The following is a 65010-nucleotide window of genomic DNA, read 5'->3' as shown; positions in this document are numbered from 1 at the left end:
TTGTTTATTGTACGGCAACTGCACAATATATATAACACGTAACACAGCAAGAACAGAGGACACGAAAAAACGCGACCGACGTCAGCCCAGCGACAGAAGTTGAGAGAGCAAGTGTGGCTCGTGCTAAGCGTTAGGAATACGCTGAGGAGGGTTGGTAGCATAAAAGTCATATTGGGGATGGCGAAATACGGTCGAAAGGTGGCAGATTAGGGATGGCGAAATAGGGACGAAAAGCCAAATTGGGGATGGCAAAATGCGGTCGAAGCGTGGCAGATTAGGGATGGCGAAATACGGTCCAATGGTGGCAGATTAGGGATGGCAAAATGCGATCGAAGCGTGGTGGCAGATTAGGGATGGCAAAATGCGGTCGATGGCTGTCAGTTTTTGCCAAATCGACTGTCATAATGCGCTGTTTAGTATACAGATAACAATAAACAATTGCCTCAAAATTACAAAGAAATATGGCCAAAGTGTTTAGATTTGGGGCTGATGAAATGGATTAGTACCTGTCAAATTCGGGCTGGGAAAACACAGTCGATGAGTGTCAAAATGGGGTCGAAGCGTGGCAGATTAGGGATAGCGAAATGCGGTCGAAGCGTGGCAGATTAGGGATGGCGAAATGCGGTCGAAGCGTGGTGGCAGATTAGGGATGGCAAAATGCGGTCGAAGCGTGGTGGCAGATTAGGGATGGCGAAGTACGGTCGAAGCGTGGCAGATTAGGGATGGCAAAATGCGGTCGAAGCGTGATGGCAGATTAGGGTTGCCGAAATACGGTCGAAGCGTGGCAGGTTAGGGATGGCAAAATACGGTCGAAGCGTGGCAGATTAGGGATGGCGAACTGTGGACGAAGCGTGTCAAATTGGGGGTGGCGAAATAGGGTCGATTCCTGTCAGGTTAGAGATGATGAAATATGGTCGATGCGTGTCAGATTAAGGAGGGCGAAATAGGGCAGTGGGTTGACGGGTGTCATGTTAAGGATGGCGAAATGCGTGTCAGATTTGGAAACAAACATTGTCAAATTTAAGGAACTAATCTGATCAGTGTTTCACATTTTAAAATTCATTTAAAAGGTATTGTCCGATTTTACATCGTGTCTTTATTTTATGATTAATTTTGATGTTTTATATATTATTACATTTTTCTCATCAAGTCTTGAACATTTTTTTTATATTTTTCTGATTAATAATTTTAATACAATCTTTTAATGTTTGATATATTATTACGTTTCTCTCATCAAGTTTTGGGTACTCCTGAAGTATGCGCACCAAGATGTCGCACAACCTGAACCCTAACCTGGTACCAGCTCGTTGCGCATATTTCAAGAGGTCTGCATTGTGGATCGTGCCATCATTTATGAGGTCATATGTTTTATCTCTTTCGTCATGGAAATTTCAATTTTTCCCTGGTATTATTGTCCCTACAATTTTTTACGCCACCCCGAAGCCTGCGATATTTCTATTCCAAATACTGTTATTAAACAATTCTTTTCAATTACAAATATTTTAAATTGCTCAAGTATATATGTAGAAGAATCCTGTTTTGCTTTAAAATATTTTTGGCATAATTCACGATCACACTGCATGAAGAGTTCATTCTCCGTGTTTCGTTAATTTCAATTCTCAAAATTTCTTTCGAAGTTAATTGGTTTTATAATTTGAATATAACCTTTTGATGTAAAGATGTGTTCGATATATTATGCTATAAAATGATTTTTATGATATTGGGTGAATTCCTATCTAGAGGAGAGTCTTTGAATAGGAATATACGTTGTTGTATTACTCACTTTTGTATAATATTATTCATGAAAACGCGACAAACTATTTGAACTGCGTAAAAATGAAAATGCGACTTTTGTATTCTACAAAAGGCAAGGTAATTAAACATAGGGATTTTGGTATAAACAGTTCAAAAACCAACTAATAGAAGATTTCAACACAAAATGTTGGAAACCACCAAATTCATCCATTTTATCGTTTTTCAGAAAGAAAATGTCGAAGACTAGTTTGACTTTTTAGGAATCTTCTTGCATGCTCTACTTCTTGAGGAACATAATTACCATTACTTGGTACAGAATCCAACCCATGTCTTACTGGATAGCGAAGGAGCAACTTATAAATAAATGTGTTACGTGTAACGCAAGTCTTGTTCTCTGTTGCAATTGAATTCCAAGGAAAGACGCATTTGCGACGAATTTTCCGTGCTGTTTGGAATAGGGTGGGATAGACCCTGGTGCTATATATATCCGCATTGTTTAATATTTAATGGTGCTTATAACTGGCGTAGTTTCGTGCACCGTTATTTCGCGTTCAAATGCGTTTGATGAGGGATTAATTTTGAGCTAGTAATATGTTCAATATTCATATCTAATGATTGTAATATTTGTTCTGGTGAGTATAAGATACAAAAAAGCCTTTCTAGATTTTCAATTGAAATCAAATGAAATTATACTTTCAAAAACTTATAGGCGAAATGTTTTGAAAACATTCTGCGCTGAGCAGGGTCTCTATAATTGTACGGACATTCAGCGAAATATAGCCAGTGAAACACTTCCCTGAATATTCGACATTTACACTGGAGTCAAATTACTACTAATCTGCAACTGAAAATGTTCAACCTAATTGTTTTTGAACTTTACAAAACAATCTCAAACATTTGATGGTCAGAAAACGCTAATGTTTCATGTAGTAGTCAGGGAACACGCAATTTGATGGGTTAGTCTAGCAGGAATGGCGAACCTTTTTAAAGAATTGGGTCGAAAATTATTGTTGTATTGTAGAAAAGAAGACTGTGGTTCGTAGACAGGGTTGTCCAAAACGAATCAAATATTCGAATACATTTTCGGCTGATTTTCGAATAATATATAGTCTCTTTTCATCGTAAACACGGTTTTTCGTTTTTGCGGAAATTATCAAACGATTTTACACATTCATTTCCATTACGTCAAGAAATTGAAGATTATTCAATGTCGTAATTGTTATGATACCCAATAAATTGTCGCAAGTCGGAAAACAAGTCGATTTATTAGAAGAAATAATTAATACTTTTTCCCGCTTTATGGCAAATAATTTTGATAATGATATTTGAAAGTTTCGACTTTTTACTGGGATGATTTTCTGTTGTGCAAATTATTCATATCCATGACCGATACCAGCATATAAAATTATCATGCGTTATTAATTTAGTTTTGTTTAACGTAACTTATGGTTGCGACGACAATTTGTGAGCATAAAATGTGTAGTGAACTGCCCGATATTATTCATTTTTGATTCCTATTTTCGGATTTACTGAATAATAAAAGTATTATTACTCTGAAATCTACTGGAATTTGTGGACTTAAAATGCGTGGCAAGGTGCCCGAATATAATTAATTTCTGATTCGTATTCACAAAATAATATTACTCAAAAATACACTACACGGACTTAAAATGTGTTGTAAAGTGGCCGAATATAATTAATTGCTGATTCGTATTCACAAAATAATAAAAGTATTATTACTCAAAAATATAACGGCGATTCGCGGACCTAAAATGTGTGGTAAAGCGCCTGAATATAATTAATTTTTGATTCGTATTTTCAGACTCTTGGAAAAATTGTCCCAAGTCAGAAAAATAATTTATACTTTATCCCGCTTTTTGGCAAATAATTTGAATAATGGTTGGTATTTGAAAGTATGAACTTTTTACCAGGATGATTTTGTGTCGCGCCAGATATTCAAATCCATGACCGATACCACTATTTCAAATGCCTTGCCATATTAATTTAAATCTGTTAACGTAACTAACTCATGATTACGTCGACTTATAAAAGAATAAAAGCGTTACTATCCTGAAATATATATCGCAGTAATCTGTGAATATGAAATGCCTGGTAATATAGCCAGTTATTCCATTGTTTATTGCATGCAAATTCATTCGCATATTATAGATAAGCGTTTTTTGAACTTCAAATGTATTCGAAACAGTGAACTATTCGGTATTGGCCACTCGTAGGTAAACCCGCTACCGCAATTTTTCCGTTAGACTCATAATCTTTGACGTTGAAGGACTAAGGTAATGTATTGTACTTGATTTTATGTAATTTGTGTTTTACTAATTACCGAAATATGTTCCGACGCTACGGACTACGGTAAATATTCCCGTGGTTTCAAAAGAGCTTTGAAACGGGATTTCACTGTATGAGAATTGCATTTTTAGATTGGCTTTCTGCCACGTTGAAGTCACTACCACTCTAATCACAACCCTCTAACGACTATGTGATTGAAGAGGCGTTATAAACTCTTCATTTCATTTTCAGTTTTCCACGATAAAAACAGTGAATGAGGAGGCCTCTTTATTTCATTTTATTCAGTTTTCCACGATAAAAACAATCACAAAACTTTCCAAGACTAGACTAACATTGAAAACATATTGAACGGTATATATGTAGGGATGAATTAAATGTCCCTGAACTAAATGACCAGAGAGTTTGACAAGCCCGTGAATCGATGCTCTAAGAACGACCAGAGATCGTAGGTTTTATGGTATTTTCAAATTTGAGGTAATGGCATTGGTTACTTAAGATATGTAAATGGTGAATGACTCAAAGTAAGGTATAAGGCATTAAAAAGTAACTACAATGGTCTAGTTGTTGTAACTAAGTAGGTTTAAAAAAATCATCATCATCAATCATTTCAAAATTGAGCAACATTAAAGTTGGCTCATGTAATATGATATGATTTTGAAAGCTTTATATTATAGAAACGAAAGCGCACTGACATGAGAGTGAGCGTATATTCCTTCAAATGGCCAGAATGAATCGTGTATACAGCACCTAATGAAAGTGATGAATTGAATATTCCCGTTTTTGAAAAAATAGTGTTCACAAGCAACAAGAAATATATGACATTGGAAGGCATAGAGAGTGAGGGTTAAATGCTGATTGGAGTGCTTAGTATCAGCAATAGTGTCAGCATCAGCATTTCCCTGATTACAGGGAATTAATAAAAATAGAAGAAAGAACACCAATGTTATATTATAAATTACAATAGTTTTTCATTCTGCTTTTAAGAAAATTACAAGCAGGACATTCATGAGAAAACATGCAAATGCTAGTGAACCATGCATGTTTATTCATACATGCGCGCAAGAAAGAAGTTGTAAACGGAAATAAAGAGATGACATTTGAGATAACATGAAGCACATAATTTGAGATGACATGATGCTATAAAGATATCGGGTATAAATGCAAAATGGGAAATCCTACATCATTTACAGTAAGGTTCAAAATGTGAACACAAAAATTGGGATATCCAACCAATAAAAAATTATTACATTATTGAGAAATTAATTTACAATATTTTATAATAATGAAAGCATATAACACCAGTATATCATATTGATTCGAAATGTTGTCACACAATTACATTGTGTTTCCATGCATAGTTTGGCATATTAAAACATGAACTTAACCAAAGGACTTAGTAAATGCTAGGACAATATCTGGGGGAAGACATATTTTCACTGCAAGATTTCAAGATTACACACTGAAAACTATTGCTACAGAAAGTAATCAGGAACTTCATTATAGAATATATATAACAGCATATGCACCCACCCACATAAATAACAAGTTTATCTTATAACAAGAACAAAATAACACAGTATGGAGTAGTAGCAGAGAAATTGTTATTTTAGGATTGCAGACAATGCATTAGTACAAAGTGGTTATGATTCATGAATGAAATCAGATCTTATTGATTGACTTCAAAACAAACAAGGACTAGACAAAGTATATAATATCGTGTACACAAATGCTACAGTCCCCATAAATAGTGTTTAATAATTGGCAAAAAATACTGAAAGCAAATTAAAACATAATTCTGTATCTTGGAAAAATGAATCTCAAACAAATACAATTTAGTATTGTGCACGTTATTTGAAGAAAAAAAATAAATATTTGGAATTTGTGTACACAAGTTGAAGTCAGTGACATTAATTCGAACAGTAGCACAAATAGAGCTATTAGGTTATTAAACGACGCTTCTGTAGTATGTTCACTGAGATGGCGTACAACCTGATAACCCTAACGTGGTACACATACTATGTTCAGGCTGTGTGCCATCTTGGTGCACATGCTGGGACGGGATGCACACACGGGAGCACCTATTAAAAATATAAAGGTATTCAAACTCAGCGATTGTGTGATCTCAGTGATTTTAGGTAGGGTTAGGAACTGAATTTTATGAGAATGTCTTCAAGACACGAAAATGGAAATCACAAAAGTAAGTGAGATTGCATACTAGTAGATAAAATATTCGTGGCAGTAAAGGATCAGACCAGGAGATTGCACTCTTTCAAATGTTTGTGTAAATAAAATGATAACTATAGGGCTGACTATGTGCTATTAGGTGAAATCTATGAAAAAGTTGATCTGTCATAAAAATGTTTAGATTAGCTGGTTGGATAACCTTGGATGCAACAATTGGAATACAGTTTGCATAAAAAACAGTGGCAATAAATAAACTATAAAACAAGATTAACAATGAGAGTGATTTTTATGATTGATCCAAGTTACATTAACAAAAATAGGAAAATTATTTTAATAGAAGCAATTATGGCAAATAAACAACTCTTACTAACATGGATTAGCAAACATACACTAAAGTTTAATGTTTTACATGCCCTTTACAAATAACAAGTATCTAATTTCTCATTTAACATTTGCCTTATAAGCTAAAATGCTGAATAAATATTAAATATTACTAGATTAGAATGGTTCCTTTATGAAATTTGAACATAATCATATTCCAAGAACTTGTGAAATACTACACGAAGCTATTGTGTTAGAAAGTATCTTCAATACATTTTTGTACCAGGGTAAAGTTAACTAGGACAAAATAGGAACCTCCGTCTGCTGAACGATTATTATCACTTTTTAATGAGTTGTCCGAAGCAATGATACCAAATCTGAACTGAAACGTAAGTTTCAGCACTTCAAATTCATAAACATTCTCAAGTTTCAGAATATTTGCAGATTGAACCAATACACAGTAGAGTATGTGAGCCGGTCATCAACTTCAAAACACAGTTTTGAAGTACAAAGATAGTTTTGGAGATAAAACTATATCAAGTCCAATGTCACAATTCATTTGTGGGCATGTAGTGGACCTATGGATCGTTTTGTTATTATGTTGTTGTTCTTTGACACATATTGAAAAACCGCTTTTCTCGTTGATTACTGGACGAATTGCTTTGAAATTTTCAATGGTTTAAGATTGATTTGCCTGAAGGCTATTACTTTCATGTATTTCCAATATTTCTGAGAGCTGCATGGAATTCATTTCTTTTGTGCTATGACCTCATCAAAAATTGCCACCATGTGGCGGTTCATCGTGCGCAGCGAGTCACGAGGTCAGCGAACATTGGTGCTTCTAGTGTTTAGCGAACCGTCAAAGGTAAGCTGGACTACTGCTTCGCTCAGGCTGCATGTCCATATATTTGAGCATCGCTCTCTTGTTGAAAGTGCAAACTATAAAGTTCTTGATCCCCTTTCTGGCACAAATAGACTCACTCCAGTTATTGCAGCAATATCCCTAAAGACTAGATAACCTTAATCTTCATATCTGAAATTATATCAAAATACTTGACAGAGTTTCAAGTAGTCATTATAGACTTAATGTCATTTACGATCAAATTTTATAATGAAATTGGAAGTTCGGGGCTTTTACTACAGTTTTTTAACATGACATGTGTCTCGCTCGGATTAACGATAGGATCTACATATCTATCGGAGGAGAGAGATAATGGACCAGATGGTGGAGGAAGCTGTAACCGACCAGCAGTTATGTGAACCACCCAACTGCGACGAGGAGTCCAGTAATGCTCTCGCACATAACCATGGGGTGACGAGCGTATTCCTAACAATCTCCACATTTACCCTGCGAACCTACACAGACTGACATAGTGTAAGTAATAAGAGGTGCGATGCCAAGCTTATTCCGCTCACAGGCTTAGCACGATGAGCCACACCACTGCTAATTTGAAGTTAGACAATTCAGCAATTAAATATATCAAATGGTTAGAATGCATATTAACTTTTTGCTTAGGTCTGCGGAGTTCACTCAAACAGTCAAATGGCTTTAGCAGTTTCACTTTTTAGTTTATCGCTTGCTCCACACAATCCTGCAATGTTACCAATCCCAATTTGACATACCGTGTTCGTGCCTACATCTTGCCACACAATAATTCCACCGCGAAGGCATACCGTAGTCCAATGATACGATACCGTACCGGTAGTCTACCGTTACCATATTAATTAAAAGTCCAAGTCTTGGTACGGTACCGGTACCGTACTGTCCTTGTAATTACCACCAAAACAATTGCCAGAGTAGCCTAAGTTGAACCAGAAGAATGTTAAATCTCCTATTTTCTGTCTACTGCCATTCTCTACGCTGACCATGCCGTCAAGGACTGGATTAGCATTAACAGATTAATGCTGTAATGGGCCACATACCGGTACCGTACTCACTAAGGTACGTACCGGTAGGTGGTACCTATTACCGTATCCTGGCATATGCAGGTACATTCAGGCTACATGCTAAACTTAAGAACCTTAAAATGTTCGTACGGTACCGATGTACGGTACGGTAACACTGACACCATGCCCTTCACTTTCTCAAACGTCGCCATCCCTAATCTGCACCACAATTCGACCGCATTTTGCCATCCCTAATCTGCCACTACGCTTCGACCCCATTTTGCCATCCCTAATCTGCCACCACGCTTCGACCGCATTTTGCCATCCCTAATCTGCCACCATTCGACCGCATTTCGCCATCCCTAATCTGCCACGCTTCGACCGCACTTCGCCATCCCCAATTTGACTTTTCGTCCCTATTTCGCCATCCCTAATCTGCCACCTTTCGACCGTATTTCGCCATCCCTATTCTGCCATCCCCAATATGACTTTTATGCTACCACCACTATAGGAGAGGCCGTGGTTCGCCATATGATTAAGCCTATCCTTAGAGGTATATTTTATCGCACATGTATAATGGGTGGTTGGAGTCTAGACCCGGTCCAAACTGCCCAATCAAATCTTTGGTAAATAGCATACAGGGAAATACAAAACTATATTACAAACAAACACGAAATCTATGGTCCAAGACAATACCTCCGCCCCGGTGACACGTCTTGGTGAATTAATGCAACAGAGAAGCACTTTATTGAAATCCACTTTTTCTTCATATATAGGGAATTCCCTACAAGGGAATATTGCACAATTTTCTATTTATTTTTTTAATTATCGAGTTGAATCGAAAAACATGCGACATATTCACTCACTCTGCAATCTACTGCGCGACATTTATTACCATATCTTCAATTCTTTGCAGAACTGTGTTGTTGGAGAGTTGTATGATCTCCGATTTTCGAACTGCTCAGAACCCTAATTCTCATCAGCTGCAGGTGAGATAAACGGCTTTACTAACTTTTACCCACGTGTGTACGGTTTTCGTGTTTTAGCTATCTAAAAATAAACTAAATATGATGCACGAAGGAGAGATTTTTCTGAAGTTGTCATTCAGCTGGTTTGTCTTTAAGACTGCTGTGATTCAAGTACTAGTGTTGAGCGAGTTTAAAGTGTGAAGTTCAAAAAATGCTAAACATAAAAGTTGTGGTGTTTGTTCACTACCGGGAGCTAGTGTGAAGCTATTGAAGGCAAGTTCCGTATATTTTTTTAATATATTTGGTTGCACATTAGCACTTTCTTTTCTTGCTTTTTTCCCCTGTCAACGCATGTCCTTGCCTATTTCTACATTTACATTATCGGTATTTGCCTCATTTCCGTTTTGAGACCTATAATTCTTCCTAAGAAAAACATCAAAATGCGCACAACCCGAAACCTAATCGGTACACACATACTATGTTCAGGTAGTGCGCCATCTTGGTGCGCATACTGGAGGTACCTTATTTTTGCAACTCCATCACTGTTCATTTGCTCGGTTCAAACCCAAACCAAAGCCTTTTATGTTCTGCTGCATCCATACCTGTAAGCACTCACAGTCAGAAACTATGTGCCTGTGTCACAGTTCGTTTTTTTACTGTGCTGCTGTTGAAATCAGAATACCCACGATTCCAGATTAGTCGTTTAATGAAAACAGCAACGCGACACTTGAAATAAAGAAGCAAAGGACATAACCAATGCGATTGGTCCAGTAATCAAAGAGAAAAGCGGTTTTTCCAAGAAGAACAACAACATAATACTAAAACGATCCATAAGGTCCACTTACGTATCAAAAAATAAAATTAGAAAAATCTTGCGACCCAAGGATCACATGGTAAACGGCATTTAGTGCTTCTATGGCCGAAGAATTAAATGTCTAATGATAAATCAAACATTTTTATATGACATTTTTCCTGCAAAAGAAAGAAAACAGCGCTTGAGCAACATTTCATAACAACGAAAAAAAAAAATTAACAATAAAATTTATTAGAAAATGAAATCGACGACTTTTAAGTTTTCGTTGAAAACTTCAGGCGACCCAAGATGATTTTCAGTTTGGGGTGTCGACACGTAGTTTGTGGAACACTGGTATACGCAATTGTTAGTAAAGTAAAGAAGTGTGTGGCTATGTCCAATAACCTAAATAACAAAAACACAGTTTCTACTGTAATATTTCCTAAAATATTTCAACCTACATAAAGATAAAGCTGCCTTGTTAGAAACAAAGATATGAAATACGATAAATTATAAGAAAGATTTCCCTTTTTCTTGCTCATTAATTAGGTCATTACTGAAAAGCAATTCATAAAACCAAAGACACCATTACGGTACATTTCTACTCGTTTTAAGGCTTACAGAGCGATCCAGTGAGTGCACTGTCCGGTATGTAAGGCCAATTGAAAACTCCCTGTCCGACATCTCCGGGATCTTCTGCAATTTTTATCAACACGTTCTTATATGATGCATCGAGTAATGGATAAGTAGGAATCCACACTTCGTACGGCAAATTTGCTGTTTTTCCGTCGTTATGCAGAAGTCGGCCGTTCTGTTAAAATATTTTGAATCTAGCTAAAACATTGCATTTTTGATCTGCAGATTAAATGTCCTAGAATGATACCAAATGCGTTTTAACCACCGCAAGATAGAGAAATGATTACTGGTTATTCTGAAAGAATTTTCAAACTTACATAGCGGAAGTAGAAAAATCATTAGTAACTTATTCTGGAGGTTGTACTGTCAGAAATACAATGGATAGTTTGGAACAATGCGTTCGACTTTTGTTTTATCTCTGAGCCTATGTACAGAAATTGCACGCAAAAACATGCAAAATGTTTTATTCTGCTGGATGATTTTTTGTATTTGCGTTTTGTTCACAAGCATTCACTCCAAAGTAGAGATTCTCACACAGTGGAGCGGTTATACACTTGCCCGCTTTATTTTGGATATTTAGGTTCCATCTTTAAAAGTTGTTTTTTATATAAAACATACTTTCGCCTTATAGTATCTGTTATTTGTAGCTAATTTTCTTAGCTAGTTTTTTTTTTTTTTTGAGATGGGGCGCAAGACTTGAAAAATTCCAAAAAGTTTTAGGTTAAGGATCTTTAAACCCTAGTGAAAAGTATAGTCAATTTAGGAGCCACTCGAGATGAGCCCGTGTCCAAAGACAAGTCAATCACTGGGATAAGTTTTACCGGCGAGAATTCCATGAATGTCCGAGTCATTTTCTTCACATGACTCGATAAATAGTGGCACGAATCCAACTCAATTCGAGTCAATGATTCGGCCTCCCAACACTGACTATGAAGAACAATTTATCCTACCTCATATGTCATTCCAGTCCAAACGTGCCAATAAGTGGTTCCTGGTGGCATTTTTGATCTGAGAAACGTTTCAATCAGAAGATAGTGCGTGGAATCGTAGATACTTGCATTTTTCTATCCGAATTTCATGCAAAGTTGTTCGACGGCGCTGAATGTTGTTCCATTAACCGGTATAACAGTTCGAAAACACTTTCCGTTGTACTTGACGTCACACTTTTCTTCGAAAATTAAATGGAAGTGAGTAACGGCAACGTGCATATTTTCAATCATAGGTCCCAGAAGACTGTTTATCAATGTGCAGACATTCGCGTATATAGTAACATCAATAAGCCGATATAGTATATACGGCATCGTGCACAAGAGTATCCAATGTATGATATCTAACTCTAGTGACCATAATCGATGTAATAATTCGGTAATAAGCTATCAGCCGTAATTACTGACTTCTCTAGAGCAGTGGTTATCAAACGGTGGGGCGCACCCCACAAGTGACGCGCAAGAAAAATTTTTGAGGTGAAGTGAAGCTAATAAAAAACAAGAGAGCTATGCTCAAATATATGGACACGTAGCGCCACCCAGTGGCAATAATTTTGATGACGTCATAGCGAAAAAAAAAGTAATAGCCTTCTGGAGAAAAATTTTATCTTTAACCACTGAAAATATCAAAGCATTTGGTCCAGTATTCGAAGAGAAAAGCGATTTTTTAAAAATGGAGACGGAGACAAATAACAATAACAACAAGAGAGCTATGCTCAAATATATGCCCACGTAGAGTCACATAATTTTGATGACGTCATAGCGAAAAAAAAGTAACAGCCTTCTGGAGAAAATTTTTATCTTTAACCACTGAAAATTTCAAAGCAATTGGTCCAGTATTCGAAGAGAAAAGCGACTTTTTAAAAACGTGTCAAAGAACAAGGACAAGAACAAGAACAACAACAACAACAACAAAAAAGTTTGAGAACTACTGTTCTAGAGAGAATATGAGACAGTCTTTGATTTGACCCCAGAAATGTCTTGAAAGGTTTGTAAGTACCAGTTCAAACATTGGAAATAAGAGTACATGCTTTGCTACAGCAATATAAACTTTGCGTTTGCGAAGGTTTGTGAGTTTATTATGTTTTCTTTCGATGCTTTTTCCTAATTGCTCCACAATATCTGAAAATTATTTATTTGTAATTACCAGAACGGAATAAAACAAAAAGTCTTGGGGTATTTTATTGGTCATACGGTAGAGTAAAATCAAAGCAAATATGACTCGTATAAAGCTATATCCAAGTAACATTACATAACATTATGTTAGACTATTGAAACGAAATAAACAAAAAAATATTTTACAGAATATTTTACTTTTGGGAACACCAGACGCTAAAAACACTCTTTCAATAACATCGTTTTACAGGTTTGTTTTTATTAGAGGCGAAGCCACCATGCATGCGAACGTTTTGCACTATTTTGAATATAAAAACCCAAAATAAATTAGTTATTGTCTTACCTGATCCGTCGTTTTTCTATAAAAACAATAATTAGCAATTCCATAAGAACTTGTTTGGTAATAAGGATATATGATATATATAATTCCTATATTTATTCAGGAAATGGAAGAATCAGTAGAAAGCATCAAACATGTTACACATTGGTTACCAGTCTGCTCGTTTACCAGGTAATTACTTATCGATCCTAAGATCGGTAAGTATGATGATAGGTATTTATCTGTCCGTATGTATGTCTGTTTGTTTGTCTGTTAGATGAACGCGATATCTCAAGAAGGCAAGGTTAAATCCAATTCAATTTTGCATGTGCATTCATCATAATACGGACCAGAAGCCTGTTGATTTTGAATGAATTATGTCGTATAATTAGCGAGTTATTAATTAATTAGTGATGGGACGCGCGGTGTCACTATAGAGTCATGAATCGAAACCGCAGTTTCGACCGATAAGTTTTCGGTCTTCGACCGATATTTTCGTCTCGCAATTTTCTAAGTCTTCCTTAGCTCAAGGTAAATCAGTGGTGCCTTCCGAATCCCGTGTCCCGTGTTATTCATTTGAATGTCTTCGAGTTATGTCAAGTTTTATAAATTGTGGCCGATCGACTCAAGCCAAACCACAACACTGCTTTACATTTACTGTTGAGCGCTACCCAGGGCGTTAGTTCCTCGACTCTCCTTTAGTCGAACATTTCAGGATGGCATCTCGAGGACGTAATTAATAATAAAAACGTTTGAAGTCAAATACTCATTTTATTTTGATATTTTGAACAGCTCCTTCAAAAAGAACAATACAAACTCGAGTATTTGACAACAAACTAACATTAAACTAATATAATCCCCACCTCGCAATCACCGACAGAAACCAATCGTCCTTTCACGAGTTTGTTGACGCAAACACCTAGGACAAATTTTAAAGCAAAATTACTTGAGGCTTTTCAATTAAATTCAACAAGTTTTCAATAAATGTGAGCGTTAGATGCACTAGAATGTATCTTACTCGACGCCGTTGTAGGATTTATAAATGATCCGGCAAAAGTTGTCGAAACTAAGAGAATGAATACGTTCATGATAAGGAACATTGCACTTGTCAATATAATTCAATCCTACTGAGTATTCTGAATATAAAGATGAAAAAATTTATTTCGATTTTCCTTATTTCAGTTATATTATGAGTTCGGGGACTAGCTAAGTGACTTCCGTAGTATTCGTACCTGAAATTACGGCCTAATCCTTATCTGGTACACATACTGCGTGCCGGTGTCCGCCATCTTTGTTTACAAACTACGGGAGTGCCAGATAGAAATATATTGTCTATACGTATAAGCATTGGGACTTGGCCAGTGATGGTTTTCAAAATTCAAAAACTGGTTTTCACTTTGTATCTAACCCAGAAGTGTGCAACCTACGGCCCGCGGACTAAATGCGGCTCTCAAGGAAAAATTGTGCGACTCGCTGAGCCGATTTTGAATGATTTGCGGCTCACGAAACGAGTTTTAAATTTAATTTGATACATGCAAGTGATTCCAATCCCTGTGCGTTGCTAAACCTATACCTGAGTTCTACTTAATATCTATGCCTGTTATGTTGCATAATCAGCTAAACAGCTAACTTGTGCCAACAACGCATGTCACAAGATCAATGAACAAACTATTAGAAATCTACGTTAAATGTTTCTATCTGGTCATCCTGTATTAAAAGTTGCACGTCCCTGATCCACTAATAACAGGCGCCCGCAGCTCAGAAAACCAAGTCGGTTATTGCTCTGGCGACAAGATCGGGTTCGCTAATTATCACAACATTTTAAGAACGGGTTCGGCTGCGAATCGGGAATATGATCGTCGGTCAAACTTTATAAAGCCAAACTCATAATATGAAATTTTTTTTATTTGGAATGCACTACTTGACTTGACTTGCTTTTTTACCCGAATACGTTCAAAAAAGTATGACGTAATTTCTCAAATTTTGAAAAACAATACAATTTATAATACAATCCTATCATCTACGCTGTATATCCGCTACCGACTGACTGAATGCAACTTATCCCTAGCTAGAAAAAGCGGGGTATACTTCAAAGCTCGTTTTTAACGAATGCCCGAGCGAAGGATCCCAATATACAATTCTGTCAATCCGACTAAGCCGACCGCTTTCCTCGATCTAATCTTCACCATTTGCATTGTTATCATACTCTTCTTATGTGTTGTTTTGAAAACAATTCATAGCATCAATACGCGGCAGTATGCACCGCGTAAGGTGCAGACAAACAACATTAAAAGATAAAGCAATATAGGGTCGGTGAGTCAGATTGTTGGCCTGGTTAGCTGTGGTATTGTCAGTGCTGCTGGTTTACTGCGAATAACCAACTCTGAATTTGTCAAGTCTCGCTCTCCACCTTATAAATACCTTAGCTAACAAATACCTCAGCTCAGATACCAGATAATAAGTAGAGGGTATGCTTGATCAAAAAAAAAAACGTTGAAAATACGTGGATGGAAACGCAATTTTTAAACAATAAAACATGTAAATATCCAAAACACGGCGGGTAACATCTAATCTCACGAATATTTTAATTTTCAATCAGCCTCACACCCCCTAATAAGTTGTTTACGCCCCGCTGTGGGTCACGGTATCAGAACCACTGTGCGAGTATATATATAACCACGTGTCGAATCCTCGTCATGATTAGGTGCGAAAAGATCGCTGGCCCCCTCGCGGTCATAGAGTGTTTCATGTGGCTGCAATTTACAGCTCCTATACCATTAATTACATGCATCTGAAACAGATAACTAGTTAGCTATTTTAACACCTGTTATGAACTGGTAACCAAACGAGAGATGGTTTGGCATATAATGGGCCATCTATTTATCATACTCTCCCCCGGAACAAATATCAGTTTCTTATTCTTGTCTACGCGAGACATATCCGATCGTGATGCTTACGTTACCATGGTTCAGTGGATACCTACAAATCGTCGTGAAAAATTGCATTTGTCTTTAACTAATGTACCAATCGATTCAAAATTTAAGCCTTGAAGATGCGCTTTGAAATGGCTAGAAGTCTCACGTTAGTTCTTTATTTCGTTCGATGTCGTATGTGTCCCGATACTTCACTCTAAATTAGGAGCGGAAATCAAAAGCACAATTTCACCGCGTAGCGTACCATGGTCTTTTGTCCGCTGGGACGTCTAAGGGGACCTGCTAACCACAACCGTCTATTTTGAATTTTTTTTCCTCCCTTTCTGTGCAAAAAACTACTTCATTTGTCTAATTTTTAAATAGATCCGTTGGTAGCGTTATGCATTTGGCGCACTCTCGTTCATGCGCATGTGACGAAGTTGTTATATTTTCATAAATAAGTACTATATTTATAGTATCGTTAGTGTCATTGTATAATAAATACAATACGAGTAGTTATGCTACAGAAACTACAAAACAAATTTCTCCCCAAAACGGCAAAATCTATTCCTGGAGTAGAATTTCTATTGGTTTGAAAACGTTGAGTTACAACGTCGCTACAGAAAATCAGTAAAAACATATGTCATAACTTTTTTCTATACAATTCTTCCTCGTCTTTAACTCAAATATTATCTCCAAATATTATCTCTGAGCAAGCAGCCACTGACATGAAAGGACATCATTTATTAAAACCTGTGGCGCTAAAAATACCTGATGGAAATACGTTAAAAGCAAAACTGGGTATTTACATAAACAGGGTTATTAAGAGTTATTAGAAACCGCTGCGCTGAATCGCTGAAATAAATAAGTTTTCTACAAGCTTAAGATTTTCGTATTTCGTAGTCCATCACAAAGACAAAGATAAGCCCATACTGCATCTTTATACGAAATAATTCAATCAGAAACGACACTCGTTCAGTTGTTTCCACCATCCACAGCTCGTGGTAAACCAGTGATTCAAGCGTGTCGCACTGAAATCGGTTATCTTTGAGTCTTGACCCCTTGACAGTGAATGCTCTTACTCGGAAAAATTAAAATAACTTTTTGTTCTCTCTAGCTTACGACTTTTCGTATTTTCTGCTCTGGTCCATGTCTGTGCAAAATCTAGACATATGGACATCGCAGTTATAGAAAGTTGTTCAATGTTACCCGATATATGCTCATAGAGACACGCCTGAGTGATCGCAAGCTATGAAAGAGGAACTGCTGTGCTTGAAACCTCAGTTTGTGATGGATTGAACCTGGTATTTGGAAGCGAACTGTATTCATAGATATCAAATTTAGTATTTGTTGATATATTAATAGAAATAGATAATAATAGATTAATAGATAATAGAAAAGAAATAGAAATAGAAAACCTACCAAGCCTATATCTAATATAAAGCATAGCTCTGTTGTCCCAATTCTCTTTCAGTTTTGAATGTTTTAGCAATGCCAGTTCTGTCTATTGGCCAGATGCAGCAGGGTAATAGTATGGATAGATTTATTATCCCAATCGCCATTCAAATGGCCTCTTCTGTGGAAGGCTATTGGGCTAATATATGGACAGCAGGTTAGGGATGGTATATGGTCCGAATCACCATCTGGCCTCCTTTATGGCTGATATTGGGCTGCCATATAGACAGCAGGTTAGGAATAGTGATGGATTTATAGTCACAATGGTCATTTGAATGGCCTCCTCTATGGAGGGCTATTGGACTGCCATATAGACAGCGGATTAGGAATAGGAATGGATATATTGTTACAATTGCCATTCGAATGGCCTTCCTCCTAGAGGGCTGGCTATTGTATTGCCATTTGACAGCAGGTTCGATTATAAGGACCCCTACAAAAGGCCGAATCACCAATCAAGTGCAACATTCATGTACAGATTTGTGCTTTTTATTGACGTGTTTGAATGTTACCATCCTAAATGTAAAATGATAATAAATGTTGCCAAAAGTGAAGGGCATATTGGCCAGACAGATGATTTAGGCTGTCAGAATTAGTAAACCTCAATTTAGTTGATATCATCCTGTCCCCCTTTTAGGTCGAAAGAATGGTGATCACAAAGGAAATAGATATGGGCTTGATAATCTGTTTTTAATAGCTAGATTTGTGATTCAGTTATACAAAAACAACATTTTATTTTTATCTTGGTTTTACAGCATTTTTTCTTACATTTCCTACTGATACTGAAACACTTTATGGCCTAATAATAGCTCCACGAACAAATATTACGTTCTCATTCATTTGAACGCTTAATAACCTGTTCCGTTATATCGGCTACTGACAGACGCTGTTAAAAATATGTTGAAATGAAATTTTATGTGGTTTAAAAGGATTTTTAAAAGTTGGATATTATAACACATTCAAATAATATGATATGACTGCAAACGAATTTTAAAATTCAATAAATTTACCTGATATTTTCGGGTAGTTTTTTTCGTTCTGGCATTTGAGCTCAGTGTTTCTAGAGAGAAAATCGTCATGGTTATTCAAAAAATTTCGTTTCAATCCAAGTTTCAAAAACTAGGGGAAATTTAAAATCGATATTTAATAATAAAGCCAAGATGACTAGAATGTCCTAAACTGTAACTTGCATACATGGCCATTTCCCGTCGTGCGATCGGGCTGATATTTCCGAAGACGCCTGAATTCTGAATTATTTTGAACGACGTATGTATAAAACACCACGATGATACTACATTCAACATGATACCGCGATATAGTGAAAAACCGAGTCTCAAATAGCTGTATTTGGATTTAGTTTCGAATACATTTTTATTATTTCTCGTCAAAATTGGCAACTGTTCTTTGATAAAAAAAAAGGTAGAAGACTAGAGAGCATCGAAAGCACATTAACTTATGCGAACGGACTTGACAAATATTTCCGAAATTCAGGGCTTGTAATCAAAGTTTCATTTCAAACGTTGTATTCATTCAACCTCGCGATCACCCGGCGAGGCATCGAATCCGTCGAGGCTTCAATAGTAAGTAGTCTTGTGTGATCAGGACCAGCATTATGTGTTGCGGGGCCCAGTCAGGGTAGAGCAAAAAATACTCATTGAGGAATATTTTGTGATAACAAAAAATTCGATTTTTGCGTTTACATAGATATATAAGTTAAAATGTTCGAATATTCAAACTTAATCGGGCGGGAAATTTTTTGAATTTATGTCGGTGACAATTTTTTGGACATAATTGGATTTGGCATTACACGGTGTCATCGTATCGTGAAAGAATATTCAGTAAATTTAACATGAATGTCCCAATATGCTTGCCGACAAGTATTAAGGTGAAGCCGACTCAAAGTCAACAAGGCGCTTTCCATTTCGAAGGGAATTCATTAAATGTTTATACAGGCTGCTCGATTGTCTGGAATTCAAAATATGACACTTGAGACTTGAATTTTCAAAATTATATATATTCGGACTTGGATGACCTGTGTTTTTATGGAATTGTGAATGGCGCATTAATAGCCTGGCATAGGAAGAGAGAGCCCGAATTATCGCGCTTGCCCGAAAATATGACAGAGTGTTATTCCAATTTTTTTTTCGTTCACATGCCTCATTGATGTACCGGAAGCTGCAGTTTTATTGAAAATAATCAGCGAGATATCAGATGTGGTGGAACTTTGGGAAATTCAGGTCAGGCCGGTTAAAAAAGAAGTTATAAAATAATGACATTTATTGAAAATATTTAGCGAGATATCAGGTGTGGAATTAACGTAAGACTTTGGGCAATCCACTCCGGTTCCGGTTAAAAGCATTCTATATTCGAAGAAGTCGGAATCTTCTGGTGTAGAGCCTATGGAGAGATTGGCTACTATTCACGAAGCCGCACAATAAATCGATAAAAAATCACATTATTAGTCTCCGAGTAAATTAGGATTACTTTTCAGTTATTTAATGACTCGGATGTATTTATTGCATCTTGAGTAATCATGGCAGTATTTTAACGAGTAATCTAATAGCTCGCAGAGCCTCTAGGTTCTTCTCACAGAAACAAGTGGACTCTGCACGGATCACTTTAGGATTCTATAGCAGGGGTGGGCACAATTTTTAGTATAAGAGCCGCATGCTGCAAGTAAGAACTTCAAAAGAGCCGCAGAATTTGTGAATTTATTAATATTATCGAGATACCATGAACAGAAAATAAATTCACACATGAGTCTAATAACAATAAATAGATAAACAAGGCAACACTGACAACTCTGTTTTCGTACTTTCGTTTTTTTATTTTGTACACATCGCACAGTAACTTAGACCAGTGCTCTTCAACCGGGTGTACGGTATACCCAAGTGTATACCAGACCATAAGTTGGGTATACAACTGATAAAGGATATACGAAAGGTGTACAGCCTATAAAATATTCAATTGGATACAACAATGCAAACGCGGCGCACGTGAAATGTAAAATGTTATTAACGCTGAGAACCGACGTGAGCACGTTGTTACATCACAAATTATATAGATAATACGGTCATGTGTCTGGGTTGGTGATTCCGGATGCCATGCACTTTGTTTGATTTACGTCGAACATTATTCCCGTCGACGTTAAGGCAGTCAGTCAAATTTATAACTTGCGGTCACTAGCCTATTAGATTGCATAATGATATTGCAGTTCAATATGTTCTTAAAATTTATTGTTTATTTGAGCCTTTAAATAAACATTGGTATTTGTAAGGTATACAAAGTTCTTGAAAAACTGTAGAAGGTATACTTCGATAAAAAAGGTTGAAGAACACTGACTTAGACTAACTAACCGCAATCAAGCTGCAATACCGCCGACGCATCAATAAACATTAACCATTGTGACGAAAGATTTGCTGACTCGACTGACTTAAATTCAACGCTACAGCGATTTTCATACTAAAACATAATTTGTTCTAATTATTGACGAAAACTTCTTTACGACTTTCAATAAATTAAAAGAGTTTACATTAAAGTTTTTCTCTTAGTTAAAATTTGAATAATAATTTATGTTAGCGAGAAGAGCCGCACAAAAAGTTTAGCGAGCCGCGGTGTGCCCACCCCTGTTCTATAGCAACGATGGCGAAACGCGGATTGCGAGCCGCATGCGTCTCTTAAGAGTTTTTATGAGGCTCTTTTCGCTAACATAGAATCATATCCAAATTCAAATATAAGAGAATCTGTAGTGTAACAAGTTGTTTTAAATTTATTAAGCGATTGGAGAAGTGTTCATTCATGATTGCGACAAATTATGTTTTAGTATGAAAATCGTTGTAGCGTGGAATTTTAAATTTAAATCAGTCAAACGACAAATCTTAGGCACAATGGTCACTTGTTTGTTGCTGCGTTGGCGGTATTACAGCTTGAAGTCGGTGAGTCCCAGTCACAGTGCGATATGTCCCGCATTGCATTGTCGACATATTGCACAGATCTATTATATTATTACTTATCGATTTTAATCGGTAAGTATGTTGATAGGTATTTGTCTGTCTGTTAGTTGCACGCGATATCTCACGAAAGAGAGATTGGATCTGCTGCAGATTTTGCATGTGATCATATCTCGTACCAGACGCCTATTGGTTTTTGGCGAATTATGTCGTATAATTAGCGAGTTATCAAATAGTTAGTGATGGGACACAAGGTGTCACTATGGAGTAATACCGCTGTTTTGGGGGATCCCCTAACTTTCGATCGATAAGTCTTCGGTCTCTGACCGATATTCTCGTTCATTGGTATTAGCCGTTTGGGGAAATTCTATGTTTGAGGTATTCTAATTTATAATATTAATTATTTCAAAATTATGCGGCTCTCACATATTTCTGACTTGCTGCATGCGGCTCTTGTACAAAAAATTTTTCCCACCCCTTATCTATAGAATAGATCAAACTGGTGGTTCTCATACCGGTCACTTCCAGCGACCCTCGGCACTCTTTTAATAACGGGTTTCCATGACTTATTCTTAGATATTTGAGTTTTTCTATTTTTCATCAGTTCTGCAATCTGTTTACAGAACAAATCTATCCTAACACCAGGGGAATCAGAGGTTGCATCAACAACCACTGAGTGGGTTCGGAAATACACAAAATGGCGTTCCTAGACTGGTTGAAGAAGGTGTGGAAAGGTAGGGTATTCTTCCGAGAGTTACATCATAATTTAAATCACGTCATCGAGGAGGACGGTTGTAACACTTTGGTAACTCGTTAAATACATAGACTATCTCAACTGCGCGAGATATATTCGATCGGAAAAAATAGGTGACAATTGCCCAACACATTTTATTTTTTTTTATTTTCGACATCCCAACACTTCATATACGCACACGATTTTATTACACACGCTTATCGGAAGAAGTCGTGCACCATTTGTACTATAGACCAATAATTTACTGTTTGTTATATCCCTAACTACATATATTTATACAAATAAAACTAAAATTGATATAAGCTTTGTCTGATACATGTCAAAAAAAGTTATTCCAAAATAATTATATTGCAAAATGACATAAATTAACCTAAATGTGTATGCTTCGGCAGTTTTGATGAAGCTTTCCTAGTACTTATTGATTTCGATCGGTAAGTACGGTATGTTGATAGGTATTTGTCTGTCTGTTTGAGGTTGAATCTGCTCCAAATTTTGCATGTGCATTTAGCATATCTCGGAGGCCTATTGATTTTGGATGATTTATGTCGTATAGTTAGCGAGTTATTAGTGAGGGGTCACGCGGTGTCCCTATTGAGTCAGAGCGAAGGATACACACCACTAGACCGATAAGTCGGCGGTCTCCAATCGCTATCTCGTTTTTCCGTTATCAATTTACACGAATTATCTTTTAGTTGGCGTCGGCATAGCACTCGGATGGGGATTGAGCATCATCTGGTCCAAACTCTTTACAAAAACGTCGAATTCATCAATCAAAGACGTCGAGAATCCCGAAGAATTAGAAGGTCTGTATGCAATAGACTAGAGTACAAGACTCTATTTCCAAGGAAGTGGAAGTCGCCATAAATATAAACAAATTTTTATAAGCCTGTCACTGTAAATAGGACTTTGAGCGCTCCGGTAGTATTTGTGTACCAAGATGACGCACATCCTGGACCTCAACCAGGTACATGTATTATGTTCAGGTTGTGCGCCATCTTGGTACACATACTTCGGGGGCGCCGGTCTATGTACAAACACTACTTAGTCTGGCGTTGTTATAATTTTATATAAGACGCAACATATACCTTTCACCCCGGATAAGGCCTTGTACAAGCAGTCGCTGTTAGTTATTTAGTTACTATATTTCTTATGTTCAACTTTCCCGCCCTCTTTCAGGTTCTGTACTTTAAAGCAGTAATTCCCAACCTTTTTCCTTATATTCACCCGTTTGCCCTATTCCCCCCTCTTTCCATGTACAACATAAACTATACCGAATATCTGTGTATTTTTCCCCTCCATGACATTCTTCGTTGCTTTAATTACGTTGCATACGTTGCTTTAAGTATTATATCTTGGGTGAGGTGGTGAGCATTGGGTTTCAGCCTGTGGGTTTTAAACAGCAAAGACATCGCGGCCACTAATTACCGCTCTAATCCTTCACTTTTAAATCAGCACTCGACAGCAAGTACGTTACGAATCCACCAGGTGTTGATAAAATCGTAATTTCTGTCCAGCGCTGACTAACTAATTAGGTGAGACTGTTGAAGATATGTAAGATGTTGGTTTCAATCCGCAAAACGTTCAAATATGACAAATATATTTTTGCAGATATAAATCTACTTCCTATTATACCAAAAACGATGGTATCTTAATAACATATCACGGGAAAGTTGAAAATAATTGACTGCTCGTTTTTTACTTACGATACAAAACGAGTTAATAAGTGGTAACAAAGGAATGTTCTTAGAATGTCGTGATAATCAGCAAACCCGTTAATTTTTTTTTTTTGGAGGGGGGGTCAGAAGTTAGATGACGCGGCTGCAAATGGGTAGTCTGTACTGCAGTTGACGACTGGCGTTATATTTGGCCTTTTTCAAAAGCTACCATAATTTTTGTAATGTGTGTCATGTTGAAAAAAGAATCTTCCGTCTTGTCTTCTAATAAATATATCGTACAGGTTGTTCTCCGTTCTTGTATTGTTATAATAGAGCTTTAAAGTCAAATAAGGAACCCGTTGTTAGTGAGTTCGATACATAAAGTGAACCTGTCCTAAAATTTGGAATTCCGCCGCTGAATTATAAAGGTTTTGGAAATTTCATTTCGAAGTGAGATAGGTTGAACCAAAACTTGTTTCATTTGCTTCAGATGAGGGCAGAGTGTCAGAACAGTGCCCGGCTGTTAATGAGGCAGAGCCAATTCGAAATCCAGCAGATTTAGAAGAACGCCGAGAGCAGATTAACGATGATAAAGACCCCCCAGAACCTTCGCAACCTCGTGAGTAACGTGAAGTACAGGTTAATCTACTGTAGTCATAAAAGATCTGCACTTGTTGCGCGATTCAAATCCGTAACTACTAATCTACAACCCCGATGGTATGTGTGTAGTATGAAAATATAGGTGCTCCTGAAGTTTGTGCACCAAGATGGCGCACAACCTGAACAAATTATGTTTATCAGGTTGGGGGTTATCAGGTTAGGCGCCATCTTGGTACACATACTTCTCCAAAATATATGGCGCTTCCATTAATTTCAAAATCTTTTGCGCCAGACAATTTAAACCAAACTTTTTTATATGCCGATACTAGTTTCTTGGTGGACAGAATCAATTAGAGGAATCAAAATGTTAGGGTTGCTCAAGATAGCTCTTATTTGATATGTGAATTCATATGGCGCGACTGGTCTATGACGAGTCTAACTGTAATGTTGGTTAAATGTATCAAATTCCAGCACACCATCCATTTCTCCCCACCTCACCTCGGATGTAATAAATTTGGCACCTATATGTTGAACTGGAACAATTTTGGTTAAAGCTGAAACACAGTATCTATCCACCAATCAGGAATGCTTATATAAGCACTGAATAATGTGTGAACAAAGCAACGTAAGGCCTTATATGATTGAGCACCAAACTAGCGTTTTTTGTCCATTGGTATATCTTATTTTTCGGCTGTTCGACTGATTAAAGGCAGGGAATAAGCGATTATATTTGGCCGTTTGATAATAATCTGACCTTGGCGCGGTATTTAAAAAAAAATTCAAAAAAGTTGAACAATATTTTTCAAAATGGGCCATTAGCCCACAAGGGTGCTACGAACCGGTTCTATGGGGCCACAAGCAAATGTTTCACCAGGCATTAAACAATCTTTCGCCTACTAACCTGACTAAATCGTGAAAGTTATTTTGTCAATCGTGGTGATGCTTGCCATTGTAAAACTGTGATTGTAATTTTGTTAGCTGAAGATGTAACAACTAATTTGTTTTCCAATTCCAGTTCCTCCACGCCAACCAAATCTTCAGATTTCAGGAGGGAATTACAACCAAACTGCAATCATGTCATCCTACACAAGTTATAATTCAACCTCGGGATTTATTCAAGGTAATTTTCAAATAATTTTATGAGGTGTATTGCATTTTCTTTGAACCAGGATCTATACAAAAAGTCACTGGAATGCAATGAGATACCGTGATTAGACCGATTTCGTAGAGTTCACAAAGCCAGTCACAAACTGAGCGGGGAGGCGGGCATGGAGGTTCAAACACATTTTAACTCAAGCCAGGTCAGGCTTTATACTGAAATGTCAGAAGTTGCTATGGCTTGAAAGAATCAACCCTCTTTGAAGCGACATTGTACACACAAATCATTACAAGCTGGTTGATTTAACATTTGGGCCGAGGTCTTCAACGCACAATGATATTTTATTTAGAGTCTCTAAACCACCATGACGATGTTATATGTTATAAAATTCGTGGGTGCAATGGCGAAGTAATGCAAAGCAGGAACTTGGCAATATTGACATTGCCGGTTAAATCTCGGGTCCGAAAACCATTCCTCCATTTTTCTTTTAATCCTGAGCCCTGTTTGCTGCTTATGAAGCCGCTCACTAATCAACATGAAACTTGTTTCTTTACAGACGGGCCAAGTCAACAAAACCCAAACGACAACTAGATATACCGGATACACCTGACCAACGTTTCCCACTCTGCATACCATGGCTACGTAGCTTCCAAAATATTTTACACGAACTGCACGTGGGAGATCTCACGTTGAGCCTGGCATGACTGCAACCTCATATGAGTCTATATTGAAAATTTAATCAAAATTTTAGCCTTAACTCAAAATTATTGTTTTGGCGTCTTTTATCAGCAAGTGGACAATGATTTTTAAATTCATTACTCCAGAATTATGTGAACCAAGAATCCTGTATATTGTAGAATGCAAATTTAGATTAAAGTTCCGCAATCGTATGTTTTTGTTTTTCTATTTTATCAAAAATTCCTCCCTGGAATAAAAAAACCGGACCTCCTGAAGTATGCGAAGTATGCTTTTCTAAGATGGCTTGGCACGGGATCTCAATAAGAGATTGTAATCTGTGACAGCCACACAGTTAAGTTTAAAGATTTGACCACTAGGCTATCGTGCCGACCAATATAGCGTGTTGCTTACGAAAAAATGCATTTTTTTTTTAAAATTAATTCGTAATCATCACTGTATCGATAGCAGCATAAAAGATTTTTTCCTGGTATAGGAGTCCAAAAATTGTGTTTCAAAACTGCTTAGAGTCTGGATTACTAATTTTTATTTTGTTTTCTTTTGTCTTCATTGCAATCAACTTGAAATATTTAAGGATTGAATTTATTTTCAAAAAACATTTTTTGCCAAATCCCTATGTGACGTCATTGTTACTATTCTCACTTGTTGATAGCGATTGCATTGTTTAACTGAAGAAAAAAACATGAAAATTATTTTAACAATTTATAGTTTAGATAGAAATAAATCTAATTTTTGTATGTAGGTATAGTTAAAGTTCATTTTTTTTAATATCAGTGGGAGGGGTCATTGCTTGCACCCCTGAACAAAACATTCTGTCAAACAGGACACAGTATTGCACAGAAATCATCGATAGTCGAACCGCTGTTTTTTGAAATATGTTTCCCTTGGAAACTCAAATACTATTGTTTATGTTCCTATAAGTTCAATTAGAAATAAAAAAGCTTTTGTACGAATCCCCGCATAAAAAGTAACACCGCAAACGCACAAAAAGAAGAAAATTAGTAATTATCCATATAGGGTTGGGAATGCAGATTGCACTGGAAATACAAATTTCAATTTTTTCCTAAGCCCAACTAGATAACTACTATTTTTTAACAATTTAGTTCAATTACTAATTGTATTATTTCAATATGCAACTTTATATTTTATCTTTTTCTGTGATTATGTAACTTCTTCTGAACTCGTGAAATCTTTTCATTTTATAAGAAGAATATTGTTTTCATGCTTTTAATGCGAATTTAGATTGACATTCAGTCATTGTATGTTTTGATTTGACCATCAAAAATCCTTCCCTGGAATACAAAAGAAGTTTTATATTTAATATTTTTGGTTAGCCGTCTTACTTATTCTGTACTTTTTCCATTTTTTCACTCTTTTATACTTACACTTAAAAACTCAATTTTTATGTGGGTATAATGAATGCTCACAAATTTTTCAATAGCTGTCATCAATAGGGGGGTGGGGGGGGGGGGGGGGTATTGCTTGCGCACCAGCATTGCACAGAAATCATCGATAGTTGATACGTTAGAAATATGTTTCCTTGAAAGGCAAATACTATTGTTTATGTTTATTTTTCTAAAAGTTCAATGAGATACAAAGAAGCTTTTGTACAAAGCTGACGTTTAAAAACTCCCTCGCTGATGCTAAATATCTGAAAAATAGTAATTATCCATTTAGGGTTGGAAATAGAGATTGGAAAATCAAATTCAAAATTATTCACAAGCCCAAATGGATAATTACTATTTTTTATTTCAAAACGTGAGGAGAGATTTTTTTTTTCAATTTCACATTAGTGGTGGGAGCTTCATCTATTCCTCCAATCTTGTCTTTACGCACTAATTATGTTTGATGAAATATTTTAATAAAGCATAAAAGGTAAATTAGGTATGCTTTTATCTGTTTATTAAACAGGACAGCGTTTATGTTAGAACAAAACTATTTTTTCCATCAAGTTCCCCTAATACCGCGTAGCGGGAGACACATTAACTCGATTCGCATTAGACCCAGGTCAGCATTCATCAAGGATTCGAAGGGAGAAATTCTCGGATTCGTCTGTATTTAACCCCCAGTGAGACTCAGATACCCGTGCCGGGATCTGACTATATCAGGGCTACACTTCAATTGACTCATCACTAAATCATGAAAATATATTAGAAAACTAGTGGAGGAGTATTAACAGGATACTCTCCTAACCATAACATAAGCAAAAATGCAAAAACAAATGATAAAATTACTGGCGGGGCAATAACAGAAACCTGAGATAATTGAATGGAAAATCGGAAAGTCGGACTAAATCACCTAATCAATTAGCGCTGTAGTTCGCAGAAAAATGATATAAAACACGGCACTAAAGTGTTGGACCAATGCTACAGTTATGCCATGGGACAAGAGTTGGCCGCATATAACTAAATTGGAACCCCAGAAATCCAATGCTCGTCATAAGTAGTAGCAACTCTGGTATTTTACTTCAAGATGAGAAATTACCCTGCTTTAAAAAAGTAGCATTTCATAGTCAAAACACCGCTCATTTGACAACAGTAGAATTGCAAAGACTTGAAACAAAGAAATATTCTAACAAACATTTAGAAATTACTCACAAATATATCTTTCGTGTCTTAGTAGTATTTGAAGATTTACACAGATTAGGTAGATTACCGTTCACTTTTCCATATTTCTGACACCCTCTCAAACCATTCCAGTCTTAATCTTACTATAACTCGTCTATAAGCTGACGGATTATAAGCACCATACCAAGTAGAACAATTCACACCCCAATATTTGAAACAAATCACGCAAACCTGGGCTAAATCCATATTTTCTACACTATTGTTAGGTCGATCCCGCCAAGCTTCGATATCACGAACCTACCTTACCTAAGCCACGTTACCAAATCACAACGGCACTTCATTGCTCACCCTGTGAACTACACCCCTTATTATTACATTTCAGTATATAAAAATCCATTTCTCCTTATCACCACAAATCCACGTTACTAATATATGACAGTAACCCACCATCATCCGTCGCCATTCATTTTTCAATATTCCTCTAGCTCAGTGTTTCCCAACCCGAGTCCGCGGTCTCAAATGAGTCCGCAGAGCATTTGAATGAGTCCGCAGCGAGCCAGAAATTCACTGCGGGCCGCTAACGTTTTTGCGAAACTTACCTATCAGCCAAGTTACGATTTACGTTAGAATTTACATAAAAAATAAAAAGCAAGTTTATTCACATGACATTAATCGAGTCAATAATTACTGGTCACTGAGTAGGGCTGGGCATATATTCGAATATTCAACTATTACTAGAATAGCAATTTACTATTCGAAAATTTGGTAACAGGTGACGCGACAGGTCACTTGCGCGTCGCTTAATCAAACGATGGGACTCACCTGTGGATTTCCGACGAAAACACGATTCTGCACACGTATCGATACATGGTGGTTTTCGCGAGTTCGAACAACGAGGAATAATTTTTTTTTCTGGTAGGTGTCAATTGTGGCAACCCAAATTTTCTAAATTGAAAAGCGGCAATACAAAATACTAAAAATAAAACGGGGACCACCATAAATTTTTTTCTCAAGGATTATTTGCTTTACTCCCTCCACATTGGTACATACAGTACCCGCCATAGGTGTTGTACGAACAGCTCAGATTTGTCGAATTCACAAAAATAGGAATTAAAACCAAATATAATCGGGCAATTTGCCACGCATTTTTGTGTCCACGGATTGTCATGATATTTTCTGATTAGTATTGCTTTTATTTCGTCCACACAACCGAAGATTAAAATGATCACAATTAAATTAATAATAAAGCAAGGCGATGAATATGTATTTTTGATTTACTAATATACTTTAAATATATTCTTAGTAAGTACTAAATCAAGTTGTACTTTCTGGAAATTTATAGCAGATAGCAGGATTTTTCTAACGGCGATAACAAATTTGCAAGATCGCAAAAAAATATGTATAAAAACTAAATATAATCGGGCAATATATTCTCACATTGTTATGTTCGCAGATTGCCGTGGCATGCTTTCATCTTGTCTTAACCCGTAAGTCGACTCAACCTCGAGTCACCATGAACACAATTAAAATAAAATAGAAAGACGTTTTAAATTCTTCGTCGTTGTCAAGGATTGAATATTGTGCCGTTAAAATTCTATTGTGTTTGGTATTATTTACTCCTTCACACAGAGTACGGTTGCAATAAACGCACCTTGAGTCCGCAAAGGTTTTCGCCGGTGAGAAAATAGTCCGCGACCAAAAAAGGTTGGGAAACGCTGCTAGCTGGCAGTAACTCATCCTGATATTGCAATAGTACATTTCAATATTGTTGGACAATTCTCTCATTAAGCTAACCTTAGCCCACACTGATCATTCAATCAATCAATCATTCATTTTGGTTCTCTGACATGAACAATACAAAAAGTAAACAGACAAAACAAAATGCAGAGACACCTGGGAGACGGGCATAACTTTAAAAAAGTTAGGAAGCGTACAATGTACGTGCCCGCCCACTAAAAAAAATAAAATAAACACAGAAATACGCGATTTACAATCGGGCAGTACTTTGAAGCAATTTAACAAAAACATTAAATTGAAGTGGATAATTGAATGCAATAAACTTATACCTTTTAATTTTAAATGTGTGACGTGTATGTTTAACACAGCAGTGCTTTTCTACAAAAATATGGAATAAAAAACACTCCCTGACGTAAAATGGTGATGCTGTAGGTCTAGTTCAATTTCATTGCAAAAATAACACAGTGACAAAAAATTGTTATTAAAAAACAAGCTTGGTAAACAGATTGAATGTTCCATAGCAGTCTATGCACAAGTCATGGATTGGGGTATCGGGTTCTTTTGTCATTTTCGATTAGTTCAAATTAAAATCATTGTATCCGTCCCAATGCTTCCAACATTAATATCGAATTTCCACGAACGACCATTCCTCCAACAGGTGCAGTGGTCCCATCTTTTCTGCGCTCTGTTCCATCATCCACAACTAGTTTCATAAAAGGACCGAAACCTCGCAATATACCCGTAACAGATCGTCCACCATTTAACTTTAAATCCAATTTTTTATTCATAAACTTTTTTAATTCCAGTGGATGGGCTTTGCTCATGTTGATATTACGCGATACAAATACCGAAACATACAGCGCGTAGAATTCTCTAGTCTTTTCAAGCAGACACGTCCGCATCCGACGACGGTCGGAACGATCTCACTGATTCAGAACACCAATTTACAGCCGCACTAGGGAAATTACAACCCATCATTTCAGTGTTGAGTAAATACCGAAATTCCAAATACACAACGCAAGTAGGTACGAAAATTCACATAATAATATAAAATAACCCATTCCCCGACAATTTTCCTGATAGTAAATCATCCTGCACATATGTTTAGAAATGAACGCGTGCGTGATTTCGTGACTGGTATCATTTTTTCTCGTAACTCACCGGCACGGCAAATTGTTATTACGAACAATACTCCTTGTTATGGAACCTTCCTTATACGTTTTATTCACGACCCTCTTCCTGGTAAATACGTCATTGTTCACTCTACTTGAACGGTCGTCTGTCAGCTTTTTTACGCCCAACCTGTTGCATGGTGAATACCGGTGTTTATTTACTACTTCTATCAATTTTCAATTAGATCCTCCTAAGGGATGACCTCCCTTAAGGATTTGGCACTTTAACGAACATCATCACTTCTGAATAAACGAGTGTTAGCTTGCTCATGAATGAATCTCCTTTACTTCTGGGTGAGTGCTAGTGTTACCATATTTTTGTGACCTCAAAGCGGGACGCCTCCGAAGAACATACCTGTGATCTTTTAAACTTTAAATTTACCGATTTTACATTAGGGGCCTACATTAAAAACCATCCCGTCTGTCTTCATTAGGATAGGATAGGATTTTACATATTTATCCCGGGGGAGAGGAAAGCCGATAAGACGGCTTATTCATATGGCGAACCACGGCCTCTCGTCCGGTTACCATTCCAAGTCGGGTATGGGATTAGTTATATTGTTTGTTTTCGGAAGCATGGACTTGGTGGTGGAGGAAGCCGTAACCGACCAGCGGTTACATGAACCACCCAACGACGGCGAGGAGTCCAGCAATCCTCTCGCACATAACCATCCCTGCATGGGATTCGAACCTGCGAACCCACGCAGAGTAATTAGAGGTGCGGTGGTGAGCGTATTTCTAACGCTTAGCCCGTTGAGCCACACCGCCGCGCCATTAATCATATTGTCATATAGAGTTCGTGCGCTGTCTGTCTAAATATCGGTTTTAGTTCGAAAATTACAGAGGAATTTACGTTAACGTCAGGCACCCTTTTCGCGTACGGGGCTTACACGTAACAAATTGCAGCAAATAAAACAATCAATACCACGCATCCACATTTAGTAGGTAGGCTACCGGCTCGCTACACAGCAACAACAGAATCGAGAATATGCTAATTGGTAATGTTCGTGTATTATTTTGACTGGCTGAGCGCTAAATTGGAACTTTTAGCTGGTTTGACGGGACGCCGGGACAAGACGCTGAAAAGTGGAACTGTCCCGCATAAATCGTATGGTAAGCCTAGTGAGTGCCCATCACTTTACTCAGAGATGAATCTCGTTTACTTCGAGGAGAGTGCCCTTAACTTTACTCAGGGATGAGTCTCCTTTACATCTGAGTGAGTGCCCTTAACTTTACTCAGAGATGAGTCTCCTTTACATCTGGCTGAGTGCCCGTAACTTTACTCAGACATGAGTCTAATTTAAATTGTGTGAGTAGTCGTAACTTTGCTCAGAGATCAGTCTTTATTTTTTATTTTTGAGTGAGTGAATGTAACTTTGTTCAGAAATGAGTCGTCTCTGAGTCTTGGGTGACGCTACTCGATAACGAATCCTGGTTCCCCGCGACTTCCCTCCCAAGTAAAAATGTGTGTTTAATTTTGTATTTTGTCAATTTCGTATGTTATTTTTACTGGATGGAAAAATAAGAACGAAAAAGCAATGCTCAAATATATGGACTTGGCTCGATTCCCAGGCTTAGCAATGTTTAAACTTCTCCCTTGACATTGTGGTGGGTAGAATACGAGCATCAAAATTAGCTATAAATCCTATTAAAATATCCTCTATTGGTCGTTGTTTCAAATAATGGAAATCGTTCAACTTAGAAAATTTGCACTCTATTTTCCGCATTTCAATGATTCAACGAAAGTACACTTGGGTGTTAAATCAACGCATTGCCATTGATCCAATTTAATCAAAACGACTCCTTGCACCAACAGTCAAGGTAACTATGGAGATAGCAGACCACTGTGAAGCTAGCAGCACTTTCAGCCAGAATATTTTTACACATTGAATATAGGTTCCACGCGCATATTGTGATCACTTATAGGTAAATATGAAAGTTGAAAATGCTGATCAAAATATAATATTGGCACGAAAATAGATGAAAAATCTTTAAACTGAATGAATACATTAAATTTAACAAGAAAATAGTGTTTAAACTAAGCGAAAAATGTATTTTCAGGTATTCCGCAAATACAAAGTTTCGGAAAATTATCCTTTTCGGAACCTCGATTCCTCGAAAACCGCCAATAAAGGCAGCACCACGACACATTTGGAGAAAAGCAGATACCCTATAAATTCGATTTTTCTATAACAGAACAGTAGCAGTACGTCTTGGCTTGACCATATATATTACCAAATATATTGTGTAATCTAAATTTTAATAACGGCATGAACGTAACAAATTTAAAATTGATTTTGTATTTCAACTAAATTTGCTAGATAATGAATAAAATATCATTTTCTCTTTGTCACACATTAATACTGTACATCTTTTAAACTTGGAATACGTTGCGGGAAGTATAAAACAGCAAAAAAACATTTGCGACTCCTAGTGGATTCTGTCCTGGATTACAAAAAATTATCGTTTTTAAAATGGCGATTTTTTAAAAACCGCCAATAAAGGCAGCACTACGACACATTCAGAGAAAAGCACATACCTTATAGATTCAATTTTATTATGTCAGAACGGTAGCAGCACGTTTTGACTTTGCCATATATAATACCAAACATAGCGTATACTCTTTAATTTTATGAACAATGTGGACAAAACAAATTTAAAAAGGAATTGTATGTCAACTAAATTTGCTAAACAATTGATGAAATATATAACTTCTCTTTGTCACACATTAATACTGTACGTCTATTAAACATAGAATGAGTTGCAGAAGAAAAGTATAAAATACCAAAAAAACATTTTACGCCCTCTCGTGGATTATTTTCAAAACTTCGAAAAATTATCGATTTTGGAAGGGCAATTTCTCGAAAACCGCCAATAAAGGCAGCACTACGACACATTCGGAGAAAAGTATATACCCTATAGATTTGATTTCACTATAACAAAACAGTGGCAGCATGTTTTGACTTGGCTATATATAATACCAAAATAGCGTGTATTCTCAGTTTTATAAACAAAGTCGACGTAACAAATTTAAGATGGATTTGTATTTCAACTGAAGCTGCTGGAAAATTGATCAAATAGATTTTTCTCTTTGTCACAAATGAATACTGTGCGTTTATTAAACTAAGAATTAATTGGGAAAGTTTAAAATATAAAAAAAAAAACATTTTACGCTTTCTATAATGGGTTCTTTTCTGAATTCCGAAAAATAATCGTTTTTGAAAGAGCGATTTCTCGAAAACCGCCAATAAAGGCAGCACTACGACACATTCGGAAAAAAGCAAATACCTTTTAGATTCGACTTCACTATACCATAACAGTAGCAGCACGTTTTGACTTGGCCATTAATAATACCAAACATAGCGTATATCTCAATTATTTTAATAGCGTAGATGTTCACATATTTTAAAAAGGTTTGGTATTTCAAATAAACTCACCTAATATCGTAATATTCCGTTTTCTTACTTTTTCAAACACCGATACTGTGTGTTAATTAAACTTAGAATAAGGTGCAAATCGTATAAAACAGTGAAAAATGTCTTACAACCTATATATAATTTTTTCAATTTCCAAAACATGCCGTTTTTGGAGTGACGATTTCTCGGAAAATGGCCAATAAAGGCAGCAATACGACACTTTTGAAGAATAGCAGATACGTTGAAGATTCGATTTCATCAAACCAGAACAGTAGCAGCACGTTTTGATTTGGCCTTATTTAATACTAAACATAGCATATAATTTTCAATTTTATCAACTATGTAGATGTAACATATTTAAAAACGGTAAGTATTTCAACTAAATTTACTGGATAATTCATCAAACACTTTTCTCTCTTGGTCATACATCAAAACTGTACGTTCATTAAACTAGGAATTAGTGTGCAAATCTTAAAATGCCAAGAAATGATTTGACGCCCTCTAGTGGATCCTTTTCGGAATTTCAAAAAATTATCGTTTTTGAATAGGCGATTTCTCAAAAACCGCCAATAAAGGCAGCACTACGACACATTCGGAGTAAAGCAGATACCTCATAGATTTGATTTCATTATGTCAGAACAGTAGCAGCACGTTTTGACTTGGCCATATATAATACCAAATATAGCGTGTATTCAAACTTTTATAAACAATGCAGACGTAACATATTTAAAAAAGGTTTGGTATTTCAACTAAATTTTCTAGACATCTAATGGAACATCTTTTTCTCTTGGACATACATATATACTGTACGTTCATTGAACTTGGAATAAGTTGCGGAAAGTATAAAATACCAAAAAACATTTTACGTCACCTTGTGGATTATTTCAAAATTTCAAAAAATTATCGTATTTGAAATAGCGATTTCACGAAAACCACCAATAAAGGCAGCACTACGACACATTCGGAGAAAAGCAGATACCTTATAGATTCGATTTTCATATGTCAGAACAGTGGCAGCACGTTTTGACTTGGCCATATATAATACCAAACATAGCGTATAATTTTCAATTTTATTAACTATGTAGATATAACATATTTAAAAACGGTTTGGTATTTCAACTAAATTTACTGGATAATTCATCAAATACTTTTCTCTCTTGGTCATACATCAAAACTGTACGTTCAATAAACTTGGAATAAGTGGGCGAATCTTAAAATAACAAAAATGATTTGACGCCCTATTGTGTTGTGGATTTTTTTCGGAATTTCGAAAATTATCGTTTTTTGAGTGGCGATTTCTCGGGAACCGCCAATAAAGGCAGCATCATGACACATTCGGAGAAAAGCAGATACATTATAAATTCGACTTTACTATGCCATAACAGTAGCAGTATGTTTGGACTTGGCCATATATAAACCATATATACCATGTTTTCAAAATTTTACTTCAACATGGACGTAACAAATTAAAAAAGAGTTCGAATTTCAAATAAATTCGCTGGATAGTTGATCAAATATATTTTCTCTTTGTCACAAATGAATGTACGTCTACCAAACTAAGAATTATTTCGGAAAGTATAAAATACTAAAAAAAAAACTTTTCACGACCTCTAGCGGATTCTTTTCGGAATTTCGGAAATTCATCGTTTTTGTAAGGGCGATTTCTCGAAAACCGCCAATAAAGGCAGCACTACGACACATTCGGAGAAACGCAGATACCTTATATATTCGATTTTATTATGTTAGAACAGTAGCAGCACGTTTTGACTTGGCCATATATAATACCAAATATAGCGAATATTCTCAATTATTTGAATGTCGTAGATTTTCACATATTTTGAAAAGGTTTGGTATTTTAAATAAATTCACCTAATAACGTAATATTCCGTTTTCTTACTTTTTCAAACACAGATACTGTGTATTAATTAAACTTGGAATAAGTTGCAACTTGTATAAAACGTTAAAAAATGTCTTACTTCCTATATATCATTTTTTTAATTTCCCAAACATGCCGTTTTTGGAGTCACGATTTCTTGAAAACCGCCAATAAAGGCAGCATTACGACACTTTAGGAGAATAGCAGATACATTGAAGATTCAATGTGATTGAACCAGAACAGTAGCAGCACGTTTTGATTTGGCCATATATAATACCAATGTTAAGAAAGATAACAGGATACCGATTCTAGGCTTTATTAAACATAAGAACACCCCTACCACAACTTAACACTGTAAACAATAGAATAACACAAAAACAGTAAAGTATGCAGTACGACAGAGCTAGGGCAATCAAGAGTACATTGTTTATCTAATAATTACACTGTAAAGAAATACTAACACCACAACCAAACATTGCGTTTATTCGAAATTTCAAAAAACAATGCAGACATAACATATTTAAAAAGAGTTTTGTATTTCAACTAAATTCACTAGATAATTTATCAAACTTTTTTTTCTTGCTAACACATCAATACTGTACGTACATTAAACTTGGAATAAGTTGCGGAAAGTATAAAATACCAAAAAATCATTTCAAGCCCTCTTGTGGATTATTTTCAAAATTTTATAAAATTGTCGTTTTTGGAGTGGCGATTTCTCGAAAACTGCCAATAAAGGCAGGACCACGACACATTCGGAGCAAATCAGATAACTTATAGATTCGACTTCACTATACCAGAACAGTAACAGCACATATTGACTTGGTCATATATAATACCAAACATAACGTGTTTTCAAAATTTTATATTAAAATGGACGTAACGAACTTAAAAAGCTTGTATTTCAACTTAATTTTCTGGATAATGGATCAAGTATATTTCTCACTTTGTTCAGTATTGATGTGTGACTGGGAGGAAATTATATTTGAACAAGTATTCAGTAAATTTGTTTAAAATACGACAGCTTTATTGATTTTTAACGTCAGCATTATTCAAAAGTTGAAGAATACACGCTATGTTTGGTATTATATATGGCCAAGTCAAAACGTGCTGCTACTGTTATGACATAATGAAATCAAATCTATAAGATATCTGCTTTTCTCCGAATGCGTCGTAGTGCTGCCTTTATTGGCGGTTTTTGAGAAATCGCTATTTCAAAAAGATATTTTTTTGAAAATCCGAAAAAAAATCCACAAGAGGGCATCAAATCATTTTTTGTTGTTTTAAAATTTGCCCACTTATTCCAAGTTTAATGAACGTACAGTTTTGATGTATGATCAAGAGAGTAAAGTATTTGATGAATTATCCAGTAAATTTAGTTGAAATAGCAAACCGTTTTTAAATATGTTACATCTACATAGTTAATAAAATTGAATATTATACGCTATGTTTGGTATTATAAATGGCCAAGTCAAAACGTGCTGCTACTGTTCTGACATAATAAAATCGAATCTATAAGGTATCTGCTTTTCTCCGAATGTGTCGTAGTGCTGCCTTTATTGGCGGTTTTTGAGAAATCGCTATTTCAAAAACGATAATTTTTCGAAAATTTGAAAATAACCAACAAGAGGGCGTAAAAGGATTTTTTTTTGTTATTTCATACTTTTCGCAACTCATTCCAAGTTTAATTGACGTACAGTATATATGTATGTACAAGAGAAAAAGTTGTTTGAAAAATTATCTAGTAAATTTAGTTGAAATACCAAACGGTTTTTAATTTATTTTACGTCTGCATTGTTCATAATATTTTGAAAACACGCTATGTTTGGTATCATATATATGGCCAAGTTAAAACGTGCTGCTACTGTTCTGACATAATGAAACCGAATCTATAAGGTATCTGCTTTTCTCCGAATGTGTCGTAGTGCTGCTTTTATCGGCGGTTTTTGAGAAATCGCCCTTTCAAAAACGATATTTTTTTGAAATTTCGAAAAAAATCCACAAGAGGGCGTAAAATCATTTTTTGTTACTTTAGGATTTGCCACTTATTCCAAGTTTAAAGAACGTACAGTTTTGATGTATGATCAAGAGAGTAAAGTATTTGATGAATTATCCAGTAAATTTAGTTGAAATAGCAAACCGTTTTTAAATATGTTACATCTACATAGTTAATAAAATTGAATATTATACGCTATGTTTGGTATTATAAATGGCCAAGTCAAAACGTGCTGCTACTGTTCTGACATAATAAAATCGAATCTATAAGGTATCTGCTTTTCTCCGAATGTGTCGTAGTGCTGCCTTTATTGGTGGTTTTTGAGAAATCGCTATTTCAAAAACGATAATTTTTCGAAAATTTGAAAATAACCAACAAGAGGGCGTAAAAGGATTTTTTTTGTTATTTCATACTTTTCGCAACTCATTCCAAGTTTAATTGACGTACAGTATATATGTATGTACAAGAGAAAAAGTTGTTTGAAAAATTATCTAGTAAATTTAGTTGAAATACCAAACGGTTTTTAATTTATTTTACGTCTGCATTGTTCATAATATTTTGAAAACACGCTATGTTTGGTATTATATATGGCCAAGCAAAACGTGCTGCTATTGTTCTAACATAGTAAAATCAAATCCATAAGGTATCTGCTTTTCTCCAAATGTGTCGTAGTGCTGCCTTTATTGGCGGTTTTCGAGAAATCGCTATTTCAAATACGATAATTTTTTGAAATTTTGAAGATAATCCACAAGAGGACGTAACTTGGTTTTTGGTATTTTATACTTTCCGCAACTTAATCCAAGTTTAATGATCGTACAGTATATATGTATGTCCAAGAGAAAAAAATGTTTGATAAATTATCTAGTAAATTTAGTTGAAATGCCAAACGGTTTTTAAATATGTTACGTCTGCATTGTTTATAAAATTTTGAATACACGCTATGTTTGGTATTATAAATGGCCAAGTCGAAACGTGCTGCTACTGTTCTGACATGATGAAATTTGATCTACGAGGAATCTGCTTTTCTCCGAATGTGTCGTAGTGCTGCCTTTATTGGCGGTTTTTGAGAAATCGCCCTTTCAAAAACGATATTTTTTTGAAATTCCGAAAAAAATCCACAAGAGGGCGTAAAATCATTTTTTGTTATTTCAGGATTTGCCACTTATTCCAAGTTTAAAGAACGTACAGTTTTGATGTATGACCAAGAAAGAAAAGTATTTGATGAATTATCCAGTAAATTTAGTTGAAATACCAAACCGTTTTTAAATATGTTACATCTACATAGTTAAAAAAATTGAAAATCATATGCTATGTTTGGTATCATATATGGCCAAGTTAAAACGTGCTGCTACTGTTCTGACATATTAAAATCGAATCTATAGGATATCTGCTTTTCTCTGAATGTGTCGTAGTGCTGCCTTTATTGGCGGTTTTTGAGAAATCGCTATTTCAAAAACGATAATTTTTTGAAAATTTGAAAATAATCAACAATGACGTAAAATGATTTTTTGTTATTTCATACTTTCCGCAACTCATTACAAGTTTAATAGACGTACAGTATATATGTATGTCCAAGAGAAAAAGATGTTTGATAAATTATTTAGTAAATTAGTTGAAATACCAATCCGTTTTTAAATATGTTACGTCTACATTTTTTATATAATTTTTAATACACGCTATGTTTGGTATTATATATGGCTAAGTCAAAACGTGCTGCTATTGTTCTGACATAATGAAATCAAATCTATAAGGTATCTGCTTTTCTCCGAATGTGTCGTAGTGCTGCCTTTATTGGCGGTTTTTGAAAAATCGCCCTTTCAAAAACGATAATTTCGTGAAATTTAATAAAGAATCCGCAAGAGAGCGTAATTTTTTTTTCGGTATTTTAGACTTTCCTCAACTTATTCTAAGTTTAATGAAGTGCATTATTGTTGTGTGACAAAGAGAAAAATATCTTCTTTGATGAACTATCCAGTAAATTTAGTTGAAATACAAAATCAGTTTAAATTTGTTGTATATACATTGTGCATAAATTGAAAATTATACGCTATGTTTAGTATTATATATGGCCAAGTCAAAACGTGCTGAGACTGTTCTGACATAATGAAATCGAATCTTTGAGGTTTCTACTTTTTACCAATGGTGTTGCAATGCTGCCTTTATTGGAGGTTTTCATGAAACGACGGTCCTAAACGACGAAAATTCAGTCATTTTTAAACAACTCTCAAAAAAGTATAAAAATTATTTATGCACTGTAACAGTCGCTTTAGCTTGTTTACTATGTATTAACAATACGAGGAGTGTAGTTAATGATTGTTTTGCTTTATTTGCTATTGTGAAACTGATCAAAATGTACACTTTTTTTTAAAAATCATTGGGAACATTTAATTTTACGCGTGGGTATTTTCTGCGATTCTGTCAGTCACAATTTCGTGTTTTGCTGCTAGCTTCACAGAGGTAGATAGCAGTCTCACCAGTAGGTACGTTCGTAGGTTTCAAGGTTACAGTGGGTAACTGAGTTTCAAATTCAAATAATTCCACATTGGCTATGGAATAAAATTTGGAAAAAATAAAAGTAACTGAGTTTCAAAAGTGCGAAAACCTATGAGTTGTTGAGCATGCACATAACTGGATTAGCAACAAATTATTTAAACTTCTGTGGTACAGTGGTAAGGAATAGGCTAGGACATAAACTGCTAGCGGTACCGGTACCATACCTGCATACCGTACTGCACTGTAATTAAGTGCTTTGGTGTTGGAGTCGTTTTATTTTTCATGATACAAAATGTAGAAAAACAAAGTCAGTGTCCTGAATAAATTCTAGATGAGTCAAATTTATTCAATTTCATATGATACCGTACCAATGAGAAAAATGCAAATCCGACTAAACTGAGATTCATTATTTTACATGTCACAGAAATATAGGCCTAAGCGAGGAATATAAAATAATGTCCGACTCTGAAAAACAACAAATCGTTCCTAGTTTGATCGATCAACAAACAATCGAATCTATCGATTCAAAAACAGACAAATCCAATTTTACTGACACAGAAACAATCGAGGCGGATCCAGCTGATCAACAAATAATCGAGTCCGATATCATTGATAACAATTCCAGCAATGATACCGACGATTCAGGAAACGAATCCCCGCAACAACAACAACATGGACCTATGATTCAGGACTTGGGTCCTGCAGTCCTGAGGATGAGATTCATGAAGAGCAAGTTCCAGGACAGGAATATCAGGTTGAAGAACCAGGGGAAGGTGAGGAATGTATATATTTGATGGTTTAAAATTCTCTTGTTCCACACTTATGTTGTATGGCCTAAATGAGATTTTTTCACAGACCTCGGCCAAATAAAACTCATTTACTCAATGGGTATCATTAGATCATGTTTAGTAAGATTAAAATGAAAAAAATTTCAAACAGATACTTACGTGTGATATAACATTGCCTGTTATAGAGCTTTTCTGTGCTTGTATACATATGCCAGTATGCAGGAAGCCAGTTAAAACCTCTTCCAAACCTTGGTATTTTGGTATGAGCTATTGAATATTCTAACTTCGGTTTGTTATAATTGAATAAATGTTACAAACTAGCAACTGTTATATGGACAGACCAGTAAAACTAATATTGTTTGCGTCTTGCATACCATTCTCCAGGAAATATGAAATGTTACTGATATTGGCATAAAATTAAAACCAAATTTTACAGACCATAAGTAGCGGTCCAAGCACTCTTTTTTCTCAAAAAAATGATCGAGCACCTTATAAGTCGTAGCGACCTATTGTATGTAAAATACGATACAGTTTACCACACTATTCAATTTTCTACAGGTCCTGTATTTGTCCCACAACCAGCCCAACAGCAAGAGGTTTACCAGCAACCAACAACACAGGGAGGGGGAACTGGCAATGTTATAGTACAGCACTTCTACGACCAGCGCACTTTGAATTACCACGGGGCTCCTGTTTATCAAGGCTCTGTATTTAAAGGAGACGTAATAGGGTGAGTAGCCGACTATATCCTTGTATTTGTCATTCAAATCTGGTCTGTAGTATGCTTGGTATAGGCAGGTTCTAAGGGAAAGAAGGACATTTGCCTGTTGTCAAAGGTTGTCTAGTTGCTTGGAATTTTCAAGTACTTGAAAATGAAATTTTTGTGCTATGTGCACACATTTAAAGTTTTAGTAATGCTACGCCATGATTTCAAATATCGCTGATTGAAAGCTTTCTAGAAGTTATTTCTGGTGGAATAAAAGTAATGAAAAATTAATTTTGTATTAGTAATTTAATTATCTGGCCATAAAATCAGTTTAGTATATGAGCATATTCTCTATCGCGGGATTTCACAAAATCCATTTTTGAAAAACTTTGGCCAAAAAAAGAAGCTGGGAACCCCTGATCTAGATGGCCATGAATAAAATTATAAATAACAAACTCTGCTTGTGTAATACACAGATAGCTTGATGCAAAGTTGCAGCTTCCTTATGCAAATTTATTTCTGATATTTTCAGGTCTAAAGCGGAAGTGAGAGATGCTACAATTGGAGCAATAGGTGGTGGGTACTTGAAATATCTGATAACAAAGCTTCTTATTGTTAGCATATTCTCAACATGTGTAAATCATCGATAATTTTGATCAGAATGCCACTGGAAATAGGGTACCCCCAAAGTATGTGTATCAGGCTGGGGTCAGGACATAATTTTATTCCAATTTTTCTTATTTTAGTTCTAATACAAGTTCGGGAACTGTCTGTGATTGCCAAGTGAATATACCCACTGCCCATAGGGTGTCGTCCCTTTACACAGCTTGATGTAAAGTACGCGAACAAAATTAGTTACCTCCATGTTGGTACACTTCTGGAGTGCCGGAAATTGTTCCAATGGTGATGCAATAATATTTCAGTTAAAGAATGATTGATATCAAAATCATTTGCCCGGTGTAATATGCTAGAAAGCATATCAATATAGCAGTCACATTCATTAGGTACATCTTAGAAAAGCATTCTTCATTTGATAAACCCACAGCAATAATATTAGAGCATCTCTCAAATCAATGGACATGATATTCGTCCATAGTTACTGATTTTACCTCAGCACTCGTGAAGATTTTTTCCCCTACTTGCTACAAAAAGTGTTCCCTTGAATTTAAATAAAACATCAAAATATGTAATATTTATACTCAGCAAAAAAGAAAAGTAATAGCTTCCTCCAAATTCAAATACAATTTTAAATCAATATAGTCTAATAAAAAAGAATTTTCCATTACAGCAACCATAAAAAAGTAACATCAGCAATCAAAAATTCTGTTCATGCCTTCATGTCCAATTAAAATTATGCCAATCTTATGCTCCCAATTATATTTTTTCAGGGTCACAACAACCTCCTGCACTCGGTGGTTCAGAGGAACAAGCAGCTCTAGCCTGGTTTAGAGAAGCAACATCTGGTAGTTCTCAGGTACCTGCAATAGGTGGTCCCGAACAACGACCTGCTTTACCTTGGCATGGAGAAGGAGAAAGAGAAGGTTTGTGTTCATTTTAAAAACTTAAATTCATTCAATCAAAATATGATAATTAATTTTTTCTCGGCCCACAGCTCTGCTTTTAATGTAAGATGGTAGTATGCCTGAAATTACTTCTAGTTTTTGTTGCCATAGCTCTCCATCCCAGTGGTATTCCAGTCAGCAATCAACCTCTTGCATTGCCTGCACCAGAAGCTCAGATATCTTCACCAGGGAACGAACAGCTTGAAGAGATCGAGGCGACAGTGCCAACCAGTGAACCAGAAATATTGGATTCAATAAAGCGAAAGAAAGAATCGAAGGAAAGGCCAAACAGAGGAGGTAAAAGAAGCATTATTGAGCCATAAATACCCAGAATCGAACATTTAGTTTGGAGAATATATGAACGTAATCACCACATGGTGGTGCAATTATTTTCAAAACAAGCAAAATTTACTAAACTTTGTGAGACTATTAAAAATATTCTTGAAATGCTATCGCAGGCTGTAATGAATAATTCTGAATTGCAAATGTTCAGATTAAAAAAATATTCTTCTTTAATATAGCCTACTATTGGTCACCTCCCAAAGCTTTGATCGTAGCGAAGGCCTACAAAGCCCTTCACAGAACCTTCCAAGTGAAACTAATAAAAGTTAAAAGCAGGCCCATCAGCTGAAAGAAAGGCAATTTTGCCTTATATTAAGTCAAATACGCATTGTTATGTTTGAAAGGTTCTTTCTCCAAGTAGTGACTTCTCTGCCAATTATTTTTGATTTGGACGATTTTTCAACATCACATTAATTCTAGACTCAACTCAAGTAACACACGCTCGTCAAATAATTACATAATTTAATTCTTTTGTTGTATTTTCAATTTTACTACTTTTCTCAATATATTCAGGTTCCAGTCGAGATCCAGTGCCTGTTCCAACTCCACGTTCACCTGTGGAAAGAAGTTTCGTTCATGATGAAACAATGAATTCTAACGTAACGACACCTAAAGTTGTTGGTAAGTGTCAATAATTGACGTAAAAATATGTGGAAAATCTTATCCAAGCTAGCATATATATATATTGCCCTGCCTGCTGTACATTAACAAATCGTCCTGTGACATTCTTTTGGGAAGCCAGCCATTATTGTGATTTCCCGGACGAAGTGACCCGTAACACTCAGGAACCAGGTTGGGCCATAATTTCAGGTACAAATACTACGGGAGTCACTTGGCTAGTCACCAAACTCGTAATAGAACTAAAATAAAAAAAATTGGAATAAAATTATGGCCTAACCCCCAACCTGGTACACATACTACCTCAGGTGTCTGTCATTTGGTTCACATACTTCGGTATTAGGCTACCTAAAATTCAACCCATCTGTCATTCATCTTACATCTCATAAAAACATTCCCATGACTTGAAACAAAACAGCAAAATTTTTGATGTAAGATCTCAGGTTTAATAAAAATGTTGGAATGAAAGTAATAGCCGTCTAGCGCTTTCAACACCCTCAAGACTTGAAAATCTGGGATCAATTGGTCAAATATGTGGGGAATGACGGGTCAACTTCGTATTCAATTACCGTAAGTCTCGAAAACAGGGAATTCAGAATACTCAACTAAAAATTATTTTCGAGTCAAGTTCCTTAAAAAGTTGCATTATTTCATAACTTTGCGTTTTTCAGAATCCTGATATATTTATATCTAGAGATTTTAATGAAAATGACTCCATTTTCCATTCCCCATGACTACATTCTCTTTCAATTTTAAAATCCTAGTGAGAGCCGGAAAGTTGAAATTTAAGTGAAGCGGTGTAGTTGAGGCGCAAACACTACACTTCGCTTTATTCTGCTTCAAATTCAAATGTTTGATTCACATTTAGGAAGCCCTACTGCTTCAATACCGGAAATACAAGAAGCATTTCCACGAATTCCACCTGAACCTTCGAATAGAAGAAATGCAAACTTAGCATCTGGAGCAAGACCCAAAACAACAGGTATAAATAACTAATATAATTCTGTTACGTTTGTTGTATTTCTTACTCAAAGACAAAATTGGACAAGGATTTAGACAAGCAGCCCATTAGTACGTATAAAAGGGCATAAATTAGCATTAATTAATTTGATACAGGAGGGACAGATACAAATAACTGATAAAACGGCGGACTGCACCTTGAGCGACACTGACACATGTTTTTCGTCAGAACTGATTGATAGGGGGGATTCATGACACCCATTTTGGATAAAAAAAACTCTGTTAGGACATTTGTAACGTCATATAATAGATATAAAATTAGACTCAGGTCTGAGCTTTGCGACAACAAGGGATTGGAACTGCTCGGAATATCCGAATTTAAAATTAATTTTGTAAAAAAGGCACCATCATGTGAAACACAGGACAAGACTACCCACTAGGCAATTTTATTTTTAAATTTCTGTCATGAGTTTTCTTGCACCTCAGTGAATTTGAGAAAAATATGCGTCATCAAGTGCGCAGATTGCTAGATGGACTCCTGGCCATCGTGAGGTGGATCACGTAACTGCTGATTGGTTTCATTTGTTTTTTTGTTCAAATTTTGTTGCACCTAAGTAATTTTGAAGGAAATTGCACCACCAAGTGGCGAATCATCGTTCACATCCATCAGCACGGTTTGGGTCAACACTATGCTATTGGCATTGCATTTAATTTCTTTTTCAAATTTTGTTGCACCTAAATAAATTTAGAATAAAATTGAGCCACCATGTGGCGATTTGTCATTCCCTTACATATATCTGAGCGTATATTCGATAGTTTATCTTTGGTTATTTTCTAACTTGTCGTATAATTATTCATTACATCCATATTTTCAGTTTGCCCTATTCTTGAGTCCTTGTTGTTGGTTTTTTGAAACTAAATATTACACAGTGAAGTCACAATATATGCCATGAAGCGGAAAAATTATTCCTATTCAGCCAATCAAAATTTTGGTAAAATATCACGTTGTTGGTCATGATATTCTGATTGCATTTTTTTTCTGGTCGACCGATCAAAGCATCACAAACCTATCTCGAACGAATACCATGACTCTAAAAGTTACCCAATGAAATTTTCTTTGCAGTCAACTATATAGCCAGTCTCCTTGTCCAAAAAAATATTGCGCTTTTTCAAAAATAGATCCTGACATCCATCTATCATATAAAAAAAACAGCAAAATTCATATTAACGGTGCTAGGTAAACTTTGATGCGCTGAATTGCTTTTCTATTCGATGAATAACACTGGTTTTCTTTACATGGATCGTCGCTATCTTGAAATGTTAGAAGGCACAATGAATCTTCTCGCAGTTTAAACTTCTGCACCAATCAGAAGTCTTTATTTAAAAAAGTCTTGCCAATTATTATAGACAGGAAAATCATTCATTTCAAGCGAGTTGATACGTTGCTGGGAAAGTTTGGGAACCACTGAGTTTTGAGATGTACCAAGCAGAATTTGTCAAAACCATTTGTATTTCAAAGCACTAAAGAAAAAAGCTCCCAAGTTTTCACAATATGCTTAAAAATATTTCATTTCATTGAAATATATTTATAGGTTCAAGAAGATCAGCATCTCACCAACCTCGGCCATCTTTGAGACCGATATCTCAATCACAGGTTCAATCATTTCAAAGAAATGAGCGAAGACTTCCAACAAATCGTACACATTCAAGAAGTGCAGGTTAGTACCGTAATTTAATTTTTTGGGTGTAAATGCATTCGTATCTGTAGGAACGTGTAGGATTTACATCCGGATTGAGAAGTTTTGACTCTGACTCTAAACTACAATTACTAAGCTTTTTATATTCTGTTGAGAAAGCCAAGTCAACTCAATGATTTTTGAATTTCTATCAGGAATTTTGGGTTTGATTATTTCCTCTGTGATTCTGAGGATTCAAATTGGCTGGCTACAAATTCTTACTTGGATTTTGAAATGCAACTCTGGCTCTAACTGCAATATAAATGAAAATGTGCCATACCCCGCTTCCTTATCTCTGTTTTCATTTGCACCCCAAATACTCAAATGTTGCTTACAAAGATGAGTGTTGACAGACATGAATGTGGATACATAAATATTCTTTAATTTCTTGAAAAATCAAAACATAATTAATATACAGTAATATTCTTTAATTTCTTGAAAAATCAAAACATAATTAATATACAGTAATGCATCATTTTTTTTCAATTGTCAAATTAGATATGATGCAGATGAATTTGTGATTTTTTTTCGTATTTTCTATTTTACTACTTTTTTTAAAATTATATCCAGGTTCTAATCGAGATCCAGTGCCTGTCCCTACTCACCTCCCACCTACGGAAAGAAGTTTAGTGGGCAAAGAAACATTGAATTCAAACGCAACGACACCGAAAGTAGTTGGTAAGTGCCAATATTGGACTAAGAATGTGGAAAAACTTATCCGACATATATATTGGTCTGTTTTCTGTACGTTAAGAAATTGCCTGGCGACAATGTTTTGTGCTTCAGGCATTCTTTAGTAAAAAATAAACCTTTTCCTGACAGAATGATCACTGGTAAAACAAGCCTCAAAATTACCAATCCAAATTTCCAACCTATATCAGGGGTGGCCAACACGTCGATCGTCACCTCTCGAGCAGTCGATCGCGTCTGATGTTGAGTGAATTTGATAAAATCCCCAAAAAATTGCCTTGAACCAAGTGTATATTTTAAAACAGCAAGAATACAGTAATGTTAACGGGCAAAATACATTATATACACACACAGTATTTGAGTCTGGGCAAGCCGATAGAGCATATTATAACTTAACAAATCAAAGTTTTGCCGCTGCCAAGGTTTAAAAATGAAGTGCCGAATATCGCGTGTCTAGACTGACAAACGATCCTACAATAACTTCTGCAGTATGCGAAAGTTATCGTCATACTCCAAGAGTAGTGTGATAAATTTCATTCGCAATGGTAGCAGTGGCATCAAAATACCCAATTTTATCTAATTCCGAGCGAGCAAAGTATCGCTCATGGTAAAAATTGTAAATTAGATACTGAAGTTTCACCAGTCAAGTAACATTTATAGTTAAAATATTTACTTTATGCTGTTTAGATAATACATGAATACTTGGCAAGGTTTCTATGGGAATTTTCAACACTTAAGACTAAAAATTAGGCACGCTTTATACATGAATTGTATGACTTGAACAAATTTTAAATAAATGATGAAACATCTACTCCGAGTACAATTAAATAATCAAATCTACAATTAACTCGAATCGAACATTGGCAGCTGATTTTTTCTAAATGCTTGTTTGCAGTTATCTGCATATTCTGTGCCCATTTGTTTTTGTGTAGGACCTTATTACCAATCAGTCGATTGCGAGCTATTTTGTAGATTGTAGTCGAAAGCAGGTTTGCCACTCCTGCTATATATCAGTGGTTCCCAACCTTTTAGAGCTCGTGGCCCCTCAGTTCACCATTCAAAAAAACTAGTCGTGTTAGATTGTATTATGTTTTTACGACCTTTTATGGAATGCAAAAACAAACCAAAGATAAAAAAAAAAGCCCAAGCTTTTCAGTATATGATCAATGGGAATTTTGTGCTTGCGCTGTCCTTCCATTTTCGTATTTTGGGCATTATGATCAAACTATTCATGTATAAGAAGTTCACACTGTATTCGCAAATTACCTATTCAAGTAATGAAGCTGCAGTGAACGCCTGAAGAGGGGATTTTATTTTAAAAAGAAAGTTTGCAAATTGGGTTGCTTTATGGTTAGTTGTTGGCCTTGTGTCGTGGCCCCCCTTGAACTACTTTGTGGCCCATCGGCCCCTGGTTGAGAACCACTGCTATATATCATTCACCTTACATCAATAAAAAATAATTCCATAAAACAGTGAAGTTTTCGAAAAATAATTATTGATGTTTAACGGTTCCCACCACCTTCAAGTTCTGTAGTTTTGGAATTGATTGGTCCTGTGGTTACTTCTGGAGAAAAAATCAAAATGACCAATGTGTCATTTCATGAAGCCTCAAAAATAAAATTCAGAACACCAAAATAAATGTTATTGTCCAAGTCAGAATCAGACAGTAAGACACCAACAGTACTGCTGCTACTTTTCACTGTTGGCAATGAAGCTGAAACACAACCTAATTTGTACATATAAGGCGCACGATTCATTTTTGAGAAAAGAGTATTTCAAGTGGGTCTTATGGTCCTTAAAATACGATAATACAACTCTGATTTGTTCGTTTGGTAGCTTACGTATTTCTTTTCGCTGTCACTTCGAACGAGGTTTTGGGCAAGCAGCCCTTCACATGTATAAGGTCGTTAATTCACCATTAATTATTTTAATGGGTTGGATTTGTAAAGACCAGCTCAATTATTTGGATGATGAATTTAATGGCTCTTTTTGGACGGATGCCATATTCCATTGCATTTTCAAACTCATGTTAAAAATAGCACCACCATGTGGCGAATTATTGTTAACATCCATAATTACAGACTGAATCAATGCTACTCACTATTTCCATGCATTTCATTTTTTTTAAGTTTCGTTGCATCGTTGTAAATTTTCAATAGAATTGCGCCACAGAGTCGTGATTTTTTGTTCACGTCCATAAGCACAGTTTGGCTAAACGCTACCCACTATGCCAATGTATTAAGTTTTTTTTTTCGAGTTCCGTTGCACTTGCAAATTTTGAATGAAATCGCTCTATCTTGTGGCAATTTGTCATTCTTTTCCATATATCTGAGCGTATATTCAATCGTTTATAACTTCACAATGCATTCAAAAAAATTTCATTCCTTTTTTGTATTCGACTCAATTTACTACGTTCGACTTTTCCTTTAAACCTAGGTCCAAGAAGATCAACATCTCACCAACCTCAGCCATCTTTGAGTCTAATATCTCAATCCCCTGTTCAAACACATCAAAGAAACGAACGGAGACTTCTAACAAATTGTACACGTTCAAGAAGTACAGGTTGGTCCTTATATTTTTCGAGTGTATTTGCATGCGAATCTGTAGAAAACGTTGGAAAGGGGATACATAGATATTTCCTAATTAACAGATGCCAGATATTTATCACAATTGGATGAAACAAGCGAATATGAATATAGTGCTGAATCTTTCAATTTCGCTGAATCGAATAAAGGTAAGATGTTCAATCTATGGTGTTACAACATAGCTGGCGTCTTTTTTGGCAAAAAAACTACTTGCCTTGTGATAGATAGAAACAAAATGCACAATCCGGGTTTTATAAAGGTGTGACCCCATCCAAAAAAAAAAAAAGGAAAATAATTCAAATCAAACCGTTGAAAATGCTTGTTGACTTCTTGCTTTTTTAATTTTTACTGGAAATTTTGACTTACTTCATTGAAAATCTAAAATTAAGGCTTAGTCATACACAAATTTGATTCCGTATCCTGCTCCTAACTTAGCTTAACTCAGCTACTCTCTGCAGCCTACAATGACGATTTAAGAAATAAATTAGTAATTATATTTCATATCCCTGATTATTAATTTCAGAAAGCGACAGTGAAAGCACCTTGAGCAGCGTTGGAAGTTTAGTTTCGCATCAAAGATACAGATCGTATAAGAAATTGACGTCTACGAGAAAAGCAGGAAGGAAATCTCGCAGAAGTAAGTTCGCTCAATCCTGCCGACGAGGCAATTAAAACTTTCTGACCCGGGTAGGACAAACGCCCAGACCCAATGATATAGCCTAGGCCAGGGGTTCTCAAACTTTTGGCGTTGCGGAGCCCTTGAAAAGGTTGACTATTATTCACGGAGCCCCAAAATAAATGTTACAATTTTTACTTTCCGATTAATATTCCTGAGTAAGTGTAACGTACTTTACTCAATTTAAATACTAAACCCTTTTAATAGGGTTAATACAAGTCATAAATAAATCTAAATTTCAAAGATAAATTGTATATACTAAAGCTGTAAATTTGACACATGACAAACATATTAATAAATTAGGCGTTGAATCTTTTCCCCTCTTGACATTTTTGGAAGACTTAAAAGGTCGCTAATAACGTGCGCGATTGCATTTTGTTACAATCGCCGATTGTTTTCGCCAGCATGACGTGTTTTTAAACCTCAAACATCTTTACGCCGGTGTTTATTCTCACTAAATCAAAAATTTCCTTCGGCATATATGCCATATAATGACGACGATAATTGTTTTTTCGTTCTCGTGGGGAATTATAAGTTCAATGTGAAAAACATGTTACCATATTATAATCATCGGCGACGAAATGCTAAAAATAATAGTTGATAAAGAGGTAATTTCCGCAATTCAAATTTGGAACCTATGGCCTAGGCCACTGGTTCCCAACTTTTTTCTCATGTGACCCAATCTTTCTTGAAAAATAAATTTTGTAGTGATCTTATGGCTGAAACTAATAATAAAATCGTTTTATATTTATTTTCCCATAAATCACTTCAAAGTAGGAATGCAGCACTTGCTTGTCATCAGCGACTTTCTTGAATCATGGGTGGCAAATAGATGATGCCTGGTTCTTACAATGTGATACCTCCAGCATATCAGTAATTTAACTTTTTGCTGAAAAAGAAAGCAACACCTGAAGATTTTCGGGCGACCCAGTTTTGGGTCACGACCCATAGGTTGGAAATTACTGGGCTAGACAGTGAACGGAGAGACAGTTATATATCACGCCTTAATCATTAGATTACTCGAGCGAAACTTGGTAATGCCCAAGTATTTAAATCTGTGATAACAGTAATGTAAGCAGATGGATTGGACATGTCATGGTGCCAGCATTCTAAGTACTGGTATTTAAAACGAGATAGCGCTCTTCTGACACATTATTGCTTAAAATATTCGGGACTATATTTTTATGAAAAGACCCCCTTTGAAAACTTGGTCATGAATTATTTTATAAAAAAAATTGAATGAAAGTAGGCAGCGAATATTTAGCATAAAGCAATTATTTCAACAGATAACGAGAAGTTTTTTCTTTGAGAGATAACAAAACACGTTTTTTCTCAGCTGGGATGCGGGACTTAACCTATCAATTTTTGTTAAATTTTTGATAGATCATGTGATATTCAAGGACATAAGAAGCTCAAATTTCAATTTCGATTAGCATTGAGTTGAACGCCCATAAGTGCAATGTTCGTGGCGCTCAATATATTCGTTTTTGTTTTTATTTAGGTTGGATGATGCAAACCGAAAATCCCATGATCGAATCTGAGTCTCAAACCAGTCTCGTTCACAGAAGAGATAGAATGAATCAAACGGATAAGAAGCCAGCTGATGATATGGAAGCACAGACGGACAAACGTCGTACAAGAGACAGACTTTTGCAAACAGACAATTATAATCTAGATATGGACACTCAGACAAGGCCAGACATTGCTTCACGCATTTTTGGACATGCACTTGCCAGTACTGAAATGTACGTACAAACAGATCCAAAACAAGCACTCGACAACGACACCCAGACAACTATTCTACAACAGACGAACACCCCAACACAGACTTTGGTAAAAACTTTCCAAGAAAATGAATTTCAAACCGATCAGAGGGAAACAAATGCTACTTTTTCCCAAACCAACGGTATATCCACCGAAGCTAGTGCTGAGCTCAGTAAAGAATATGAAGAATCCTCGTTGGAAATGATTGAAATGTATAACAGAGAAGGTGAGCTAAGATGTGAATATGGCACAATCATGAGGTATTAAGTGATGTGTTGTGCTAGGAGTGCCCTTATTTCTAGGTTGCGATTTTGATCGGTTGCATTAGGTAATTGGTTTCGACTATGACTAGGACGAAAAAACTGCAAAGCCTAAACTTCAAAATCTGATGACATTATATGAAAAAATGCTATAACGAGAAATGCTAAATATAAAAAACAATATATCAATCTAATATAGGTAAATTTGACGCATTTAACTGCTAGTATTTATTTCTAAACAAAACAGATGCGAAAATAGGTATCTATATTATATCAAAATATTAAAATGAATGTTTATTTTCTCAGCTTCAACCGTGAATCTACCGTGGAACCTCCGACCAATGCTCACTGTACTCGCGATCATCTGGAAAATTATTTTCTGCAAAATTTCATCGAATATTCTGAATAAAAGTGTTGATGACACAGTAAAAACCTATCTTGTTCTCCTTTCTCAATTCTCCAACAGCAGCGTGGATGACAAACGACTTGAACAGTTTGCGGGAGATACAGAGGAATTGGCGAAATTAGCGGAACATTTTAAAAATGAAGGCAAAATCATCCATGCAGTAGTTGCTTACTACGCTCTTGCCAAATTACATAAGCTGGTGAACAAAACCCCCGAATTCGTGCAAGGTATCTTATCATGCATTGAACAAATAAGCTTAGTCATGGAAGAAATGATAAAACAGAAACAAACAAAAACCTTTATTCACGTGATATCCCTTATTACTGAAATGACTGATTTCATTGGATCAATATCAAACTACAGTCAGTTTATCAATGAAATAATAGGCAAAGCCACAAAATTCGATTCAGAACAAAAGTTCATTTCATCTGTAGTTTCATGCTACGTCGCTGCTAAACTACATAAACTTAATGACAAGGGAAATCAATCGGTGAGAGGAATTTATCACTCTCTTTACCAAATACAACTCGCCGTTGAAAATATGACAAAACAACATTCAATGAAAAAGATTGTCATAGATCACGTGATACCACTCATGCATGAATTGTTAGAGATTGTACGAACGACCAAATGTTCGAGTCTTAAAGTCAGAGTAGAGGAGGAGGCCTGGTGCTTACATCACATCGGTTTTTGCTACCATTACTGCGGTGAAGATCAAGAATGTGCGAACATAAACGAAACCGGGATCGAGCTCATAAAGAGAAATTTAGATAAACCTCAAACATATCTAATATATGGACTTTGTCTCAATAATGCGAGAGCAGCGTATCGTAGAATGGGAAATATAGAGAAAGCGGTTAAAATGTATAAAATGTCGTATTAAGATTGATCGAGTGTGGCCAAAGATGTATCGCGCAATGACTTACCGATTGTACCTAACTATGTTGGAATCACAGCCAGAAAATATTGGATACCCATCACCCCACCAAGTGTGTCAATAATGCCTAGACATCGATCTCTATAGAAATAGCAGTACTTTACGTATCAGCAGCTGTACAAAGCCTTGCTCGGAGCAAAATTGTAAAACCTCTCATGAATTTATTTCATCTATGGCCCGTAGTTGATTGTGTATTAAGTGATAAAGAATTTTGATTTCACACTTATTTCTACAAATAAATACAAGTGTTTAAAGAACAAGGCTCTGGACAAGCCACCAGTTTTTCTAAGACATCGATTTCTAGTAGCTCATTACACATGAATGGTTGCTTGACAGAGCTTTGTTCGGAGAGAAAGTATACAACGTCCAATAAAAATGATTATCTATGGCCCATATACGATACGGGTGAGATTTATTTAAGTTTATTCTCTTATACGTTTCTCTTGAACAATCTTGTGTAGCCACTGATATGTAAAGGGGCTTCGACATCTTTCCCTTTGCAGCATTTCCTACCAAATTTAATTACTTTCATAGGTTTAAATCCAACCCTTCAACGCCAACATAGCCTCGTTCTAACCTATAGCATGGAAGCCATTGCCCCCACTTTCCTTTCTAGGTTGTGTTTCATGTCATCCATATCTGATAGCGTGTATATTATTTGCGTTTTTCCATAAATCAAATTGGCAGATTCATTTTACATGAAATTTAAGTAATTTTTACGCTTGTGTTTTAAAGTGAGCAAACTCTCAGTTTTACCATTATTTGGCGATTCATTTGTGCGATCGAGTTTACTTTACCATTTTTTTAACAGTGATTCACAAAACCCTATATTTTCCATATCTTGTTAATAATAATTTATAGATCTTGTACGAGTCTCATACTGAAAATAAACACAAAAAGCATTTGGACTATTCTAAATTTCGAATCCAGATCTTCCACTCACGTTAGGTTCACTCCAAATCCGATTCCACGCTCTTAGTTTTGAACAAAAGAGTATTTGCCTTCGGCCAACTGAATTCGATTTATCACTATGAAGGAATTTGATAAGTTTATTTTTTACTCCTGGTTCAGGGAACTTGGAGACACCGACATGTCCAAATATATGTCTCTAGTTTCTTTCCTCGTTTCGGAATATTATAAAATCTAAACCCAATTCCCATCTCTTAGAATTTTTAGCCAGAATCATTGCTTTTCCATCCGAATTCGATTTATCACTATCAGAAAGTTTCTTTTTTTTCTACTCCTGGTTCAGGGAACTTGGGAGACCTGGTGCCCCGAAGCCGAATTTAAATTTCTAGTTTTTGTTCTCGTTTACTTCGACTTTGGAAATGGGATTTGTCGTTATGTTGGATACAGTTTGACAATAAAAAGCTTGATTAAAGACCAACAGCTACGTACGCTAGTTCCTGTTAAATATTTTCGACTCGTAATGAGGCTTCTGATTTTTTAATGCAAATACAGGCCCGAGTGTAAATAAATTCTACAATGTGGTTACTGAAATTTTTAGAAACTTCGATTTTTTTTGGTCTTCTAGTTAAAACAAAACTATAATTTCAAAAAAGAATTCCCTTTTGTGATTTCAATGAATATGTTTGCTTTCTTGTTTTATTTGAGGTTACTAGTTTAAGAAATGTATGCAAATTAAAAAAAAAATTAATGCACGAAAATGTGTTTTTTCCAAATTTCCTAATTGTATTTAATGGAATCAATTTGATGATACCTTGATATTTGCTTCACTTTATTAGCAATCATTTTTTATTACAATTTATTTCAATTTTAAATTGAATTATAATCTTGTCTGAACTAGACTGATGAATTTGAGAAAAATTATATATATTTCAAGTCTGTGTCGCCGAACCATCAATGTTATTCTCGTTTTTATGAAGATAGCCCCTCGAAATCTGATTTTTTTCTCGTTCGAATACGACTTGTCTTATTTATTCTTTGTACCAGTTACATAACCATTCGGTATTTAAGTTATTCCAGGAAAAAACTTATTGATATTCCGACTGCGTTTAACTCATATTTAATTGAAAACCAACAAACAATAATAAATGATCAGTTCCATGCTTATATAACATATAAATTGCAATTCATCCGCTAGTTCTGCAGCCAGATGGAAGCGCGGAGATACGGTATCGCTTGGTATTATCAATAATGTCGCGCAAAAACATTCCCTACAGCAGTTTCTAAAACTGCAACCAGGTAAAAATACTAATTCGCTTACGTTTCAATATCCACAATAGAACAATTACTGCTCAACTGCACTTCTTATCAATCCCAGTCAGTACTAACTGCTTAGATTAAACCAGATTTAACTTCCTTCAGTACCGGTAGTCGAAAATTCATCAGCACGTTCTTCAAACCCAGCATCGTAAGCAAATAGAATCGAAATGTGACGTAACTAATAATCTGCCAAGCAATATGACAAGTTTGGTTTTGTTCTGACTGAGCGACGCGTACTTCTCTATTTATCTGAAAAAAATTTATCAGCTCCCTCAAGCGTGGAACTTAGCTTTGTCAAGTCAAAATCTATTTTTGTAATTTGTTTAAAATATTTTTTGACAATACTTTATCACGTTTTTTAAACATATCATAACAGCGACCAATTTTGCGACATATTAGTTTGAGGAGCCATGTCTTGCACATTAAAAAATAGTCCTCAAAGCTTCCTCGATTTTGTACAAGGTTCGGTAAAATGAAGACTATGGGATTTAAAGAAAGTGTAAAGTACTTTTTAACAGGAGGCTTCTGAAAAAAAGACCTTGCTCCAGAATATATATATAATTCCAATATTTCCTTCACAGTGGTAATGCACAAATTTCAATTGCCGGAGTCGCCTCGTACATGATTACATTTGCGGTTAATGTATGAGAGACCACAGCCAATCTAGTATGAAAGGTGGAAACTTATAAGTCGGAACTTATTTAACGCGACTGAAGCATTTGATTATAATTCATGTCTTGTGTTGCATATTTCACAAACGTCAGAGGGCACTAGAGTTGCACAAAATTTGGACTTTCAGAAATATTGGCGCACAACCTGATCATATTATGTGTACCAGGTTAGAATGGAGATTGTGCGCCATCTTGGTGCACATACCTTAAGAGCGACAAAAATTTAATTTGTTGTATATCACCTTATTAATATATTAATCAAATATCCTGGCAACAATGGTTGAAAGACTCCCAAGTGACCTATCTTCAGAAACATATGATTCTGATGTATCGATAGAAATCACGCTGATACAAACCTGAAAGAAAAACTTGAGTATTTTTATAATATTTTGATAAAATATTGACGTTCTGCAGCACCAAAGTCAACAAATGGACGATATTCAAAATATTGTATATAGAGTCAACAGCAGCCTCATTGAAAATCCATTCACTTTATCTCATTTAACCTAGCTAAACAAATCAAACTCAACCAGTTCTGTATTTGTGGTCTAATATTTAATTTAATTTTACCTCAGTAATTCTCTTCTGGTTTGCAGCAACAAATAATGCCGACTCCTTGACTATCACAGCCAAAGGGTAAAACGCGGTGATGCGTGATTTGTTTACAAACAATGTTTCAACAGTTGGTGTCGCAGATCGAAATTCAATAGTTTTATCGGGGAAGAACAATATCAGGTTGGAACTTATGATATTTTAGTTTGTCATTATTTTGTTTAAATGCTTGTGCTAATGCTTAGAGTCGTGGATTAATAGGAAACCGAGGTTACGTGCATTCCAAAATTGAATGGTATTAGGTTAATGATTTTTAAGTTTTTAGGTAAATTGAACAGGTATTAAATGCATTGTTTCGTGCTTTTTAGAGGCAAAAATGTTTTTCCAAGTTTTCAGGCCAGGTATGTTTGGTGCTCGATATATAAATTTATAAATGCATATATATGTTATGGAATTAAACTTTTTCATTATTTTTATCTTAATATTTATACCGCAACTGCTCAAAAACGATTCCCCCTTACTTCTGATTACCCGTAACCTTCCTCAGAGATGCGTCTCTTTTACTTCTGAGTGAGTGCCCGTAACTTTGTTCAGAGATGAGTCTCCTTTACTTCTGAGTGAATGCCCGTAACTTTGCTCAGAGATGAGTCTCTTTTACTTCTGAGTGAGTGCCTGTAACTTTGCTCAGAGATGAGTCTCTTTACTTCTGAGTGAGTGCCTGTAACTTTGCTACAAGATGAGTCTCCTTTACTTCTGAGTGAATGCCCGTAACTTTGCTCAGAGATGAGTCTCTTTTACTTCTGAGTGAGTGCCTGTAACTTTGCTCAGAGATGAGTCTCTTTTACTTCTGAGTGAGTGCCTGTAACTTTGCTCAAAGATGAGTCTCTTTTACTTCTGAGTGAGTGCCTGTAACTTTGCTCAAAGATGAGTCTCTTGTACTTCTGAGTTAGTGCCCGTAACTTTGCTCAGAGATGAGTCTCTTTTACTTCTGAGTGAGTGCCTGTAACTTTGCTACAAGATGAGTCTCCTTTACTTCTGAGTGAATTCCCGTAACTTTGCTCAGAGATGAGTCTCTTTTACTTCTGAGTGAGTGCCTGTAACTTTGCTCAGAGATGAGTCTCTTTTACTTCTGAGTGAGTGCCTGTAACTTTGCTCAAAGATGAGTCTCTTTTACTTCTGAGTGAGTGCCTGTAACTTTGCTCAAAGATGAGTCTCTTGTACTTCTGAGTTAGTGCCCGTAACTTTGCTCAGAGATGAGTCTCTTTTACTTCTGAGTGAGTGCCTGTAACTTTGCTACAAGATGAGTCTCCTTTACTTCTGAGTGAGAGCCCGTAACTTTGCTCAGAGATGCGTCTCTTTTACTTCTGAGTGAGTGCCCGTAACTTTGCTCAGAGATAATTCTTCTTTACTCCTGAGTGAGTGTCTGTAACTTTGCTCAGAGATGAGTCTCCTTTACTTCTGAGTGAATGCCCGTAACTTTGCTCAGAGATAATTCTTCTTTACTCCTGCGTGAGTGTCTGTAACTTTGCTCAGAGATGCGTCTCTTTTACTTCTGAGTGAGTGCCCGTAACTTTGCTCAGAGATAATTCTTCTTTACTCCCGAGTGAGTGTCTGTAACTTTGCTCAGAGATGAGTCTCTTTTACTTCTGAGTGAGTGCCCGTAATTTTGCTTAGAGATGAGTCTCCTTTACTTCTGAGTGAGTGCCCGTAACTTTGCTCAGAGATGCGTCTCTTTTACTTCTGAGTGAGTGCCCGTAACTTTGCTCAGAGATAATTCTTCTTTACTCCTGAGTGAGTGTCTGTAACTTTGCTCAGAGATGAGTCTCCTTTACTTCTGAGTGAATTCCCGTAACTTTGCTCAGAGATGAGTCTCTTTTACTTCTGAGTGAGTGTCTGTAACTTTGCTCAGAGATGAGTCTCCTTTACTTCTGAGTGAATGCCCGTAACTTTGCTCAGAGATGAGTCTCTTTTACTTCTGAGTGAGTGCCTGTAACTTTGCTCAAAGATGAGTCTCTTTTACTTCTGAGTGAGTGCCTGTAACTTTGCTCAAAGATGATTCTCTTTTACCTCTGAGTGAGTGCCCGTAACTTTGCTCAGAGATGAGTCTCTTTTACTTCTGAGTGAGTGCCCGTAATTTTGCTTAGAGATGAGTCTCCTTTACTTCTGAGTGAGTGCCCGTAACTTTGCTCAGAGATGAGTCTCTTTTACTTCTGAGTGAGTGCCCGTAACTTTGCTCAGAGATGCGTCTCTTTTACTTCTGAGTGAGTGCCCGTAACTTTGCTCAGAGATAATTCTTCTTTACTCCTGAGTGAGTGTCTGTAACTTTGCTCAGAGATGAGTCTCCTTTACTTCTGAGTGAATGCCCGTAACTTTGCTCAGAGATGAGTCTCTTTTACTTCTGAGTGAGTGCCTGTAACTTTGCTCAAAGATGATTCTCTTTTACCTCTGAGTGAGTGCCCGTAACTTTGCTAAGAGATGAGTCTCTTTTACCTCTGAGTGAGTGCCCGTAACTTTGCTCAGAGATGAGTCTCTTTTACTTCTGAGTGAGTGCCCGTAATTTTGCTCAGAGATGAGTCTTCTTTACTCCTGAGTGAGTGCCTGTAACTTTGCTCAGAGATGAGTCTCCTTTACTTCTGAGTGAATGCCCGTAACTTTGCTCAGAGATGAGTCTCTTTTACTTCTGAGTGAGTGCCTGTAACTTTGCTCAAAGATGAGTCTCTTTTACCTCTGAGTGAGTGCCCGTAACTTTGCTCAGAGATGCGTCTCTTTTACTTCTGAGTGAGTGCCTGTAACTTTGTTTGGAGATGAATCTTCTATACTTCTGAGTGAGTGCCCGTAACTTTGCTCAGAGATAAATTTTCATTTATGTGGATGAGTGCCCGTAACTTTGCGCAGAGATGAGTCTTCTTTACTTCTGAGTGATGCCCGTAACGTTGCGCAGAGATGGGTCTTCTTTACTTCTGAGTGAGTGCCTGTAACTTTGCCTAGAGATAAGTCTCATTTTATATTAGAGTGAGTGCCCGTAACTTTGCGCAGAGATACGTCTCCTTTACTTCTGAGTGAGTGCTTGTAACTTTGCCTAGAGATAAGTCTCCTTTACTTCTGAGTGAGTTCCCGTAACTTTGCTCAGAGATGCATCTCTTTTGCTTCTGAGTAAGTGCCTGTAACTTTGTTTGGAGATGAGTCTCTTTTACTTCTGAGTGAGTGCCCGTAACTTTGCTCAGAGATGAGTCTCCTTTACTTCTGAGTGAGTGCCCGTAACTTTGCTCAGAGATGCATCTCTATTGCTTCTGAGTAAGTGCCTGTAACTTCGTTTGGAGATGAATCTTCTATACTTCTGAGTGAGTGCCCTTAATTTTGCTCAGAGATGCTTCTCTTTTACTTTTGATTGAGTGCCCGTGACTTTGCTCAGAGATGAGTCTCTTTTACTTTTGATTGAGTGCCCGTAACTTTGCTCATAGATGCGTCTCTTTTACTTCTGAGTGAGTACCTGTAACTCTGCGCAGAGATGAGTCTTCTTTACTTCTGAGTGATGCCCGTAACTTTGCGCAGAGATGGGTCTTCTTTACTTCTGAGTGATTGCCTGTAACTTTGCTTAGAGATAAGTCTCCTTTACTTCTGAGTGAGTGCCTGTAACTTTGTTTGGAGATGAATCTTCTATACTTCTGAGTGAGTGCCCGTAACTTTGCGCAGAGATGAGTCTCTTTTACTTTTGAGTAGGTGCCCTTAATTTTGCTCAGAGATAAATTTATCTTTCTGTGGGTGAGTGCCCGTAACTTTGCGCAGAGATACGTCTCCTTTACTTCTGAGTGAATGCCCGTAACTTTGCTCAGAGATGCATTTCTATTGCTTCTGAGTAAGTGCATGTAACTTTGTTTGGAGATGAATCTTCTATACTTCTGAGTGAGTGCCCTTAATTTTGCTCAGAGATGCGTCTCTTTTACTTCTGAGTGAGTGCCCGTGACTTTGCTCAGAGATGAGTCTCTTTTACTTTTGATTGAGTGCCCGTAACTTTGCTCATAGATGGGTCTCTTTTACTTCTGAGTGAGTACCTGTAACTCTGCGCAGAGATGAGTCTTCTTTACTTCTGAGTGATGCCCGTAACTTTGCGCAGAGATGGGTCTTCTTTACTTCTGAGTGATTGCCTGTAACTTTGCTTAGAGATAAGTCTCCTTTACTTCTGAGTGAGTGCCTGTAACTTTGTTTGGAGATGAATCTTCTATACTTCTGAGTGAGTGCCCGTAACTTTGCGCAGAGATGAGTCTTCTTTACTTCTGAGTGATGCCCGTAACTTTGCGCACAGATGAGTCTCTTTTACTTTTGAGTAGGTGCCTGTAACTTTGCGCAGAGATGAGTCTTCTTTACTTCTGAGTGAGTGCCTGTAACTTTGCTTAGAGATAAGTCTCCTTTACTTCTGAGTGAGTGCCTGTAACTTTGTTTGGAGATGAATCTTCTATACTTCTGAGTGAGTGCCCGTAACTTTGCGCAGAAATGAGTCTTCTTTACTTCCGAGTGAGTGCCAGTAACGTTGCTCAGAGATGAGTCTTCTTTACTTCCGAGTGAGTGCCTGTAACTTTGCGCAGAGATGGGTCTTCTTTACTTCCGAGTGAGTGCCTGTAACTTTGCTCGGAGATGGGTTTTCTTTACTTCCGAGTGAGTGCCTGTAACTTTGCGCAGAGATGGGTCTTCTTTACTTCCGAGTGAGTGCCTGTAACTTTGCTCAGAGATGAGTCTTCTTTACTTCTGAGTGAGTGCCCGTAACTTTGCTCAGAGATGAGTCTCTTTTACTCATGAGTTAGTGCCCGTAACTTTGCTCAGAGATGAGTCTCTTTTACTTCTGAGTGAGTGCCCGTAACTTTGCTCAGAGACGAGTCTCTTTTACTCATGAGTTAGTGCCCGTAACTTTGCTCAGAGATGAGTCTCTTTTACCTCTGAGTGAGTGCCCGTATCTTTGCTCAGAGATTAGTCTCTTTTACTTCTGAGTGAGTGCCCCTAATTTTGCTTAGAGATGAGTCTCCTTTACTTCTGAGTGAGTGCCCGTAACTTTGCTCAGAGATGAGTCTCTTTTACTTCTGAGTGAGTGCCCGTAACTTTGCTCAGAGATGCGTCTCTTTTACTTCTGAGTGAGTGCCCGTAACTTTGCTCAGAGATAATTCTTCTTTACTCCTGAGTGAGTGTCTGTAACTTTGCTCAGAGATGAGTCTCCTTTACTTCTGAGTGAATGCCCGTAACTTTGCTCAGAGATGAGTCTCTTTTACTTCTGAGTGAGTGCCTGTAACTTTGCTCAAAGATGATTCTCTTTTACCTCTGAGTGAGTGCCCGTAACTTTGCTAAGAGATGAGTCTCTTTTACCTCTGAGTGAGTGCCCGTAACTTTGCTCAGAGATGAGTCTCTTTTACTTCTGAGTGAGTGCCCGTAATTTTGCTCAGAGATGAGTCTTCTTTACTCCTGAGTGAGTGCCTGTAACTTTGCTCAGAGATGAGTCTCCTTTACTTCTGAGTGAATGCCCGTAACTTTGCTCAGAGATGAGTCTCTTTTACTTCTGAGTGAGTGCCTGTAACTTTGCTCAAAGATGAGTCTCTTTTACCTCTGAGTGAGTGCCCGTAACTTTGCTCAGAGATGCGTCTCTTTTACTTCTGAGTGAGTGCCTGTAACTTTGTTTGGAGATGAATCTTCTATACTTCTGAGTGAGTGCCCGTAACTTTGCTCAGAGATAAATTTTCATTTATGTGGATGAGTGCCCGTAACTTTGCGCAGAGATGAGTCTTCTTTACTTCTGAGTGATGCCCGTAACGTTGCGCAGAGATGGGTCTTCTTTACTTCTGAGTGAGTGCCTGTAACTTTGCCTAGAGATAAGTCTCATTTTATATTAGAGTGAGTGCCC

General features: G+C 36.3%; 2 protein-coding genes and 1 long non-coding RNA gene across 4 annotated transcripts; 2 read left to right on the top strand and 1 right to left on the bottom strand.

Moving 5' to 3' along the window:
- Positions 1-10484: 10484 nt before the first annotated feature.
- Positions 10485-12033, bottom strand: LOC144421963 (uncharacterized). The gene is made up of 3 exons (XR_013475070.1): positions 11802-12033; positions 10837-11026; positions 10485-10620 (listed from the first exon to the last, which is right to left on the bottom strand). It is a non-coding gene; the product is annotated as an uncharacterized LOC144421963 (long non-coding RNA).
- A 5577-nt stretch (positions 12034-17610) lies between these two features.
- On the top strand, positions 17611-27567 carry LOC120326280 (uncharacterized). Of its 2 annotated transcripts, none has more exons than XM_039392542.2 (6): positions 17611-19873; positions 22210-22320; positions 23033-23143; positions 24486-24614; positions 25611-25715; positions 26251-27567. In XM_039392542.2, the coding sequence occupies exons 2-6, from the start codon at positions 22284-22286 to the stop codon at positions 26283-26285; spliced, it is 417 nt and encodes a 138-aa protein (XP_039248476.2). In that variant the 5' UTR covers positions 17611-19873; positions 22210-22283; the 3' UTR covers positions 26286-27567. The 2 variants fall into 2 exon arrangements, with proteins under 2 accessions (XP_039248476.2, XP_077968125.1); XM_078111999.1 differs by lacking the exon at positions 17611-19873 and adding an exon at positions 19998-20274.
- A 14535-nt stretch (positions 27568-42102) lies between these two features.
- LOC120334478 (uncharacterized) lies at positions 42103-57475 on the top strand. The gene is made up of 13 exons (XM_078111986.1): positions 42103-42245; positions 42293-42420; positions 42994-43165; positions 43674-43717; positions 44530-44682; positions 44815-45000; positions 45559-45666; positions 46532-46645; positions 51486-51611; positions 51700-51783; positions 52158-52271; positions 53812-54300; positions 54641-57475. The coding sequence occupies exons 1-13, from the start codon at positions 42103-42105 to the stop codon at positions 55621-55623; spliced, it is 2844 nt and encodes a 947-aa protein (XP_077968112.1). The 3' UTR covers positions 55624-57475.
- The last annotated feature ends 7535 nt before the right edge of the window (positions 57476-65010 follow it).

Source organism: Styela clava, chromosome 4 (genome assembly GCF_964204865.1).
Source record: "Styela clava chromosome 4, kaStyClav1.hap1.2, whole genome shotgun sequence".
In the NCBI taxonomy this organism is placed as follows: domain Eukaryota; kingdom Metazoa; phylum Chordata; class Ascidiacea; order Stolidobranchia; family Styelidae; genus Styela; species Styela clava.
Note: the sequence above shows the minus strand (reverse complement) of the source record. Positions and strands in the feature narration are given on the sequence as shown.

What these genes read in the sequence shown, in the direction of transcription:
- LOC120326280 (XM_039392542.2), top strand. Translation starts at nt 22,284, where the DNA reads ATGGCGTTCCTAGACTGGTTGAAGAAGGTGTGGAAAG. An exon ending in GAATCCCGAAGAATTAGAAG is followed by an intron (nt 23,144 to 24,485) that starts GTCTGTATGCAA and finishes CATTTGCTTCAG; the next exon opens with ATGAGGGCAGAGTGTCAGAA. An exon ending in CCCAGAACCTTCGCAACCTC is followed by an intron (nt 24,615 to 25,610) that starts GTGAGTAACGTG and finishes TTCCAATTCCAG; the next exon opens with TTCCTCCACGCCAACCAAAT.
- LOC120334478 (XM_078111986.1), top strand. Translation starts at nt 42,103, where the DNA reads ATGTCCGACTCTGAAAAACAACAAATCGTTCCTAGTTTGATCGATCAA. An exon ending in TACACGTTCAAGAAGTACAG is followed by an intron (nt 51,612 to 51,699) that starts GTTGGTCCTTAT and finishes CCTAATTAACAG; the next exon opens with ATGCCAGATATTTATCACAA. An exon ending in TTTCGCTGAATCGAATAAAG is followed by an intron (nt 51,784 to 52,157) that starts GTAAGATGTTCA and finishes TATTAATTTCAG; the next exon opens with AAAGCGACAGTGAAAGCACC.